Source organism: Hibiscus syriacus, unplaced genomic scaffold (genome assembly GCF_006381635.1).
Source record: "Hibiscus syriacus cultivar Baekdansim isolate YM2019G1 unplaced genomic scaffold, ASM638163v2 tig00001713_pilon, whole genome shotgun sequence".
NCBI classification, from domain to species: Eukaryota; Viridiplantae; Streptophyta; class Magnoliopsida; order Malvales; family Malvaceae; genus Hibiscus; species Hibiscus syriacus.
The window spans coordinates 1,029,393-1,092,722 of NW_024061883.1; the positions used below are offsets into that span (position 1 = coordinate 1,029,393).

General features: G+C 35.2%; 1 protein-coding gene across 1 annotated transcript; it reads right to left on the reverse strand.

Annotated features, from left to right (window-relative positions):
- Positions 1-24,403: 24,403 nt before the first annotated feature.
- Positions 24,404-28,288, reverse strand: LOC120132165 (phosphatidylinositol N-acetylglucosaminyltransferase subunit A-like). The gene is made up of 8 exons (XM_039148983.1): positions 28,135-28,288; positions 27,188-27,760; positions 26,034-26,188; positions 25,753-25,843; positions 25,526-25,642; positions 25,326-25,429; positions 24,672-24,762; positions 24,404-24,578 (listed from the first exon to the last, which is right to left on the reverse strand). Exons 1-8 carry the CDS (start codon positions 28,249-28,251, stop codon positions 24,483-24,485), a joined length of 1,344 nt encoding a protein of 447 aa, XP_039004914.1. The 5' UTR covers positions 28,252-28,288; the 3' UTR covers positions 24,404-24,482.
- Positions 28,289-63,330: the final 35,042 nt, after the last annotated feature.

Here is a 63,330-nt window from a genome sequence, read left to right on the forward strand (position 1 = left end):
AAATTGAAAACTAACAAGAAGGATTTGCATATAAATTAAAATTAAATAAAAAAAATCTGAAACGATTAATCTTTTGTTAACTAGCTTCGTTGGGGTACCTTGACGGTTTTCTGTGCAAGAACAAGCAAGATTGCTTGTTTATTTCCAAGAGTCGGTCCAAATATGATACCAATTGATAGGGAAGAAGTGGCGGGTTAATGAACGTTGCTCTTGTTGAAGAATTAAACCTAGAAAGCTCTATAGACTAGATGAAGAACAATAAGGAATGAATAGGGAAGGTGGTGTCAATAGCTAGGGTTCTTTAGGGTTTCTTTTAGGTGCTGGAAACAAGGTAGGAAACAAGATTAAAACAAGATAAACAAAAGATAAAGGAATTAAAAATAAAGTAAAATAACCAAGAAATCAAAAGATCTCCCTTATGAAAGTGAACGGTAAAGATGATTGATGGCGTGGATGGATATGAGGAAAATCGATGGATAATGTCCTATCGAGCCCTCCTAGTCGCAATGAAAAGCCAAACACGATAATATGGCTCTAACCAACCCTCCTAGTCGTAATGAAAAGGCAAATTGGAGTGTGAAGATTAATCTCCCACACAAGAATTTGAAAGAACTCAAGGAGAAGAAGCTTCGAAGGAACAAGGCAATCAACACTTGCAAAAGCGAACTCTCATTGTATTATTAATCAAAGGAAATATGATTTAAAAAGTTGAATGAAGCCTCCTTTATATAAGGGCAGAATTCTAAAGGTCCTAAATAACTAAATAATAAAATAATAATAAAATAAACATGTTTTAACTCTAATTCCTAATAAAATAATAATAATTAAAAATATTGTTTTAACCCAACCTTAATTCCTAATAAAATAATAAATCTGATCCTAAAATATAATTCATCATCCTATATTAAATTATATTACAAATAATTGTTCACTCTTTGTAAGTACTATAAATGGGTGCAGTTATATGTGCAAGTATACACAATCGAACAAGTAATACAGTGATAAGTTGCGTATCATCTCCACAAGTAATTGAGGAAATCAAATAAGTTTGTCAAGGCACTTTACTTTCTCACTTAAGTAAAGTTAGTGGTGGTATGTACAAATGAGAATGATGTCGCAAAATGGAATGACTAACGTGGAAATGGGATGGTGGTAGTGTGGTCGCAATTGAATATGTCGTGACAAGTTGGATGGAAATGTCATGGCAAATTCAATTGTGATAAGTGTAACAAATGGAAATGTCAAGGCAAAATAAAATGTAAATACTGGATTTAATGTATAGGACTTTAGATTTCTCACACGACAAGCTGCTATGGGAATGAGTGATGGGAGTCACTAGGAAAATCTAAGTCTATTTCTCCAAATGCTTTAATCTCTATGCCTCTTCTACCCAATAGATTCTCTTAAAGTACCCTATGCTATCTCTAGTAAGGGACTCCACATATTGAAGATGTCCTAGCAAAACCGATTGGCATAAGCCCCTGCAGTGATTTTATTGGTCCAGATAAGAGGATATGTCTCAGCAATACCATTTTGCAGAAGTATTAACATCTAACCTATCGTTCATGCACAACTCCTTTTAGTCGAATGAAATCTTAGTCTTATCTCTAAGGTGGATTAGGACTAGTTACTACCTAGAACCCCTTGTTTATATAGTTCCTCCCTAGTTTCTGTCGAACACTAAGGATGTGCTATCTCTGTATTCTCTCGAACCCAAAGAATCTCTTAAGGAATGGCTACTCTCGTAGCTCCTACAACCTTAAGGCAATAAGTATCATAAACAAAATAGATTATAGCATATAAAAAGCAACCATTCATTGAAATAAAACTTGAACATCCAAGTGAACTCCCACCAAATAGGCTTAGTTCATGGTGTGGTTCGAAATAAAAAGCACAAAGCAAGTTTCATTTGTTCCTTACAACCCAATAACAAAATAAGAAAGTAAAGAACTAAGGGGAGGAGAAAAAACCTTTGACGTGCACTGTCGGAGCTTCCCGTGACTACTTTCATTCACTCATATGCCATGGCATAGCGGAGTGTCCCTCTACAGATATGCCTTGGCATTTATTCATGACTTCTCTTTATTCATTCCATTTTTTATGTGGGGTTTTCATCATTCAAAGTTTTATTCCACGACATTTAAGAATTCTCATATAAAAAATTTCTAAGTTTCTCAAGCATGAAAAACAAACAATCGTGTATTCAATGATTCCAAAGAAGTAAGTCCTAGAGTTGGTTCTATCATCTCAACCAATCATGTACATTCTATCCTAGCCATTAAGAATTCATCATTATCGAGCATCCTTAACTAATTTCAGAAAATTATTCAAACATTTACTAATGTCATGGCATATTTAATTTACTAGTACTATCATGCAATGATGTGAGAACCCTACTTCCCCCAAACTTGAGAGAAGCATTGTCCCCAATGCTTACTAAAACTAAGGAAAATGAAACTACATACTATGAATGCAATACAATGCAAGGTACCTTGACTTCAAGCGGGTGGTGGTGCAGCGATCGCACGACGAGTGCACTTTCTCAGTTTGGTGGGACTGGAATGTTCAAAGTTAGAAGGTGCTGCAACCAAAGGAGTACTGGGACCTTCTGGGACAATTGAGAGCTGGGGCTCCCTGTACTTAGATGCCTTCTTCAGGTGGCATCAGCTCTTACGCAAAGGAGATTACCGTGGTATCTCGGATTGTGTCTCCTCCATTGACTCGGTGGGCTGTGATACTTCGGGGTGCTCTTCTTCCATTGGCACAGCAGGTTGCAGTATGTCAGGATGTTCCATTGCAGGGGTTTAACAAATTGTGGGGATTCAGGGATATGAGCGAGTTGGAGGTTGGCTTCATAATCTTCAACTGGCGACACGATATGGAATGGATCTGGGTCAGCAAGCTCTTCTGCTTCAGGGAGCTGGTTTCTTTCTTCATTAGCTTGATGGGCATCGGCATTAGCAGGATGGGGCACATCTGCAGTTGCCTCGGCATCCTCATCTGGTGGCACAAGTGTTTAAGGAAAGATTGGGACGGTGAAGTTTATATACGGGAGAAACTCCAAGAAGGCATTGGTGAAGAACTCATCTCGGTGCTTGGCGTAGGAAAAATATGTCAACATTTTGTCGGACAGCTGCCCGACTTGCTCTTGAGTACTCTAAATGTCCTGTACCAAGGCATCTGGTTTTGCCCTGGCATCAAGAGATAGTGAAGCGAGAGATGTGGTCGCCTCCTTTTCCTTTCTTGTGGCTGCCTTCAAACCCAACAACATAGGGATTTTTGCCTTGGTAATTCCAGTGATGCCCGGGAAAATCTCATCAAACTGTTCTTCAGGCACCTTCTTTTTACGGCATAACGTTGTAATGAAGTTCAAAAATGCCAAGTAACTTACAGGTCGCTTCAGGCATAAATGAGCTTGCTCCACAATGATTTTCCCTACATCAATGGAATGCCTGAATATAATTGAGTGCAATAGAAGTATCCGCTAGCAGGACACGATGGTGTTGTGGGAAGTGGGTAGAAGGTTGTGCTTCATAAAGTAGTTCCACAACTTTACTTGCGGTAGCAACCGCTCTCGGTCCACAATCCTGCGGCTAAGTTGCTGGTCATTCCATTGGGTTTCAAGAAGATAGAGGTCTTCCAGAATGTCTTGGTATGTTTCATTATCTGCTTCTTGCGTGAAAGTAGTATGGCAGTCTTCAACAACCTGCAATTTAAAGTAACGATTAATGGAAGTGGGAGTAAATCGAATAGAAATTCCATAAACCACAACAGTATACTAGTTCAGTTCGATGATGTTCGAGTAAAATTCCTTCACTAACGATGCATTGACATTGACAGGGTGTTTGGCAAATTTCTGCGTGCTTGTTAACAATGTCCAGCACGTCGCTCCCTAAGCCAGCCTCCTCCTCATCGAAGAAGACAAACCCGAACTCAAAAAATACCCTTCGATTTTTTATGTTTTGGAATCGGTCTCGGGCAGCATCATCCACGAAGTGTGGCAGAGATACAATAGTAGAGGTGGACGGATGAGCACCATGGTGAAAATGGAAAACAAAGAAAAAGTGAGAAAGCTTGAAGCTTTGGGGGCTATGGAGGTTGTCGGTGCAAAAGAAGGGAAGAAGAAGATGGAAGAAAGAAAAGTCAAAAAGTAATGTGAAAATGATAGGAATATAAGAACAAAAAAAGATTTAGGGGGAATATTAAATAAGATGGTGGGGTATGGGCAGGAAGAAAACAAAAAGAAAAAGTAAAAAAATTTAATCCTAAGTGAAAGTAAAAAGTGAATAGTGTTCCCTCCTTTTTCTTTTGTTGTTGCCGCCCAAATTTCCATTGCTTCCACCATGCGCCTCATGTGCTGGCTGCGTGGTATGATTTTTGCAAGAAAAATAAAATAAAAACAATTAATTAAAAATAAGATATACTAAAATAATAGCAAAGTAAAATTATTTATGCACAGGAGTAATTTAAAATGTAACGACATCCTTAAAATGTTGGGCCAGTATCGACGTTATGCAAGAGAAGCGCAGATTTGTCACGCAATGGTGGGACTCCTTGGTAAGCCTTCAGGCTCTGGCCATTAACTTTAAAGAGGGACCATCGTCCATGTTCTTGATATCAATAGCACCATATGGGTAAACATGTTGGACTTCGAATGGTCCCGACCATCATGACTTCATTTTTCCAGGAAAGAGTTTGAGCCTAGAGTTAAACAAGAGCACTTTTTGGCCCACATGAAAATGACTTGGCAAAAGTATTTTGTCATGCCACTTTTTGGTTTTTTCTTTGTAGAGCTTGGCATTTTTCGTATGCTTGCGCTCGAAACTCTTCCATCTCGTTCAGATCGAGCAACCATTTTTCCCCAGCTAGTTACGATTCAAAGTTCAGTTTCTTGATCACCCAGTATGCCTTATGTTCTAGCTCAACTTGCAGGTGGCAGGCTTTTCCATATACCATCTTGAAAGGATACATTACTAGAGGTGTTTTGAATGCCTTCTGGTAGGCCCAGAGTGCTTTATCAAGTTTTGGGGACCAGTCTTTCCTTCTAGGGTTCACCACCTTCTGGAGGATCTGCTTGATTTCAAGGTTGGACACTTCAACTTGCTCATTTGTTTGTGGGTGATATGCCGTGGCCATTTTATGTCACACTCCATATTTCAGTAATGCCTTGGCAATTAGCTTGTTATCAAAGTGGGTGCCTTCGTCACTGATAATGGCCCTTGGTTCTCCAAATCGAGTGAAAATGTTCTTGTGAAGAAACTTGAGCATCGTCTTCGAGTCATTTCTCGGTGAGGCAATTGCTTCCGCAAGCAAAATGTATAAGTCTCCAAAAGAAGATGAAATTTCACATGAAATCAATGCCCCAAACATCAAAAAACTCTATCTCCAAAATATTTATAGTGGCATTTCGTGTCGTCTGGAAATGTTTCCAGTGCGCTAGCATCTATCGCATGCTTTACAAAATTCGTGGGCATCCTTAAACATGATGACCAATAGAAGCCTGATTGGAGGACCTTGGAAGCAGTCCTCACACCTCCAAAATGCCCTGCATAGGGTGTTGTGTGGAAATGGTGTAAGATATCTCGTTGTACCTCTTCGGGGACACACCATCGAATCATTTGATCGGCATATTGTTTGAACAAGTACATTTCGTCCCAAAAATAGAACTTGGAATCATGATATAACTTCTTCGTACCCTGGTTGTTCAATTCATAAGGAAAAACACCACTAACAAGAAAATTAATAAGGTCAGCGTACCACAGAATTATCGTGGAATATAAAATTTTCTCATCAAAAAATTCTTCCTTAATATAAAAAATGTCATGGCATTCTGAAATGTTTTCAAGCCTGGATAAATGATTTGCAACCTGGTTCTCAGTACATTTCCTATCAATTACCTCTAAGTCGAATTCTTGCAGTAGTAATAACCACCTAATAAGTCTAGGCTTGGCATCTTTCTTGTTCACTAAGTATTTTATAGCTGAGTGATCGATGTGAATATGACTTTGGTGCCTATCAAGTATGGCCTAAATTTGTCAAATGCAAATACCACAACAAGTAATTGTGCCTCACTTAATGTACGGCTAGCATAATATATAACATGAAAATTTTACCTCTACTTTGCCCAAGCACAGCTCCCACGAAAAAATCACTTGCATCACACATTAATTCGAACGGTGCCGTACAATCTAGGGGGACTACAATCAGTGCAGAGATAAGTCTTTGCTTCAGCTCTTTGAAAGCACCATGGCATTTTTGATCGAAGAAAAACGTCTGGTTCTGTTGTAGCAGGGTGCACAAGGGCTTGGATATCGTGGAAAGTCCTTGATGAATCGTCTATAAAATTCGACATGTCCAAGGAAACTCAAAATGCCCTTGATAGAATTTGGTGGGGGTAGCTTCTCGATCACCTCGATCTTGGCTTTGTCTACCTCAATGCCCTTTGTAGAAATTTTATGGCCTAGAACAATGCCTTCAGTCACCATGAAGTGGCATTTTTCCCAATTCAATACGAGATCGACCTCCTCGCATCGCTTACATACCTTTGCCAAATTGCCGATGCATTTTTGAAAGTCATCTCTAGAAACAGAAAAATCATCCATAAATATTTCCAAAAAGTCCTCAACCATGTCTAAAAATATGGCTTGCATGTAACGTTGAAAAGTTGTCGGGGCATTACAGAGTCCAAAAGGCATTCATTGAAAGGCATAAGTGCCATAGGGACACATGAACGTTGTCTTCCTTGGTCCTCTAGTGCGATGGAAATTTGATTATACCCCGAGTATCCATCCAAGAAACAGTAAAATGCCTTGCCATGAAGTCGATCCAACATTTGATTGATGAACGACAAAGGGAAGTGATCATTCTTGGTGGCCTTGTTGAGCTTGCGCTAGTCCATGCAGATTCGCCACCTGGTGACAATACGTGTGGGTAGTAACTTGTTGTCTTCACTAGTCACCACGGTCGTACCTCCCTTCTTTGGCACACATTAAACGGGACTCACCCAAGAACTATCCAATATGGGGTAAATCACTCCAGCGTCAAGCCATTTGAGAATCTCTTTCATCACAAGCAAAGTTTCATTACTACCCAGATAAGCATATTTAAGGTGTTGTGACAAATTCTTAAGTTCTAGGGTAGGAGCATGTTGTAATGAGGGCTTGGGAAGAACAAACTCTTTAAAATTCAAAGGTTCAGAATGCGTACCTGGTCTAGCTTTGAGGAAGCTAGCCTGCTGTTCCTCGGTATAAAAATCATTAGGCTCTCCAACCTTTAAGTCTTCAAATATCCCCTCATCAGGTCTCAGCTGAATGCAATTATCCTGGCAAAATTGATCTGCTTCTCTTGTGATCATTGTATCCACTTCTAAAATGCTTTGGCATTCTTCAAAGTCTTCCATGTATTTGAGAGGTCGAAAGACATTCATAGTGACATGTTGATCGACCACTCCCATGGTTAGCTCGCCCCTCTCACAGTCGATGAGAATAAAACCGATAGCTAGGAAGGGTCTCCTCAAAATGATGGGTGTTGTGGCGTCGACCTCATAGTCCAGAATAAAAAAATCGACTGGAAAAACGAATTTGTCAACCCGCACGATGACATCTTCAATTTGCCCTTCGGGACATACATGTGAATGATCGGCTAATTGTAAGATGACAGATGTGGGTCTCGCATTTCCTATCCCAAGCTTCACGAAAATTGACTTAGACATCAAGTTCACACTTGAGCCAAGGTCATATAGTTCCTTCCCAACAAATTTGTCTCCTATCGAACATGGGATGATAAAACTTCCTGGATCATGTCTCTTCTGTGGCAGTTTTCTTAAGGAAGAGTAAAATTCTTTTGCCGTGGCAATTGTCTCGTACTGCTCAACCTTTCTCTTCTTGGTAACAATTTCCTTAAGGAATTTAGCATACATAGGCAATTGTTCCATAGCCTCATATTTTTCCTCTTCCACTGGTGCTTGTTCTAGTACTTTTTATTCTACTTGCACGGTCTCAGGGGGTGAATTATCCTTCGGTCTTCCCCCAAACTTGTTTTCAACATTAATTTGTGTACCACTTTGGAGAGTTAGCACACTGCATTGCTCTTTTCCATGAGGTTTTGTGACTTCAGTGTCACTCGGCAGATGTCCTGGTCGACGTTCTTGTAATTTCGTGGTAATTTGACCAACCTGACTCTCCAACGCCCTTAGCGACGAACAATGGCTTTGGAGTAGAGCTCCTTGATTTTTGATGGAGGTCGCATGGTCTTGCAGCATTGTCTTCATTGTTTCTATGAACTCTTGCATTGTGGCCTCCAAAGAACTGGTATTCGATGAAGATGGCTCTCCCTTGTTTGAATTATGCCATGGCATATTCGATTAAAAACCCTGTGAGCCATTGAAATTCTGATGCTGAGCTGGTTGATGAGCATTGTTGGTTCCTTGATTTCCCCATGAAAAGTTTGGATGTTGACGCCATCTAGGATTATATGTGTTGGAATAGGGGTTGTTGTTGCCTCAGTTGAAGTTGCCTACATAGTTGATAGATTCTTGATTGGTCGGGCAATCACTCTCATTGTGATTGCCATGGCATAATAAACATGTTGAATTGGCTACCTTCACTTCTCTTACCTCACTTGGCCTTTGCAAATTCCTCAACATATTGGTGATAGCAGCAAGTTGGACGGACACCGAATCTTTAGAATCTATCTCGAAAGCTCCATGTGATTTGCGGCCAATTCCAAGCCTTGTAGATGGAAATTGATAATCGTTGGTGACAATCCTATCCAGAATGTCAAATGCCTCTGATGGTGATTTATCAAGTAATGTCCCATTTGCCGAGGCATCTAGCATCATCCTCGTGGGCACATTTACTCCATTATAGAACATCACCACTTGTGTCCAATCTTGAAAACTATGATTCAAATATTTACGAAGCAATCTTTTGTATCGATCCCAGCACTCATACATCGATTCGTCATCAGCCTGACGAAAAGAAGCGATGTCATTCCTCAGTTGGGTGTTCATGTTCGGAGGATTATACCGTAGTAAAAGTTTTTTGCACAGATCAGTCCACGATTCCATTGAACCCGCTGGAACACCACTCAACCACACCCTTTCTCGGTCACGCAGAGAATATGGAAATAGCTTTAATTTCATAAATCTTCGTGCACTCCTTGCTGGCGAAAAGAATCGCATACCTCCAAGAAGTTACGAATATGATGCATGGCATCTTCATTTGGCATTCCCCAAACTGTCCTATAGAATTCAGCATATTAAACATGAAAGGTTTGACTTCGAAGTAGGCTACCTAAATTTCTGCTGCCACAATTCCAGGATTTAAGTCATCTAATATGAGGTTTAAGTGATCACGAATGGCACGAGGTCTGACTGCATTCCCAGCATTTCGATTTCTCGGCATTATGATCATCCTCATGACCAATGCCCTGATTTCCGATTTGATACATATTTGCACATTGAGCTTGTCTTCTTCTCCTAAAGTGCCTCTCGATCTCAGGTTCAACCGGTTCTACTGGATCGTTCGGTTGTCCTCTGGTCATACACCAAGAAAAACCTGAAAAAGATAAGAAAAATAAAAGGTAAAACTATATAAAAGAAATATAAAAAAGTAAAATAAAAATGCTATGACAAAACAATTTAACTTCCAGTTGCCAAGTCCCCGACAACGGCGCCAAAAACTTGTCCGCTCTTTGTGAGTACTATAAATGGGTGCCGATATATGTGCAAGTATACACAATCGAACAAGTAATACATTGATAAGTTGAGTAATGTCTCCACAGGGAATTGAGAAAATCAAATAGGTTTGTCAAGGCACCTTACTTTGTCACTTAAGTAAAGTTAGTGGTGGTATGTACAAATGAAAATGTTGTGGCAAAATGGAATGACTGATGTAGAAATGAAATGGTGGTAGTGTGGTCGCAATTGAATTTTTCGTGGCAAGTTGGATGGAAATGTTATGGCAAATACAATTGTGATATGTGTAACAAATGGAAATGTCAAGGCAAAATAAAATATAAATACTGGATTTAATGTATAGGACTTTAGCTTTCTCACACGACAAGCTGCTATGGGAATGAATGATGGGAGTCACTAGGAAAATCTAAGTCTATTTCTCCAAATGGTTTAATCTTTATCCCTCTTCTTCCCGACAGATTCTCCTAAAGTGCCTTATGCTATCTCTAGTAAGGGACTCGACAGATTGAAGATGCCCTAGCAAAACCGATTGGCGTAAGCCCCTGCAGTGATCCTATTAGTCCAGATAACAGGATATATTTGGCAATACCTTTTTACGGCAGCATTAACATCTAACATATCGTTCATGCACAACTTCTATTAGTCGAATGAAATCCTAGCCTTATCTATAAGGTGGATTAGGCCTAGTTACTACCTAGAACCCCTTGTTTATGTAGTTCCTCCCTAGTTTCTCTCGAGCACTAAGGATGTGCTATCTCGGTATTCTCTCAAACCCAAAGAATATCCTAAAGAATGGCTACTCTCGTAGCTCCTACAACCTTAAGGCAATAAGTATCATAAACAAAATAGATTATAGCATATAAAATGTAACCATTCATTGAAATAAAACTTAAACATCCAAGTGAACTCCCACCAAATAGGTTTAGTTCATGGTGGGGTTCGAAATAAACAAGCACAAAGCAAGTTTTATTCATTCCTTATAACCCAATAACAAAATATGAAAGAAAAGAACTAAGGGGAGGATAAAAAGCCTTCGACGTGCACTTTCGAAACTTCCCTCGGCCACCAAGAACTTCCCCCAGCGAACTAGCTCCTCTCGGATTCTTAGAACACCACTTCTCAAGCTTGTCATGGAGAAATGCCACGGCAAGTAGGATTGACGGAGAAAAGTGAGACCTTCTCTATCTAACTTTTTAAGCTCAAATCAGCGTAGATATAAAGTCTTCTTCATTGTGGCTTCATCCTCTATTTATAGGAGAAAATTAACCCTAGGATTTGGTGTTGACTTTCCTAGGATATCCCTAAACCATAGTTAATTTACTTGGGGATCGGGTAGATCTGGCTATGATGCAGCCTGGGTTGCTGGCTGAGTACCCGGCATGATCTCACTGCAGAAGCCCAAGGACAGATAGGATCTGCAGAGTAGGTGGCGTGGTCAACAGGATCGGCTGTAGCAGCGCTGATCCCTTTAGACGGATCTTCGAGGAAGATTTCTCAGGTAGAGATCTCGGAAAGTAGGGGACAGATGGCTTCAAAAATATATTCTTTCACTTTGTTCGCTCTTGAAATGCCAGTCGAACTTGACATTTTAACTTTGCTCAGCAATCTTCTTATGTCACGGCATTTCCTTTTATCTTTCCCTTGCTCTCAATTCCTGCACATCGTTAGACAAGCACCTTTCTCATAAAGCAGCACCACTTTAAAAATAAAATGCCACGGCAAACCTAATTCCACCACATGCACCAAAATGCTTCTAAATGCATCTACATGGTCCTAAATGAACTCTTACACATTCAATAACTTAAGTGAAAAGGTCCCAAAATATGACCTTTTTACGGAGTTATCGATAATTAATATAAATATTGCAAATTCGTAATATTTACAAAATCACATATTAATCCTGTATAGGATTTCCTGCATGCCCTATCTTCAATAAAATGGACATATCTTGGGTTCCCGTTATCAGATTGATGCGATTCAAAACCATTGGAAAGATAAGAGACAGAAGATTGTATCTCCAGAAGACATGTTAACCGGATAACAATTGGATCCCCTTCAAAACGTTGTTTCAAATATGCTCCTACTAGACCCTTACGGATGAATGCTTGAACTGCAATTTAGAGCTTGTCTTTAAGATGTTTGGTCTTACCTCGTGTAATAGGGCCAAGTGGTATAGTAAATTCATCATCCTTAGCTTTATGGAGTGTGGTGCAAGTATCAGATAGCCTTGAGAAGGTTAACATAGGTGGTCATTTGATCAATGGCGTTTGGGGATAGGACATTGATGTACAACTGGTCAAGGATATCACGAACCATTTGAATAGAAGGTCTTGATTTTTCTTCTTCAGCATTTAAGAGAACGGTGGTGGGGGTCAAATTTTTTCTTCTACTGGTGAGGGTATCTTTTTTTTCGTAGCATTAATTTGTCTATCATCAGTATATTCACTTGTTAAACCTTTTTTTCATCATTCTCCAAAGACTTATCCTCTTACACTTTTGGTTCTTCTTGCATAATTTTGGGGTTTAAATTATCCATCTTCCTACCCCCAAACTTATCTCCTTAGTTAATTTATGTACCACTACTTAGAGTGAGATCACTACATTGCTTATTTCCTTGATTCTTAGTGCCCTCGGTATCACTAGGCAGACTGCCTAGTGGGTGAACGTGAAATACTGTACCAATTTGACCCACTTGAATTTCCAAAGCTCTCAGAGATGAGCTATGGCTCTCCAATAATGCTCATTGTCTTTGTAATAAAGCTCTTTGGTTATTAATATATGTTGAGTGATCTTGTAACAAAGCCTTTGTAATCGCCATAAAATCTTAGAGTGTCGCTTCCTACGAATTTGTATTTGATGAAGATATTGAACCCTTGTTGGCATTTTGCCATCTTTTCTTCATTTAATTCACTAGGACGTTGGAGATTATTTAACATGTTGATGATTGTTGACAATTAAGCTGAAATTGAATCTTTAGCCTCCAGCTCAAATGTTCTTTGAGTCTTTCTCCCCATTCCAATCCTTGAAGAAGGGAATTAATAGTTAATCTTTGCTATCCTATCAAGAATATCAAAGTATTCTTCTGGTGACTTATTCAGAAGAGTTCTGTTTGCTAAATAATCTAACATCATTCTTGTAGGAGCATTCACACCATTATATCAATCTCAACAATCATAAATTGACTCGTCATCAGCTTGAAGAAAATATCTTATGTCATTTTTGAGTTGAGTGTTCATGTTGGGCAGATTATACCGCAGCAAAATTCTTTTACACATATCAAACCAAAATTCTATCAAGTCAGATATGTTGACTCCACTCAACCAAGCCCATGCTAAAGACAAACTGTAAAGAATGCTAAAGCAAGTAAAGTTTAGCATTGGAGTATAAAATAAGATGACTTGACAATCTATCTCAAACAAGCTACAATAGGGATAAATGGATAGGTTCACTAAGGAATCCTACGTCTTATCTCTAGAATGGTTAACGTCTTCCATGAGTATTTTGCTCAATATGGTTTGCTAAAGTGTTCCTAGGTTATCTCTAGTAATGAACCTAATAACAAAAACATTATGGCAAAATATTTCAGTATGAGCTGTAGTATAATACTATCGACTAAGTTATACCCCTTTTAATTGTTGAAGCCCTTTCCTTATCTCTAAGGTGAGTTAGAGTCTTGCTTCCCAGCTTAGACCCATTTTTCACGTTAATCTAACCTAACTCTCTCAATATTAGGCACCAAAACTTAGAAAATGGCTAACTCTCAAAAGTTCTCACAAGTCTAAACAATTAAACATTTAAACAATGAACAGAACAAGCATTTTAAATTTGGAAACATCAACCATTCATTAAAAAAACAAAATCATCCAAGTAAACCCACACCAAATAAGTTAGTTCATGGAGAGTTTCAAAACATGATCATTATCATTTGTTTTTTTACAAACCCAAAAAATAGAATAAATAAGTGAGAGCATAAAAGGGAGAAGGAAAACTCTCAACGAACCATATCGTTAAACTGCCTTAGCAAGCTAGCTTCTCTTAAATGTCTAGCTTTCTATTCCCTTGAAGCTTGGATATGGAGGACACCACGAAAGTAAGAAGAAATAAAGAAAAAATTAAAACTTTGTGCAACCACCTTTCTTCTCTTACTTATCCCACCCTTCCAAAAGCCCTCCTTAAATGTAGGGCATCCTTATCTATTATAGTAGGGGAATCCCTAGGGTTTAGTGCAAAAATTCCCTTTATACCTTTGTTATCATTTCCTTCACGTGAAGGGTAGGCTAGGTTGGCATGTTGTCCTCACAAAGGCATCTGGTAGAGGAATTCATGTGTGAACATGAACAATTAGTAGCTCTCATAAAAACATCTTCTTACTTTTTGTCTTTTCTTCCCAAGAATGCGATCCAGAATGCTATAGCATTTTATCGAGTCTCTTCACCCAGTATGCTCCAAAAATTCACCACTCTTTCTTCAACCTTATTCACTTGTACATCAGCATTAAAGCATAAAATTTCCCATTTAAGTAATACCAATTTTTCATTAAAATGTTGAAGCAAAACATCACCACCACATGCAACTAAATGACCTAAATGCAACTAAATGTGATGCAATGGGCTCTTAAACAATCAATAACATAAGTAAAAAGGTATGAAATAAATCCTTTTTACGGGGTTATTGTCAAGGTCTTACGGAAACTTTCCAATATGGTCTCGATATCGACTATGGAAGATATGATGATAATTCTTGATTTTCTAATGTTGATCTCTCTATGCTTCTACTGTAAAACTATTATCCAATACTCATCCCCACTACCTGACTATTTCTCATTGACCTTATGGTTTACATACATGCTACTCACATGATTGATCATCTAAGATGCTCGCAACTGGAAATTGACCCCTTACCGAGTAAAACTAGCAAAATTCAGCTCTATTAGAGAGATCACTTGCAATCGTATTCTGGCTTAAGGGTCCTACGACTCTATGTCTTACACTCACTGTCACTTAACACTACTGAGCTATTCAATGAGGACTAACCCTAGTCAAATGACGCTTAACGTACTTGATTTCCTTTAATCATGAGCACTAAAATCCATGGTACTTCACAATATTGCATACTGCTTTGTGTTGTATATAGCTCGCGCTCATATACCAACACGAAGACATCACTAATGAGGCTTGGCTCATTTAGCTGATTTACTTACTATTCATGAAAAAATAAATCATGGTGACATCAAAGGGTTCCTTGCACCTCGAGACTCACAATCCACTAACATACCTATAGTACCCTGAGTACCTAGGGTGAAATTCTAGAATTGATGCATTGGAATGTACCCCTGGTTAACTTAATCCTCGCGAGTACTTGGGGCATCTACTCCAGTTAGCAAATGAAATACCTTGGTGCTAGTTGAGACATATCCTTATGTTTTTTATGACATGGTGATCGCTACACTGGCAAGAGTAGCCTGGATATTCTTAACACTCTCATGGAGATCGTTATCTCTAACGTTAAACTTGGGATTACTAAATCTCTGTGGGTTGGTCACATTAACCCTTTACTAGCAGTACAAAAACATCCTTAAAGCCTTATATCCCTCTAGACAACCCACATGGATATTTCTCTCAGGAACACAAAAGGGTGAAGGATTCTATGGCTAAAAATTTTCTTAGAGTTCACATTTGACACAACAAGGAACAATCATCTATTCTCCTATCTATGGACCCAAAATCCTAAGGTTAAAACAAACTTGTGCTAATAACTTCCCATAGGTCAACTATTGAGTGTGACCCAATCCCTCAATGGAATACTATTGCTAACATCGGGTCAGTGACGAAAACGTACAAATTTAAAATTTTATGGTTTAAGTTGAAAAAATTGAAAAGTTCAAGGTCTAATTTTTGAAATTTGCTTAGGACTTGATATCAAAGATGAGATATTGAAAGGGCATTATGGTCTTTTTAAAGTAAATGAATTTTATATTCCCTTTTAAGAGACATATAACACGTGGAGTAAAGAAATAGGAAAGGAAATGAAAAATCTGGATTATTGGGTTATCTTCTCTCTTCTCCTTCTCTTCCTGTAACTTGATAGATGAGGTGAGTTACATTTAAGTTGTTTGTTTCTTGAATCTTTAAGTTGGTTTTGGTCTTTGGGGGTGATATATAAGCTTAAGGAAAACTTATGGTTGATTAAAATTAAGAGATGAGTGAATTATTGATGAATTTGTAAAAATGGGTTTTTAAGGGAATTGTTTATATGGTTTAGTTTTGGATTTCGGTTGATAAATTTGAATTCTCAAGTATCTAATTAAGAATTTAAAAGTATTAGAAAGGATTAAGAACATGTTTGAAAATATGGTATGATTTCTTTAGTTCTTAAGAATTTCATAAAGAAATTGGATGTTATAAGGGGATTATTGGATAAATGTTGACTAGGATAAATGTTGACAAGTTTGAGGGTATGAATGGAGCTGAAAGTTTAATATTTTTTTGAGGAATGTGTAAAATTCGAAGTAAAAGAGGTGAAATATGGGTAAGGGTTTCGGTACTGGAAGAACAGTACCGATACTATAAGGGTAAATTGCAGGAAAAATGTAAGAATCTGATGAACAATATCTATACTGATTGAAGAAGTATCGATACTGAGGTGGAGGTATCGATACCAATAGGAAGGTATCGATACTATTTTTTAAATGAAATTCCAGAATGTCAAAATGGTATCGATACCGAAGTGGGTATCGGTACCATAGAAGAGAAGTATCGGTACTGTAGTAAGGGTATCGATACTATCCAGTCTAAAATATTGAATTAGGAATTTATTTTCAATTATGTTTATGCAAATTGGTTATTCATCATTGGGAAACTGGTATTGATCTTAGATATATGATGTGTAGATTTGGAACGAAAGCGTATTAATCGAAGTGATATAGCTAGAGACTAAACCAAAGTTGAAAAGGATTTCATTTAAGACTTCAGTGGGGAAAAGGTGAGGGCAACTCATTTTTTATTTCTTTTATGCAATATTTTTATTTACAATGCTTTATTCAAGTTATATCTCTTAAGCTATGTTTTGATTATGACAATGTGATATGTGAATATGATTGTACAAAAATGCTCGATATGAAAGTGCTTGTGTGAACAAGATACACTCTGAATAATAAAAAATGCTCACATAAACTATGTGGTCCTTCGGGACAATCCTATGTGGTTATTTGGGACAAATATGTGGCACTTCAGTGCAATTTATGTGAGCAGTAGTGATTGCATTAGTGCATAACCTCAATGTACTCAAATACCTAGAGTTCTCAGTAGTATGCATTGGGTTATTAAGAAGAAAGTGATATAAACTGAGCAATGCCTAAAAGTATACTTTCTTGTTATGAATTTTAACTTGAATTCATATGAAATGTTTTCTCTGAGATGAGTAAGAAATGATATTTCTAATGTTTTATTATACTCGTATTTGTATCACTAAGTCAACGACTTAGCGTGTGATTATTTCACACGTAGGTTCGAAGAAAACAGAGGATTAAAGATAGGCAAGAACAATATACTACCGCAAAAGATAAGATCATCACAAATTAAATCGTAGGTTTCTTTTTATTTTTAAATTGCCGGGATGTATTACAAGCTTTAAATTGTAATGATCTGATATGTTTTGTAAGTATACACTCTTATATTTATATAAATTATCGAATGATGTATTTTCATTTTCAACTTTTAATAGAAATTTTATTGTAAGGGTTTCACCACTAAAATACAATTTAGAATTTCAATTTTATATACATTTTTCAAGAGAATATGTTTTGAAAAGTTAATCTGACACCTCGAATTCGTATCTAGGTCGGGTACGTGTTGGGGTGTTATATTTATTGGTATCAGAGCTATGGTTTAATTGATTTTAAGTTCAAAATGAAGTCATTTTTGTTTTAAAAAATGTACATGCCAACCAAAAGTTAAATCTTTCTGATCTGATAAGGTAATTAGTATGATGTCCTTACTAATAGAATAGTGATTTGATCTTAATAGATGTCGGCCTATGAGGGCTCCCGAAGTGAAGCGGGAGATAGTAACAAGGGTAACAGTAATTTACCTACCCCAAGTAGGCAAGGTGAGTAACAGGTACCTCAAGGAATGTCTATACAAGATTAGGGGATCTTTTTTCCAGAAATTGGACGTGATTCTGATGCATTTCCAACCGTCTGTTACCTCAGCTCCTAAGATGAATGTGGCTAAGGATCTTAGAAGTCTAGGAGCACTTGAATTTAAAGGAGAGTCTGAGGAAGGTCCCTTTGCTATTGATTTGTGTCTAAACGACACTAAGATTATGATAAAGAGTCTCAATTGCTCTGAAATGGAGAAGCTGGATGGGGTAGTTTCATTACTGCGAGGACAAGCAAGAATATGGTGGACTAATGTGATGATGTGAGCTACAAGGGACCAAGTGACATGGTCGTTCTTTTTGGAAGAGTTTAAGAACAAGTACATCGATGATCAGTTCATCTGTCATATAAAACAAGAATTTATGAGTTTGAAGCAAGGGAATCGCACTATGTATGAGTACGAGTGCGAGTTCAACATGCTGAACAGATTTGCAGAAGAGTTAGTCCCTACAGAAAAAGACTCATGTGATTGGTTTGTTGAGGGTTTACACCCCCGATTGAAAGAGTTGATGTTAGCACTGAACCTTTCTACTTTCCAAAAGGTAGTGAATCGAGCTAAAGCCTTGAAGTGAGCTCACAATGAGATATTTTGGGAGAAAAAGACCCAGTGAAATAAGAGAGTTCGTGCCATGTCAAGTGCATCACAATCGAAGAAAAGTCGAGGTTTGCATTTTTGACCTCAGACTAGATCGGAGTCAGTTGCATCCTCAGGTAGTAGATCTAATCCTGGAAGAGCTAGACAGAATCAATCAGTGGAATCTGGGGTGGAAAAGTCAAATCAATCTCAGTATTGTGGTAAACAACATAGTGGTATGTGTCAAAGAATCTCCGGAGCATGTTTTAAGTATGGGGAGAATACATTTTATTCAGGAGTGCTCAATGATGACCGAAGAGCCTGTACAAACTGAGAGATCTGCTACTGCCCTTTTGAGAGGTAGAGGACGAGGTAGATGAAGGAATCAATCCGAGTCGACCACTCAACCTGAAGTGTTCTCTACTTCTCGAGTGTACAATCTTAAGACCAGTGAAGATTGTGATGATCCTGAAATCATTGCAGGTACTTTTCGGTTAGCTGGTAAACTATTTTAGTTTTGATTGATCTAAGATCGAATTACTCTTACATTAGTAGTAAACTGGTGAATGATTTGAGAATTCAATTAGAACATATTAGTAGTGAGGTGATTGTGACTAACCCATTAGGACATAGTGCTCAGGTGAAACAAATTTGTCGACGGTGTCCTATAAAGATTCAGATAATTGAATTCCCTGTTAATCTAATGGAATTAACCTTTGATGAGTTCGAGGTTATCTTGGGAATGGATTGGTTGTACCATTATCACGCCAATATTGATTATTGATTAAAGCGAACTGTTTTGAGAAGTACTGATGGATCAAAAGTTAGTGTGATCAGCGAGAGACTAAATCCCTTAGCTAATGTGATATTAGTAATGTCAGCTAAGAAGCTAATGATACAAGGGTGTCAAGCTTTCATCACCAATGTGATCGATACTCGATTCAAGGAAAGAAGATTGGAAGACATTCCAACTGTCTGAGAGTTTTCAGAATTATTTCTTGAGGAATTACCAGGATTACCTCCAGATATAGAGGTCAAGTTTCAAATTGAGATTTTAGTAGGATTATCACCAATTTTGATGGCCCCTTAATGGCCCCAAAATAACTGAGTGAGCTAAAGTCTTAGTTGCAAGAGATTTTGGATAAAGGATTCATCAGACCTAGTGTATCACCTTGGGGTGCGCCGATACAATTTATAAAGAAGAAAGATGGTTTGATGCATCTCTGCATTGATTATTGACAGCTCAATAAGGTGACCATAAAGAATAAGTATCATCTCCCAAGAATTGATGATTTGTTTGATCAACTAAGGGAGGTTTGGTATTTTCCAAGATCGATCTGCGTTCTGGTTATCACCAGTTGAAGATTCAAGAGAAAGACATTGAAAATACAACTTTTAGGATGAGGTATGGTCATTATGAATTCGTAGTTATTCCGTTTGGGTTATCTAATGCATCTATTACGTTTATAGATCTTATGAATAGAGTGTTTCAACCCTATCTCAATTAATTCATAGTTGTCTTTATTGACGATATCTTGGTGTATTCAAAGAAAAATGAGGAGCATGATGCTCATCTGTGGTTGATTCTTCAAACACTACGAAACAATAAGCTTTATGCTAAGCTATCTAAGTGTGAGTTTTGGTTATCAGAAGTAACCTTTCTTGGACATTTGGCTTCTGCAGAGGGGATTCGGGTGGATCTTCAAAAAGTAAAAGCTATATTATATTGAGAAATTCCAAAAAATGTGTCAAAAGTTCGTAGTTTCCTAGGTCTTGCAGGTTATTATCGAATGTTCGTTAAGAACTTCTCAATGATAGCTTTGCCTTTGACCAAGTTGTTAAGAAAAGATGTGTTGTCTTACTCATATACTTTTATGTATTACTCGAATTGACCTCATTATTATTACTATGATTTATAAATGATTTTTGAAATTTAATGTAATTTGTTAGATCTAGTCGTAATTTATAGACTAGGTTTAGGGGTTTATATTTGATTGTTATTAGAATTTTTGATTTTTTAAAATCTTATACTATGGAAAATGTCTTAAATAAAAATATTGTTCTAAAAAATGTTTCAAAATTTGCTACAGAATCCATGTCAATAAATTTTTACAAGTTTAATTGTGTGTGGTACTCCAGTGCCAAATTTAATATTAAGTTTAACCTTCGTGTAGTGAGCCCAATGATCATTCTTTATGAGCGTCAAACGAGGTCATCGATCCTTCTCATGGGTGGGGTCGAGCTGTTAGATTCTCTTATTCGACTATAGACATTTTTCTTCTAGTAGATCCTCCAACTATTAGTTGAGGTGATTCATCGGGTTTTTTTCAGGTGCATGTTTACAAGTTTTGTAGAAATTGATACATGGGAAAGTGTCATAAGAAGACAAGTGCTTGCTTCTGTTGTAGATCCAGTGGTCATTTTATGAGGAATTGCCCACTTCTAGGTTCGACAAAGCATACATCTACCCAAACTTGTGCACGTTCTCAGGTTTTTATTCAGACCCTAGGTGAGGTCATAGCCAGGAAAGAGCTTTGATCTGCTTCCAAGATTGATAGTAAAGCATGTTCACAGTAGAGTACAAGGCCAATTATATGTGATGCTAGACAGTCATCTTTTTTGTATACTACTAGACGTAGGGATGACATAGATGAGCTAGAGGTTATCACATGTACTTTCACTATTTATTTATTCCATACTTTTCATTGCTAGACAACTGTTCCACCCACTCTTATGTTTCGAGCTATGTATCCTGAGACCTTGAAATTTTGATCGAGGACATCGAGAGTGATGTTACAGTTATGAGCATAGTAGGATAACTAGTGGTTGTGAATAAAGTATTTTGATGTTGTCTTCTGGAGGTTCAAGGAGAAATTTTTCTTACTGGTCATATGGAGCTTCCTTTGGAGGATTTCGTTTTGATTATGGAATGAATTGACTGAATGAGTATCGAGTTAACCTGGATTACGAGTACAATACAACTACTCTGAAGACTTTTGATGGTAGACTATGGTACTAATTAAGGAGCTTCGAGGCTGTATTTTCAATATAGTTTCGGCTTTGACTGATGATCGGATGATCCGAAAGCATGTATTCTAAATACTATACGAGACTAGAACATCAGTATATTTCAAATGACAATTTGAATGGGATCCGATTGTTATTTGTTTGACATGTCTAGATACGATCTTCAGTCTCTTACCTTTCCAATGGCACTTGAAACCCGATAATTCGATGTTGGGAACTCAAGATACATCCATTTTAGTGAAGACAATGCATGCAAAAATTCCTATATGTGATTAATATGGGATTTTTTAAATATTACAAATTTTCAATAGTTTTATTGATTATTTGTAATACAATTTAATATAGGATGATGATTATCTTTTAGTATTCAATTTATTATTTTATTAGAGATTGAGATAGATTTAAAACATTATCTTTAGTTTATTATTATTTTATTAAGAAATATGATAGAATTAAAAAATTATCTTTAGTTTATTATTATTTTATTCAGCAGTTACTTCAATTCACCATTGTAAATAAGATTTCTTTGATTAATAATACAATGAGAGTTTGTTTTTGCAAGTACTTATTGCCTTGTGCTTTCGAAGCATTTATCATCATTAAGTTCTTCATTAGAGAGATCTTCACATTCCAGTTTGCCTTCTCATTGTGATTAGGAGAGCTGGTTATAGTCGATTATCGAATTTGTCTAGTCAATTGTGGCTAGTAGGGTTCATAAGACAACTATCTATCAATAACCATCATCATCATCGTCAAATCAATATTATCGCTCATCAACGCCAAAACCCTAATTTTAGCTAAGTTTCCTTATCTTTATTCATTTATCGTTTTGTTTTCGTTGTCTTAATATTCATTGTCTTAATCTTGTGTTCTTATTTTAATTTTATAGCAACATTCTTCCCCATTCAAAACTCTAGATTGCGACAACAATCTAATTCATATTACATCTCGTTCTTTGATTGAGTCTAGACCCCTAAGTTTGATTCTTCAACTACGAGAAAAGTTCATCACTCTGCTATCATCCCCTACCAATTTTTATGGCTTTATTAGCACTGTCTAAGCTAATGTGAGGTTCAACGAAACCCACAATTTCAGGATTATTGTCCCGCAAAAATTTGCGAGAAACACGATTGAAGTTACGATGGCTGCAACCTTGAGCGTTCCACATAAAAAAAACTTGAGATTCATAGATAACAAATGGAGAAAGGAGACTACAAATAGTGGTTTATTCAACCATGGCCTCTTGGCCATTATCAGATTGCCCCCTGTATAGGCAGCAACTAGAATTTACTGGTGACAACTGTCATCAAGATGGACGACTTAGTGTTTTGATTGATCAAGAAGAGCTAAAGATTTTGTCTTTGTTTAAAGAGATCTCATAACCACGACTTTGCAAAGAATGTGTTCCCTACATGGGAGCAAGGCTAAAAGCATGTTTACTTTTAGAATTTTTATTGAGCAAAATACCTGGATTTTTAGGACATGTGGGTAAGAAAGTTTTTTTTTGAAACAACCGATTTCCTTTTAGCCTTGGAATTAATTCGAGTAACATTAATGGGGCTGGTGTTGATTTGCGCGGAATCCTGAGGAGAGATTTGCTCTTGGACAACATCGTTGGAATATTTCAGAGTTAATTGAAAATTGGAGACAACCGATTGATTTTGGGGAATCGTCTAAAAAATAGGATTATTTTTTGGCAAAATAGGATCTGGGATATTATCAGCATGATTGGCGGATGATTTAGCGCGTGATGGTCATTTCTTCCGTTCCACTAACAACCCTGGACCGAAAGGGCCGGTCGGTGCTGGATTTTCCAGGATTGGAGGTTCTAGTTCACTGTTTTCTTGTTGCATGGGTTCTGGTTCTGCGACATTTTGTTCCTGAAGCTTTGGGCAAATATCTTTAGGGTGATCATAGATTCCACATTGGAAGCAAATCGTTGGGAGAGACTCATATTCAATAATTTGCAGGCGACCATTGATGATAAGTTTTGAAATTAAAGGTTTTCAAAGGTTGATGCTAACTGTCATACAAGCAAATCAGTCTCTGTAACCATTAACCATTTGGAAATCGATTTTGATAACGGATCCAATTTGAGTACTAATGGCTTCAATGAAACTGCATTTGTAGAGAGTGATTGGTGATCCGGGGAGGCAATCCAAGCCATAAGGCAGCTAGGAGAAGCTCGAGAAGGGTTGATATCAACGGATCAATATTCAATTGCTATGTAATGACCAAATATAGTCCAGGAACCTTCGGTTAAAACTTTGAGATAGTCTCCACGATCCTTGAACCTAATCGGGAAAATATCATTCTCTATGTCAATCAACTTGGGAGTATGAGTCGGTTTCCATAAATTGTAGATTCGATTTTAGAGAGTATTGTAGCCAATCTGGCGTCCCAGGACTTTGACAAAAAAGGTGAGTTTCATGCTTTTAATGGCACGAGCTTAGACTCGATCGGGGAAATCAATGGTTGGAACGCCTTCCAATAAACCAATAGTAATATCATCATCATGGAAGTCGAAATCATCAAGTCTTTGTAGGAAATGGAACGTGGAGAAGAAGATGGATTGCAGACCATCATCGACGACAAAGAGGGGTCAGCAAGAGGGGGAGGTGGGGGTGCTTCATCCCTCCCACCACGCTTTTTAGGGGCTCCGGGATCAAGGGAGTTTTCAGAGGGCTCCATTAATTTAATTTTCTTTATAAGCTAGTTATTGTAACAAAAAATGCAATGGCACTAGGATTGGTCAACAAATATTTATGACTAGTTTGAATTTTAATATTTAAATGATGACTATCTTCTATCAAAAAAATGATGAATATCTAATAATAAAGATATCATCTTTCGAAAAAACAAAGGTGCCCATATGTTTTAACAAATATAGCATATTTATTTAATTAGAAAGATCCACTTATAATTGTAAAAATCATATAATGAATATGAATGGAATTTTAACTATGAATACATCAAGAATAAGAATGGAATAAACGAAACATTAAATATTTGTTACTAATAATATTTTATTCAGTTTTCCAATGAAATATTTCTTCAATCCTTTCTCCACGTTGATTGCAGGGTAGAGCCACATCAGGTACCTCCTCAATATCCTTTGCAGGCTGGTGCAGAATAGTATATAAACAAATATATATTACATATATACACATCATTCCATGGTATCGTAAAATAAAATAAAATAAAAAACCAAGTACCTGCAACAGTTCTAACAGGCGCCATATCAAAAAGTCGATTATCATAACCAAGCAAAACAGCTTGCCTGCCCATGCTCCGCACGAAAGATACCTAACAAGCCATCGCCTAGTTATAAACCTTCGGAATAACCTTGAAAATCAATTACTGGTTTTACCAAACCTTTCAAAGTTACAGGCTACCACATTGTATGTTACTCGGATACTACATTGTCCCTAAGATGCCCGTGTCAGATGCGGGATAGGACATCCAGGAACATGGATATGAGGGTATCCCCTTCAAAATATATGGGAAAGATTCAAAAAATTTAGTATACCCGTGTTGAACATATACTTATTTCCATATTCTTCTCCAAGTCCGATTACAAACTTCTTTCTACGAATACAGTGTGCATTTACTGAACAGTACGAGTTCAACGTGTATAATCTGTTGATAATTGCTAGGTTGAATCAAAGTTTTTATTTGATTACTTGCTAGATCAATTTATATTCTTCGGCCTTCCACATCAAACACGTTTAAGAAAGTTTCCATGTTTATAGACTCAACAACATACAAAAAATCTCAGTAAACATGAAAAGCGTGAAACCATCATTACTATGTATTGACTAAAACAAATTTGTCAGCATCATCCACTGGGAAAACACTCAATGACATACCTTGAAAGTCGTTCTAGGAGACTCTGATCGGAACATTTCAAAGCACGATTGTATACTATCTCGGTCCTTTTGGCCACGTCATTCCAATTATAAAGGTTCTTCATCTTTGACCAAGAAAAAAATTAAAATGAAAACAGAAATAAGCATTGTCCACCTCACACAATACAAATTACTATATTAAGTCAAAATAAATAACCTACACGATCGTGCATAACCTGCGGATCAATATTAGGAAGTATAGATATTGCCTTCCTAATTGCATGTACCATGTCACATGGATCAGGTTCAGCAAGTACTATCATGTCATCTGGTAAAACCTAAAACAAATAAATGGAAAATTATAGGATAAATAAATTTCTATCGTTTTATGTGCTAAAGTATAAACCAACTTGGTATGTCAATGTTAATGAGAGTTTGAAATACATGCCTCTGGAACACCTCCTACACGAGTACTGACAGTTAACAGTCCACAACTTGCAGCCTCCAATATGGCTATGCAGAAAGCTTCGGTTAACGAACTATCAAAAGGAAGAGCAAAAATAACATAAAAAATCAGAGAAGTGACCTTTACACTAGATTACAAAATGATCAAGGAATGCTAACTTGTCCCCTTTGTATATTGTTTTCCCCTCTTTTCTTTGCTCATATGGTTGCATAAAGAATTAATAAAATTAAAATGGTGGTCTATAGGAACCAAACTCAATTTACCTGTTTAAGAATATGTGACCAGAAATCAGCACAGACCTTACAGAAGCATGTGGTACAGCCCCCAACATCTCAACTCGATCCTGAAGAGAATGCTTTTCTCTCATCTCTTCCAACCGCACGCGTTTAGGTCCATCTCCACCAACAATGAAACGAACCTTAACAGTATTCAAAAATGAGAAAATTTAACTCCAAATAACAAGGGATACAAAATTATAACATTTTTACAATCATACTTTCAACTAAATGCCAAGTCGTCATCCAAATGAGGAACTGTTTGACCAATGGGAATACAATACCAAAAAGTTAATTAAAAATTAAAACACGTCAATGGATCACCCATCGTCAGTGTAGCAGAATTTCAGATGTCTTGATGATGAGTACAAATATGGGAGACTGTGCATGTGCAAGGAGCAACATAAAAATTAGCTGACCCTATTCCCATATGTAATGGGGGTAAGGGGGAGGTAGGGTAGTAGGCTGCCCCCAACGCCAGGTTGAGAGCAGCTTCCGTGGAAGACCTCCGTTATGAATTGCCCTTAATGGGACTCGATCCCACGACCACAAGGTTAAGAGCCCTGTAACCTACTAACCATCATAATTATTAGAAAGTTGTAATAAACCTTGTCCCAAGCAACTCCTCTCACATTAACTATAGAAAACAAACCAAAAGAATGGACTACTGAATTATTTTCTAAGACTAACACAAATTCAATCACAAAAAACAAAAATGGATATAACAATCTTTTATGCAAATTGCAAATAAAATATAACAAGCAGTTGCATTCATCACATTGGAAGATACTGATGAAAAGATAGGATATTTTATTTTACATAAACATATCTTTCACTTGTAAATAGGAATTATGCACCAAAATACATAGCCAACCTCGGTTCATATACAAAAATAAGAATGACCTTTTTCAGCTTAGTCTGAATTAGCCGGTAGCAGCACTAACCCTCATTGCAGAATACCTAACCAAAGGGCATAGGTAACAGAAAAATCTAACCATCTCATACCCTTGCTGGTAGCTGGTGAAGAAACATGAAAATTGACAGTTCCTCATTTCTAACTAATACCAGGACAACTGAAAAGTAACAGAACAAGCTAATAGATCAAAACCTTTTCAGCAATAAACATGGTGTAAGCAACTCACATTGGGATACAAACGGCAAACTTCTGGAATGACTTCTACAAGTAAATCTGCACCCTTCCGATAAACCAACCTACTTATCACAACAATAACAATTTCATCACGGCCAAGACGCACTTGAGCAGGCTTGAACATAGCTGTGTCCACAGCATTAGGTATTACAAAAACCTTTTCTGGCGGCAAACCCGACCTTAGCACTGTATTTTCCTTGCTTGTATGAGAAACACAAATGGCCCGGGTTACATCTGCTAAAGTAAACTGCAGAACCTTGTTCATGTGGATGCTTCCCGCATCAGCAAAACCATACAATGAATGGTCAGTAAATACAACCTTGTATCCCATGGTACGTGAGTGCATCAAAGTCTCGTGGCATAAAGTAGAAAAGGCTTGATGACCATGCACAAGTGATATCTTTTCTCGAAGAAGTATAGTCCTTATTATTGGAAATGTTCCATAAAAAGTTGGGAATGTATTCTGCATGAGGAATGGCCGCCATGGTACATAATAAACCTTCAAACCACCAGTCATATATCTCACCCCAGATCGATTTCCATAAGCATGGGTCAAAACAACCACCTGAAATGATCGAGTAAATATATTATCCAATCTAGCAAAACAAAAGGACTGGAATTTGGTACTTATTGCATTGAGATTTTGAAGAAAAAGAAACATTTGATATGCAGGAAAGGAAGGTAAAGTAGAATTGGATGGTAAAGAAAGGAGCAAGGAATTTAAAACTAGTCTGGAAGAGCAGGACGAAGAAATATACAACGAACCCTTCCAGAGGCATTATATTATTCTTCTACCTAACATTAGCATATCTAAAACCTTCTTTTGAAATATAAAACAGAAAAGATTTCCTTTTTTACCAGGTTCTTTGCTCATGTCAAAAGGCAAAACAGTGCTCACAAACAGATTTAAAACCTACAAACTTACAAAACTTTTCTGACCTTGTGACCGAGTTTTAGCAGGCACTGTGACAGATAATAAATGTGATTCTCGACACCACCAAAGTTGGGATAGAAAAAATCAGAAACCATAAGAATTCTGTGCTTCAGGTCAGCCATGAAGGCATTCACCTGCAATAATAATGGTAAAATCTTCTTTATTCTAAGAACTTGAGAGAAACTAGCAGTAGAGAGGGGTGTCAAAAATGGAGTAATCCAAACAACAATGGCTGTAAATGATCCCCTATACCTAGCATTTGGAAACCATATTCTTTTTAATTGCTCAAAGAGAATGCAGCAGAGCAGGTTGGTCATGAGGGATGGAAGCACAGAAACTGAATATTATTATTAAAATGGAAATAAGCCCTCTTCCTAATAAATACAAATTGAAATACAGATTTCTGCTAGCAAACATTAATATTGCAAAGACAATAAATAATTTAAGCAGTCATATTTGCAAATTCTGCCATTACTAATGAGCATTTAACAATTTATGCAGTAAGAAACAGTTTACAGTTTACCGAATAAATTGGAAACGAAAAAAGGGCAGGCAAAGAAACACATCAGTGGTTCTCTCTCTCTAATCATTAGAGATGATATGCAAATAGTTATTGGTGCTGTTCAAAGGTGCAAACATGCACAAATGGTTCAAGCAAAATGCTACAAAAAATACTTTGGAAATGTGTGATCGAAGAGGGAAGTTGAATCAAATGCATAAACTTATGTAAAACATCAAATAAACCTCTCCCAATTGTATATAGTACTTCTAATCTGCATAGAACACCATTGCCAAATCAAAACTTTGGTGAATAAAAGCCATCCATTGTATGTCATTGTAGCAAGTTTTCTAGAAGATTAAGCGTTAAAAGCTGGATTTTATTATTGATAAAACTTCTCATCCCCAATTTCTCCCTTTCTCTCCCCCTTGAAAGAATTATCTATTGTGTAAAAGAAAACAAGTGAGGAAAATTATAGCAAAATCAACCAGTATCGGATCCTCTCCTGGCACCAAGCAAAATTCAAAACCCAGAATTCAATTACATTCTTATAAGGAACAAAGGAGAGAGAGTAGAAGCAAACAAAGATTATATTTATAATTTTTTTTTTACAAAACCACAACTCAATCAAATTTTACAAATAAAATCCCACAGAAAACAAAGTTTTTTTTTGCCTATTAAAAAAATTGAGCAATAATCTTCTCACTACACTATAGTTTAATTCTCCAGACTAGTTCAATATCATGCCTAAGAGTGGATTATGCAGAACAAGCTATGAGACCATAAGATCCATATATTGAAGCTATTGGGACCACTAAGAGGGGATCCAAACATAAATCAAAGAGGTTTATTAGGAGATTAGTCTAAGAGTTTCTAGATAATCAACCATTCCGCTAATGAAATCCATGCAACTCCAAACTAAGTTAGTAATCAAGAAGCCATTTCCAGTAGATATCAATTAGCACGAATTTCAACTTGTTCAGCAAAAGGCTTCTCCTTATGCAGGCCACAATGAGTATTTGAAATAAGATTTTCAAACATTTTGCTGAAGAAACCTCTACGGATGAAAATATCACGATAAAGGCAAGCTTGCAGAGGTAGTTGTCAAGATGGCTAAAAAATGACACAGAGACGTTTTGAATGAAATCAAGGATGCATCCAAGACACAAGAAAAAAGTATTGGCGATAATGGTGACGGCGGGCCAATCGACACAGAGATCTTAACAAGAAAAAAGTATTGGCAATTCACCACAGGAGTTGAGAGGAGGGCTCGGGAGCTCAGAACGACGGCGGGTCCCAGATCGGAGAGGAAAACTATGGGTTTGATTTCTGGCAAAAAGGTCGATTATATAGAAAGGAGTTTTGGGTAAACTACACAGTTTGGCCCTTTATTTTATAGTATTCACGAAACAGAATACAACGTTCTTCATGTGTTCAATTCAGTCTTTATATTTCCAAAACTTTCTAATTAAGCAGCTAAAACCAATGTTGATGGGCGTATGGGGTGCATCTCTGGTTGTTGTTAAGGGTGTAAATGAATCGAGCTTGAATGAATAATGTTATGTTCATGTTTGTTTGTTTACTTTTAAGGTATTCATTTTGGTTCCTTTTTATTTAACTTTTTAATATAGTGTTTGTGTTCAGTGGAAGAACTTGGTGATATAATTAGGGGTGCTAACTTAAAACTTTAAAAATTTTAGGGATTTAAATTAAATTTTTTAAAAGTTTTGAAGAGTTCAATTTATATTTTTCAAAAAAATTTAGAGTGTTACTAAAAATTTTAAAAATTTGAGAGACTTAATAAGATTTTTTTTTTAATTATGGGAAGAGTTTAATTAAGAACATTAAAAAAATTAAAGCTTAATATGAATTTTTAAAAATTATGTTGGTGTAAATAATTTTTTTTTATTTTAAAGGTTTGAAATTAATTTTTTTTTCAATTTTTTCGGGTATGGCCCTCACATGTCTCCACTTAGTTATGTTGGTGTTCGTGTTCGTTTATTTATTTTTAAAAATATTCATGTTCGTTTAGTTATTATTCACGGACATAGTAATTTAACATTTATGAATGTATTCATTTAATAATTATTTAATGTTAGTTTATGTCTGTAAACACTCATTTTCGTTCGGGATTTCAAGGGTCTTTATTACATTATATAGTATATATGATATATATATATATATATATATATATATATATATAATTTCAAAAATATATAATATATTTAGTTTTTTTAAAGATATATAGTATAGCTTTTGAAAACATATTTTTGAAAACATATATATATAGAAAACATATATATATATATATATAATATATATATATATTATAATTAGTTTTTAAAACGGTTTTTGAAAACATATATAATATATATAATCTTTGAAAACATATTTGAAATATAATATATATTATATAGTTTTTAATATATACATATTATTACATATTATTATTAGTAGTATTTTATTTTCTTTTTCCTAACTATTTTTATTTTTAATTTACTTTCATTTTTTTTAAGGTCTAATAAGAGTCCGAGTCCAAAAGGAGCCACGATCCAACGAAGGTAAGGAAGCAAGGGTTTAAGTCAGGGCCTGCCTGACCCAACATGCCAAGACCGGGAAGCAAGGAGTAAATACCCAGCAAGCCACTAAACCAGGCAAACAAGAGACCTAATGTACGTTAGGGTTTTACACATAACCCTAGTGTTGCATCATCAAGAGCCCTTAAATAGGGGAGCAAATCAACGGCCAAGAAAGCTCCAAAACATTCTAGAATATATAATACCCCCCGCAAGTAAACGGACTGCACTTGAAGACCACGCGCCGACCAAAACATCATTCCCAGATTTTCGCAACCGCGATATCAGGGGAAAACTTCCCAAAACACTGATCGAAGCAACAATCAACACCAAAATAGGCAACACAATAAAATCAAAACAAATCAGGAATGAATATTTTCATGAGATTCCCGACCAACAGGAACAACAATGAACCTGAGCAAATCGGGGATGAGGGGAAACAACCCCCGTCAAGGTTTTACATAACCCTAGTGTTGCATCATCAGAGCCCTTAATAGGGGAGAAATCACGGCCAAGAAAGCTCCAAAACATTCTAGAATATATAATCCCCCCGCAAGTAAACGGACTGCACTTGAAGACCACGCCGACCACAAAATCATTCCCAGATTTTCGCAACCGCGATATCAGGGAAAACTTCCCAAAACTGATCGAAGCAACAATCAACACCAAAATAGGCAACACAATAAAATCAAAACAAATCAGGAATGAATATTTTCATGAGATTCCCGACCAACAGGAACAACAATGAACCTGAGCAAATCGGGGATGAGGGAAACAACCCCCGTCAAGGGGCTATATATACCTGCAACGAATAATCTGAAAGGGGAGTTTTTAGGGAAGTCAGTATTCGAAACACACCAAGAAAACATAAAAAACAAAAAAAAGCATAAAGACGAGGCAAACTTAGCTTCGTTGTCGGGGAGGGGAAGAGTTGCCATCGATAAAAGCAAACATCCACTTAAAGGTTCGTCAGAGATAAAAGGTAAAAACGAGATATTTCAGTCTAGATTCGAGGGGATTTGTTTATGGTGATTCGATGTTCGGATTGGGTTTTTTAGAGTGAGATGAGTGTTTCGAGGTATCTTAGGGGTCTCCAACCACCATAGGCGGTGGTCGAAGTGATGGCAACGATGATGGTTCAACGAGGGAGCTTCAACCAGTAGGGAGAGTGTTTGAGAGAATTTGGGGTTAGAGTTTAGTGAGAATATTTTCAAATGAGATTGAAAATGGGTTTTTGGGTATTTATATACCAAGGATTGTTGTGTAAATACGAAATAGTTAACTATTTTTATATTCCCCTTAGTTTGAAGCGTAATCCACTTTGGTCACCATGTGTAATTTTACCCCCTGAATTTTAGATTTATTCAATTTAATCCTCATTTTATTTTATTATATTTTGTTAAATTAACCACTTTTTTTATCTTGCAACATTTAATTTTGTTTCCTTTCTTATTTTTGGTTTATTGTTTTTATCCTAACATTGATTTTATTTTGAGGAGCCAATTAAATTTTTGATTAATTGTCAAAGGTAAGTAATTTGGATCAAATATTTAAATTTGAATTTAACTTTTAATTTTTTTCAATTAAGACAATTGAGAAATCAAATTGGTACCGAAAGGGCAATACAGGGGTGCTAATCTTTCCCTGACTATAATCGACTCTCGAATTCGACAAATTTCTGGTAAATCGAAGATCAGGACCACGGTAAGTTATGGTATCCAATCAACCAAATTAAAATGATCAGGCCAAAATTGATTTTCGGTTGTCTTTATAAGAGAAAATTGTAAGTTTAAATTATAATTTATCCTTTTGATCCATGTTATTTACCTTTGATTTTTATTTTTCATATAAATAGTTGTACTGATGTTTTTTTAATGGTTTCATCTTTTTAAAAAAATCATCTCAAGCTCTATTCTCGAGCTCTAAACCTTTTTAAGTTAGGGTTAAAGCGACGCCTTCGTGGGAATTTATTCTCCGTAAGGACTAGTAAGTAACTTTCGGGATTCATATACCTTGTGTATTTGTGTGAATTTATTCTTCATGCATACATAAGGGAATGACGGGTACCTATTTTAGAACCAAACTGTAATGCTGCAAGAAATTAGAGCCCACCCCCAAAAACTCTATGTCAAAGCCTAGGATGTTTGATTTATTTCTTTCTTTATTTTATGTTCAAAGAATGTGAATTAAAAATATATGTGGTTAGGATTTGTGAAGAGAAAATAACATGTCGGATAGTTGGCATCAATGGACAAAAGGGTTGTAATGCAAGAGGCCAAGAATGCAGAAGTACGACTATGGTCAGAAAGGACTCAGTCTGCAAGACAACTATGTGTCAAACTTGGCTGGCTACTCTTCCATCAGCCTCAAACAAAATGATACTCAGGAATTGCGGAATATTTGGGACAGTTGGAAAGCTGAAAGAAAACAGAAGTTTTGCCAACAATACGGTGATATCGCACACCTACTCTATGTCATGATAAATAAACCCTTAATTCGAGTCCTGGTGCAATTTTGGAATTTAGGATACATCTGTTTTACGTGCAATCAAGAAGAAATGGTGCCCATAATTGAAGAGTACACTACCCTATTACATTGAGAAGGAATCTGAATGAATCAGGTCTTCATCAAATACATCAAGTGTCGTCCTTTCAAAAATGGGTTGGCAAAGGTTGCAGGGGTTGATGAAAAGAAGGTAAATGATCTTGAAAAGTCCCTTCAAAAGCATCAGGAACAGGATGGTAAAACTATAGCTAACTAGAGGTCATCCTGGAAAAATTCAAGAAGCATGCAAATGAACTCCAAATAGTTCCTTTTGATGGAGGGATCCAATGGTGTTTTCATTGTGAAAAGGCTCAAAAAGGGTACAAGCTCGAGATGCAGTCATCCAATGTAACAACTAAAACACATATAATTATACCTATACAGTTTATAGATGTCACCTGAATTTCTTAAAATATTTTCCAATTCAAAACTGATTTAAAATTTATTTTCTTAAAATGATAACTGATAAAATTAAAATATCATATCACATCAAACTATCACATACTATTTTAAACATATATTAATATGTATTCATGCTATCCATACTGAAAATAGAGTAAAACATTTTAGTTTAGTTATAAAACCAGTTCCAAAATAGTTCAACAGAGCAACTAGGACATTTATAGTAAATGCCACTAACTAAGTCAAAATCACATAATAGGATGTCTTACTGATATGGAAATATACTCCTCGATGCTTGATGTCACTCTGAACTCTTTATTCTACTACTGGCTTTTTATCTATGCATGAAAATCATCACACGCTAAGTATATACTTAGTGAGGCAATTTAAAACAATAAACAGTGCAATACAAATCATGCATGAAATTTAATATCATCTTCTAATGTAAAAATCAAAACAACTTAATATAAATAAAAATCATTTTTATCAACAACTATTGGCCACAATTCTCAATCCATGACGAACCCAGTATAGGAGTCAAATATTGCATAAAAGTGTTGAGGTCAAGCATTGCTCACCTAACAATGCACCGTAGTACTGAGGTTGGGTTTTACCCACCTGACTTGTATTATGTGTCTTTATTTAACACTATAGTACTACTTAATTTTGTAGCTGCTAGACTATATGGCATGCCATTAATTCCACTTAACTTCAATAACATACTTGGGCATATAGTCATGAATTAAATCATCCATGGAAACATATAACTATGTAATAAACATTAGGGCAGTTCATAACCTAAATAACATCCATGTCAAAATCTCATGCTGATAAAACAAGGTCGACTTGTCGCAAGTCTTCCTGATGATGTATAAAACATCTATGTACATGATGTATAAAACATCTATGTACCGTGTTATGCATGTATTGCACTCACCTCGACACTTTATATCCAAAATATGTGCCTCAATACGGTCCACAATAACTCTTTTATACTTAACTTGCTTCAATCACAATTCAATCACGATCTGTACAAAATCACAAATTCATAACAATACTTATGTTAGTATTGTACTAACATAACACATCACCAAAACAAAATCCAAAATATACTTGAACTCATTTTCTACCAAAATACTTAATAATTCCTTTTTAACATTAGCACCAACTTTTCCAATTTACACAAAATGGTCATTCACCATTTTATCACTTAGATTCTTAATACCAAAATTCCAGCACTGAAATTATTACCATTCAAATGCTTTTACAAAGGTATAATTACATTTAAGTACCCCAACTATGTGAATGTTGTACTTAAATCCCAATCTTTTCAAACTTCCAAAATGGTCGTATTTCACATCTAACCACTCGTTTCAATCCCAAAACAATAATTTCCAGCATAATATATCAATTATTAAACAATTATACAACCATTTACAACTTTTCAAAATTATCGAATTGGTCCCCCCAACTTTTTAAAAAATTACATAATGGTCCCCAAATTTTTCTAAGGTTTGTAGAATACTTCCTACATCATTTCTAGCCCTTATAAATTTCCATAAATTTTCTCACTCAACTAACCCATGGCCCAATACTTTAAACTTAAAAACTAAAATTTTCATGATTTTGCTCAATTTTAACTCAATTCAAGCATGAAATCAACTTCCAATCAAACTTACAACATCTCTACAATCAAAGCCCTAATCAAATCTCATCAAAACACCAAGTTCTTCAATTTCTTCATTTGACCGAAATTTATAGAATCATATCTAGGAAGTTTGAACATGTTTTAATCATAATTCATGCTTGGAAATGAATCTACAACCTCAAAAACATCAATATTCATCATCAATTTCATGAACCTTAACATGAATATAAACCCTAAGATTTGGATCTTTGAAATTAAGCAAGTTGAGAAAGCATAATTAGTACAAAAGATATCATTTTTCGACTAGATCACTTTCCTATTTCACGGCATAACTTGAAATCCAAAGGAAATGGCTTAAAATGGAAAAACAAATATTTTACCCTTACCTTGGTATAGCTCACAGAAATGGAGAGGAAGATGAACAACTTTGGCATGAAATTTAGATATTTTTCATGCTAAATTTACGTTAAATTTACCTTTAATGAATATTAAATTCATTAAACTAGGAAAATACCAATTTACCCTTAATAAAACTTCATAATTACCATTAAACCAAGACACCTAACCCTTATCATCTTCCAAAATAAGACACCTCAACATTATCATCTCCCATAAGTAAAAGATGAACAAATAAGATCTTAGTTTACCGATTTACCCTTGCATTTTTCCAAAAATCACAATCTTACTACTTAAATCCAACGGTCAAAATTAAACATGGAATTAAACCCTTAAATCTAAAGATTTATATTATTTTTGAACATTTACTAATGTGAAAATAATATTTTTTGGTCTAAGGTATCATCCTTCAGATTTTCCTTAATTTTCTATTACATCCGATCTACTGAATTTTTCGTCAACTTCCTCGTTCTATAACTTTTATTACACATCTCAGATTATAATTCTGATTGCCACAGAAATGTTATTCTTGAGATAAACTATTTGGTTCCTGAACTTTTCCAAAGTTTATACTTTGGTCACTGAACTTTCAAAATTTCCATTTTGGCCACTATCTAAATTTTGGGGTATTACAAATCTCCCCCTAAATAAAATTCGTCCTCGAATTTTAAGACATACCTGATATAAAGAGGTGTGGATACTTCTTCTTCATGTCATCCTCTCTTTCCCAAGTAGCGTCATCGACTTTATGATTTTGCCAAAGTACTTTAACTGGAGGAATTGTCTTTCTATGCAGTTCTTTGATTTTTCAAGCCAAAATTCATTTTGGTTCTTCTTCATAAGTTAAATCTGGTCGGATCTCAATTTCCTCCGATGCAATAACATGTGAAGGATCTGATCGATACTTTCTAAGCATCGACACATGAAAAACATTGTGTACTTTGTCTAACTCCGGAGGTAATGCTAATTGATAAGCTACTGGTCCGACACGCTTTAAGATAATGAATCTTGGACTTAGTTTTCCTTTGCGCTCAAAACACAAAATCTTTTTCCAATGTGATACTTTAAGAAAACTTTATCGCCTTCTTGAAATTCAATCTCTTTTCGCTTCAAGTCTGCATAAGACTTCTATCGATCAGATGCCATCTTGAGATTATCTTGAATTATCTTCACTTTATCTTCAACCTCTTTCAATAAATATGGGCCAACAGGATTTCAATCTTTTAACTCGAACCAATTTAATGGTGTTCGGCATTTTTCCCCATATAAAGCTTCATACAGAGCCATCTTGATACTCATTTGATAGCTGTTGTTGTAGGCAATTTCTTCTAAAGGCAAATAGTTTTCCCATGACCCCTTGAACTCAATCACACATGCTCTCAGCATATCTTCTAATATCTGAATAGTATGCTCTGATTGACCATCTTTCTATGGATGAAATGCCATACTGAAATTCAATCGAGTACCCCTTGGATCCCTGTTGGATATGATTGATATTGGAACTCCATGTAGCCGAACTATCTCCTTGATATACAACTCTGCATATTTATCCAAAGCGTAATCCATTCGTACTGGAATGAAATGTGCTAATTTAGTTAACCGATCAATTATAACCCAAATGGAATCCTTATTATTTGATGTCAAAATTAACCTTGTAACAAAATCCATAGTGACTCTCTCCCACTTACACTCTGTAATAGAAATGGGTTGTAACAATCCCCAAGGCACTTGATGTTTAGCTTTCATTTGTTGACACGTCAAACATGTAGCAACAAACTCAGAAATGGCTCTTTTCATACCAGGCCACCAAAATCGACTCTTTACATCGTGATAAATCTTGCTCCCGCCTGGATGCATAGTCAGTGGACTAAAATATGCCTCAGAAAGAATATCTTTCTTTAACTCATCATACTGTGGAATGCAAATTCTTCCTCGGTAATATAGACAACCATCAAACTTGACTTCAAAATCTTTAGTCTCATTTTTTTCCACCAGTGAAATATTTTCCAAGCATTTGTCATATTTCCTTTGTATCTCTATTATCCAATTTATAATCATTGGCTTTATTTTTAACTCAGGCAATAGTGTACCATTTTCTTTCAACCCTAGTCGTATATCCATAGCTCGCAAAGCTACAAAAGTTTTCTGAGTAAGTGCATCTGTTACAACATTTGCTTTCCCTAGATGATAATCAATGATCAGATCATAATCCTTTAAAAGTTCTATCCATCTTCTTTGTCTCAAGTTTAGCTCTTTTTGAGTCAACAGATACTTCAAACTCTTATGATCTGTGTAGATGTGACATCGTTACCATACAAATAATGACACCAAATCTTTAGAGCAAATACTACCGCTGCTAACTCAAGATCATGAGTGAGATAATTCCTCTCGTGCGTCTTTAATTATCGAGAAGCATAGGCTACCACTTTACCTTCTTGCATAAGTACACAACCCAAACCATTATGAGATGCATCACTATACACCACATACTCTTTTCCAGATTTCGGTTATACCATCACTAGTGCTTCAGTGAAAATCTTCTTTAAAGCTTCAAAACTCTCTTGACATTTCTCAATCCAAGCAAATGAAACATCCTTTCTCAAGAGCTAGGTCAAAGGAGAAGCAATCATCAAAAATTTCTTCACAAACCTTCGATAATAACCAGCAAGTCCCAAAAAACTTCGAACCTTTATAACATTATTTGAAGGTTTCCACTCCACTATTGCTTGAACTTTCTTAGGATCAACTCTTATGCCTTCTGCCAAGACAACATGACCAAGAAAAGAAACTTCTAACAACCAAAATTCACACTTTGACAGTTTAGCATATAACTTTTTATCCTTAAGTATCTCGAGCACAGTACGAAGATGAACATCATGTTCTATCTTTGTCTTTGCGTATACCAAAATATCATCAATAAAGACTACCACAAACTGATCCAAATAAGGTTGAAATATTCTATTCATCAAATCCATGAATGTTGTCGGAGCATTTGTCAAACCAAACGGCATTACTACGAACTCGTAGTGTCCATACCGTGTTCTAAAAGCTGTCTTTAGAACATCTTCCTCTTTAATCTTTAATTGGTGATATCCCGATCGAAGATTAATCTTAGAGAAAACTGTTGCTCCCTTAAGCTAATAAAACAAGTCATCAATCATCCAAAGAGGATACTTGTTCTTGATAGTCACCTTATTCAACTGTCGATAATCTATGCACAAACGCATTGATCCATCTTTCTTTTTCGTAAACAACACCGGTGCACCCCAAGGTGAAATACTCGGTCTTATGAATTCTCTATCTAACAAATCTTGTAATTGGGCCTTTAATTCCCTTAATTATGTCGGGACCATTTGATAAGGAGCCATTGAAATAGGCGTTGTACTAAAAATACATCAATCCCAAACTCAACCTCTCTATCTGGAGGTAATCCAAGTAGCTCATTCGGAAACACCTCTGGATACTCTCGTACAGTTGGAATGTCTTCTAACTTAACTTCAATATCTTTTGTAACCACCACATTTGCTGAAATTGCTTGACACCCATGTAACAGTAATTTCTTAGCAGTAAAAGCAGAAATTACATTGGATAAGGGATTTACCCTTTATCCAACAAATATTATCTCTGAATCCATTGCATCTTTTAAAAATAATCTATTCAAACGATAATCTGCCCAACCATAGTAAGAAGATATCCAATCCATGACTAAAAGTATCCCAAATTCCTCAAAAAGCAACTCTAGCAAGTTTGCAGAAATTCTACTCCCTGTATCTTTATCGGACATTTATTACAAATCTGACTAATCTTTGCACTATGGCCCAACAGATTAATTGCCACAATATCACTAGAAATATGTTCTAAAGAGATTCTTCTATCTCTAACCAGTTTTGCACTAATATACAAGTAAGTAGAATCGGGATCAATCAATACAAAAACAGTCTCATCAAAGAGATAAAAGGTACCTGCTATAATATCAGGAGCATCTCTATCATCATCAGTTTCGATGTGATAGACTCTTTCAGTAGTTCTACCTTCACGATTAGATGCCACCCCAGACGTTCCTAGTTTGCTACCCCTTTTACTTCCACCGTGTTGCAGTGCTGTTACTGATTGATCTGGATAAAGTTCTGGACATTTATTTCTATAATGTCCAACTTGTTTGCAATGATAACACTTCCCTTCCATGAATCGGCATTGACCATAATGATTCTTTCCACAAAACTCACATTCTGGTTTAGGACGAAATCTCGAACCTTTATTATCTGCTGAAGCTGCATAGGTCTGCTTGGACTTTCCTCCAGCAAATCATTTTCTGCCCGTAATTGCTAAGGAAGCATAATTTTTTTGCTGTTAACCCTTGTTGCGTTTGGAAAATGGTGCAGAGTAGGAATTTCCAAACCATTTATTTGTTTGTGCTTTCTTTACATCTAGACCATCAAGGTTAACCTTTTCCATAGCTTTATCCTTGTTGAATGCTTCTTGAAAAGCAGTAAAATGACGAGAAACCAAAATTCTCTTATACTGAAAATCCAATCCATAAAAAATCTATCTATTCTAGATTTCTCAGTCGGAAGAAACTCCGAAGCAAATCGACTCAACTTGTGAAACTCACATTCATACTCATAAACTATTCTGCCTAACTCCTTCAAGTTCAGAAACTGTTGCATCATCTCATTAACAAACACGTCCCCAATATACTTTTCTTGAGTTACCTTAAAAAGAATTCCCATATGATCTGCTCAGTTGAAACTCGTGCAACGATTGTATTCCACCACACATTGACTTGCTCCATCAGTAGAGACACAACCCCTTCCAACTTTTCTTAAGCATCACAAGGAATCTGCTCAGCATGTTCTTGACATCATTCAACCAGAAGTCAGCAGCCATCGGGTTCGCATCTGAATCACCCTAAAATTCAGGTGCTCTCATCTTCCTCAGTTCTTTTGGAACTGACACTGGAATTCGATAATTAATAATGTTATCCAGAGCTTGTAAAAACAACCCTCGATCTTGAACATGCATATCCTGTTGATCTAGATTAGATGGCTCTACATTCAGCTGAGCATTAGGTGGGTTCTGGTTCACCTCATTACTCTCACTTTGTGCAGGAGCAACATGCTCGCCTGCCCTACTCGATTCTTGATGATCTGACATCTGAAAATAATCAAAATCATCTTACATTAATAAAGAGTAACTTTACTCACTGATAAGCATCATCAAGGTATGTATATAACCATCAGTAAACTTTTGACATCCTAGTGGCATGTATACATTCTTAACAAAAATTTTACTCATTTTATGTTCAGAAACGACTAAACCGAAAGCTCTGATACCAATAAATATAACTCCTAAAAGCCGTATAATTATACCTATACAGATTATAGATGTCACCTGAATTTCTTAAAATATTTTCTAATTCAAAACTGATTTAAAATTTATTTTCTTAAAAAGATAAATGATAATATAAAAATATCATATCATATTAAACTATCACATATTGTTTAAAACATATATTAGTATGTATTTATGCTATCCATACTGAAAATAGAGTAAAACATTTTAGTTTAGTTATTACAAACTAGTTCCAAAATAGTTCAACTGAGCAACTAGGATATTTATAGTACATGTCACTAACTAAGTCAAAATCACATCATATGATGTCTTACTGTTATGGAAATATACTCCTCGATGCTTGATGTCGCTCTGAACTCTTTATTCTACTACTGGCTTTTTACCTACGCATGAAAATCATCACACGCTAAGTATATACTTAGTAAGGCAATTTAAAACAATAAACAGTGCAATAAAATCATGCATGAAATTTAATATCATCTTCTATTGTAAAAATAAAAACAACATAATATACATAAAAATCATTTTTATCAATAACTATTGCCCGCGATTCTCAATCCATGAGGACCCGGTATAGGAGAGCATTGCTCACCTAATAACACCGTAGTGCTAAGGTCGGTTTTTACCCACCTGACTTGTACTATGTGTCTTTATTTAACACTATAGTACTACTTAATTCTGCAACTACTAGACTTTATGGCATGCCATTAATACCACTGAACCTCAATAACATACTTGGGCATATAGTCATGAATTAAATCATCCATGGAAACGTATAACCATGTAATAAACATTAGGGCAATTCATACCCAAAATAACATCCATGTCAAAATCTCATGCTGATAAAGCAAGGTCGACTTGCTGCAAGTCTTCCTGATGATGTATAAAACATCTATGCACATGATGTATAAAACATCTATCTATGTACCATGTCATGCATGTATTGCACTCACCTCTACACTTTATATCCAAAATATGTGCCTCAATACGGTCCACAATAACTCTTTTATACTTGACTTGCTTCAATCACAATTCAATCACGATATGTACAAAATCACAAATTCATAACAATACTTATATTAGTATTGTACTAACATAACACATCCCAAAAAAAAATCCATAATATACTTGAACTTATATTTTTACAAAATACTTAATAATTCCTTTTTAACATTAGCACCAACTTTTACAATTTACACAAATTGGTCCTTCACCATTTTATCACTTAGATTGTTAATACCAAAATTCCAGCACTGAAATTATTACCATTCAAATGGTTTTACAAAAATATAATTACATTTAAGTACCCCAACTATATGAATGTTGTACTTAAATCCCAATCTTTTTAAACTTCCAAAATGGTCATATTTCACATCTAAACACTCGTTTCAATCCCAAAACAATAATTTCCAGCATAGCATATCAATTATTAAACAATTATACAATCATTCACAACTTTTTAAAATTATCGAATTGGTCCCCCAACTTTTAAAAACGTACATAATGGTCCCCAAATTTTTCTAAGGCTTGTAGAATACTTCCTACATCATTTCCATCCCTTATATAATTTTTCATAATTTTTCTCACTGAACTAACCCATGGCCCAATACTTTAAACTTAAAAACTAAAGTTTTCATGATTTTGCTCAATTTTGACTCAATTCAAGCATGAAATCAACTTCTAATCAACCTTACAACATCTCTGCAATCAAAGCCCTAATCAAATCTCATTAAAACACAAAGTTCTTCAATTTCTTCATTTGACCAAAATTTATAGAATCATATCTAGGAATTTTGAACATGTTTTAATCATAATTCATGCTTGGAAATGAATCTACAACCTCAAAAACATCAATATTCATCATCAATTTCATGAACCTTAACATGAATATAAACCCTAAGATTTGGGATCTTTGAAATTAAGCAAGTTGAGCAAGCATAATTGGCTCCAAAAGATATCGTTTTTCGACTATATCACTTTCCTATTTCATGACATAACTTGAAATCTAAAGGAAATGGCTTAAAATGGAAAAAAAATATTTTCCCCTTACCTTGGTATAGCTCACTGCAATGGAGAGGATGATGAACAACTTTGGCATGAAATTTAGATATTTTTCATGCTAAATTTACCTTTAATGAATATTAAATTCATTAAACAAGGAAAATACCAATTTACCCTTAATGAAACTTCCTAATTACCATTAAACTAATACACATAACCCTTATCATCTTCCAAAATAAGAAACCTCAACCTTATCATCTCCCATAAGTTAAAGGTGAACAAATAAGATCTTTGTTTACCGATTTGCCCTTGCCTTTTTCCAAAAATAACAATCTTGCCACTTTAAATCCAACGATCCAAATTAAACATGGAATTAAACCACTAAATATAAAGATTTATATTATTTTCCAACATTTACTAATGTGAAAATAATATTTTTCGGTCTAAGGTATCATCCTTTAGATTTTCCTTAATTTTCTATTCAATCCGATTTACCGAATTTTTCCTCAACTTCCTTGTTCTATTACTTTTATTACACATCTCAGATTAAAATTATGATTCTCACAGAAATGTTATTCTTGAGATAAACTATTTATTTACGAGGCCCAAAATTTAACTTTTAAAAATTACCATTTTGGTCATTGGCCTTTCCAAAGTTTATACTTTGGTTACCAAACTTTCAAAAATTCCATTTTGGTCACTATCTAAATTTTGGGGTATTACATCCTAGACTTCGTATAACAAGTATAGAAAGTGGCACACCACTTGCATGGTTTGGCAAGAAAAATCAGGTTGGTTCGACATGGTATCCATCTAGTGACAGAAGAAACAAGAAGGCTTGTCAACTTATTAGAAGTCGTTCGAGTTCTTTAACATCTAGCTATAATTACCTTTGAATTGTTTTTGGTCTCTTATAAGTAATACTTTATTCCCAATAAAGACTATTTATAATAATAGACACATTTTGTATCAATGCCTCAAAAATTTCATGCATTATGCTTTTTTTGCATATTTTTTTCATTTTCATTTCTTTACATTCAAATTAACTAACAGAAAATGACTCATTAAAAAAAGGAACAAACACTGGACACACCTCATCAAGAACTAGACACACATCATCCTCACAATACCCATTCAAAGAATAAAAAAATGGAAGCTAATATCGTTCAGCTTGAGAAAAATATGCTAAAATTGAAAAAAGTGCTTGAGGAGAAAATGAGTTAGAATAATCAAAATACCTTGGATTCTATCACTAGGAACCAAGAGTCATTGGTTGATCAGATCGTTGCAAAGTTCTATGGCTAAATCAAATGAATACCCCTAGGGCAGGAGTATCCGAAAGGGGTGATTGTACTACCTACTTCGCAGTTGGTTATCTCACTTGGAATCTTACCAGGACTTCAAGGGGACTCATCTGTTGCAAAAGCACAAGCTTCATCTACTGCAAAAGTGCAATTTTTGTTTGCTGCAAAATCAGAAGCCTCCATAACCAACCCCCAGAATAACCCGGATGCTTATCGTATTCTGGATTTTGATGAGGAAGACAAAGCAAAGAAAATGGAGGAAAAGATCAAGCAGTTGGAAGATCAAATGAAGACAGTTAGAGGAGGGGATATTTATTATGGAGTTGATGCTCTGGAACTAAGTTTGGTCCCCAATTTGATTTTTCCTCCTAAGTTTAAAGTCCCAGATTTCAAGAAATTTGATGAGAATAGTTACCCCTTAGCTCACATTACCATGTTCTGTCGAAAGATGACAGGAAATGTCGAGAATGACCAGCTCTTGGTTCACTGCTTCCAGGAGAGTCTGGAAGGTTCAGTCATCCGGTTGTACAATCAACTGAATCGTTCTCACATCAGAACATTGAAAGATCTTGCCAAGTCATTCTTGGAGAAATACAAGCATGTAAATGACATGAGACTAGATCATTTTATGTTGTAAAGTATGGAGAATAAACACAATGAAAGTTTCAAGAAGTACGCACAACGGTGGAGGGATTTAGCCATGCAAGTTCATCCACCTTTAGGTGAAAAAGAAACAAGGAAATTCTTTATGCATACTTTGAAGGCTCTTTTCTTTGGGAACCTAGAAGCAATCACATTAGGAAACTTTTCTGATCTTGTTATGGCCGGAGAAATGGTGGAAACGACCATAAGACAATGAAAGATAGAGGGATGTGAGTTAAGTAGAAGACCTATCATGAATAACAGATAAAGAGAGATCAACAACACAACACTTTCAACACCAGTAAAAATGTTACAATCAAAACCAACTGTGGTTGTATCATCATGTTCTTTTAGGCAAGATTCAAGGGAACCAAGGAAAAAAAAGAAAAGAGCATTTCAATCTTATTCCCGTGACTTATAAAGAACTTTATCAGTAACTTTTCGACACACGTGTGGTGTCACCATACCTATTAGAACCTCTAAAACCTCCATACCCCAAGTGGTATGATAAAAATGCATATTCTGAATATCATGGTTGTGTCTCGGGGCATGCTATTGAAAATTACCTCGCCTTAAAGATAATTGTTCAAATGATGCACAAAAAGAACTAGATTTATTTCAATAACTCAGAGACACCCAATGTTGCACATAATCTTTTGTCTAAGCACCAAGAGACTGAGATTAATGCATATACCAATGAGAAGGGAAAGAAGGTCAAGACCAAAGTTTCTAAAGTGAAGTCAGCTCTGGCTTGGGTATGTAGGCAAAAGATAAATACGGGTTTTTCTTACACCGCATCTTAGCACATCAAATTGGAAATGTGGTAGCCATTGTTGTTATCACAATGAGGGCGGACATGATGTACATGAATGTGTCAAATTTAGAGACTTGATCTACCTAATGATGAACAGAAAAGAACTAGAATTTTACGAAGAAAGCAAGGACACTCCAGAAGCGGATGTTTGTGCAACTAGAGATGCATCTGAAAAGTGAATGCCACAATCGAGGAATGAGGCATCTTGGGACGAGACAAGAGGAGATCATCACCATTGCCACATAGTTGTGTTGCCTATGAAATAATTTCTTGTTTGAAATTTTCTTTTATATGCCTGAACCGTTTAAAAAAATGAAATTTTTGAGTATTAGAGAATTATTGAAATTCAGTGAATATCAAGTATAATGAAATGCACATTTTAAGAAATGAGGTTATAATATTTTGACATATGATGAGATCAAATTCCTTTAAAAACATGATCAATATCCTTCACCCGAAAAAAAGAAAAATGTTTTTTACGCATACAAGTATGGGACTACACAAGATGAGGCATCTCCTATGCATGCCATTGCAAGACCATTTAGTTTGCATGTCTGTTAAGGACGTTCTGTGATGATATACAATTTTCACAAATGCAATAGTGGAATATACAAATTTGTCTTAGATCAGTTTCTTAGAAATTGAGCTCTAAAGATGAAATTTTATGATTTTCACTGACACTCAAACTATAACAGATCCTTCTTGACAAACTTAAAAATCTCAAAATCAAAAAATTAAAGTGATATTAATGAATGATAATTTTAACAATGTTGAGGGCACTCTGCTGAAAGTAGTAGGATATTAATCTTCGGAGGTAATGTCTGAAGCAACTATGGTTGTAATGTCCAAACTTTATGAAGTGAGTTTCGTTTGAGTTTGTCAAGTCGAAGGCTTTCTGACACTTGAATCCTTTAATTAAGGGTATTCCTCTAAAGTAATGGGTAATGTTAATTTCCCTAACTTTATGAATATGAGTACATTCAGATCATGACATTAGTCTTTATGTGTCGAGATGAATTTCCTAACAAAATCTAAAGTGAGGACATCAAGTTTAACAAAGTATAATTTAAAAAAGGCGATAAGGCCTGAAATAAACATGGATTTGAAATTAATTTTGATGAAAGGTGGACTAAGGGAGTCAGGAAACACCTATTATAGTTGACTACACAAAATTACTTAGGGTTTTGTTTTTAGATTGATATTTCTGCACTATCTCTACTTAAGGTGTCTGCGAAACTTGAACAAATGAAAGATTCTGAGAACTGAAATAAAAATGCTCTCTAAAGGGCCTTGTATTGGAATACATCAGTTGTGCTATTTTGTTCACATCCTATTTGAAAATCATGAAAATCAAATCATATTGCCTTCCCATATCACCCATGGATCTTGACACTTGTCAAAGGGCTATAATTTTTTAAAATAACTTGTGTGATTCATTTATTTGATATTCAGTGAACTGATACTTTGCTTCAATTGTTCTGACGTCATTTTTATACCAATTCTTTTTTTAAGAAAGGATATGTATCTCAAACAATACATATTTTCTCAAAAAATCGGTTGAAGGGCCTGAAACGGTGTGGGGCATCTCCAAGTTTCCAATCTCTTCTCTTTCCACCACCCGTGCCTCCTGATGTGATTCCTATCAAAACAAGAGCCTGACATTGCAAATAAGAATGTAGCATTAAAATCCATGGCCAAACATGATCAAATGGACAAAAAATAATTATTCTAACCAATCATTTTAAAGTGAGTATAAGCAATATGGATGGTTACTTCTCTCATTACAGTGTATCTCTTTACTACGAATATGGTAACCCGAGAAGCTACAAGAGACCTACAACAATGAGTTGATTGGAAATAATTTCACTTATGATGGTAAGAAAAGTTTGGTTGTTATCAGATCCCTTTCGAATAACAAGCATGAGTTCACTGTTATACTAGAGGATACCATACCAAAGAGAAACAATAGGAATGCAAGCCCTAATGGTTATGACATCCCAAATAAGCATGAAAGAAAAAGAGCGAGACGCTTATAACACAAAGACATTTAGAGTAGAGATAAGCCTTGATGCCAAGATTCTCATGCAAAAAAATTCAAAGTACTCTGTGAGTAGAAGAATTTGAGAACTCATAAGAAGCACTGAGGGTGCTTGATATAATTTCAAGACAACATGCCTTCTTGTTTTCCAGTCTTTTTTCCATAACAATCAGAATAATTTTATAGATACTAGAGGTGGCAACCTTGGATGTAGAGGTTGTCGTTTGAGCATCCAAGCCATGTAGGGAAGTCTTTCACTGAATATTGATGTGTCAACCATGATATTGATTCAACCAGTTCCAGTAGTTGATCATCAACCGAAATGCAAAAGAGTCTTACTCCCTCAAGTAAACAAAGTATAAAAGAACGCTTAAGAATCTCAAGATTAAAATTGATCCATACAATCAGGAGTGCAAGATCACTGGATTGATCCAACAAATGAACAAATGTAAGATATTTACCATAAAGCAGTCAATGTTGGGGCATGATCAATTCCAAGGACCAGACTAGCAGACAAAGAATGAGTCTCCGTCCAAGAAACAAAACAAGGACAAATTCATTTTGCATACATCTTAGATATACTTAAGAGAATCACATTTACCATTTTATGCATACATAATTTTTGCAGCTTTAGAGTCAAGTTTCAACCTCACGACGAAGGATACTCAATTCAAAAACGTCTTAAAAAAATCGATGGTGGTTGCTTAAGTCAGCGGTGAGGAACTACATCTCAACCAACTTGACCTATAGAAAGATCGACAGATCTTAGAATCAACTTCAAATTGAGATCGAGAGCCAATTCAAATGGATTCAGTTTAGCTTAACTCAAAGGCGAGTGGCTAGTTTCCAATTAAAGTTTTCAAGCCAGATTTCAACTCTGCGACTGATGATATCCGACTGACAGACTACCTCACTTGGCTTTCTCATAAAGAGGAGTCACTCGAAGAATATCTCACATGGATTTCCCGTGAAAGGGAGTCATCCAAAGATCATCTCACTGGTTCAGACCCGTGAAGAGGAACCACCTGAAGAATATACCATTTGGCTTTCCCGTGAAGTGAAGTTATCCGAAGAATCAAGATCGAATTAAACCATGAAGGGGAGACATCTCACTTGACTTTCCTATGAAGGTGAGTCATCTAAAGAATTATGACCGGCTTAGACCCGCGAAGGAGAACAACATAGCTCAAGGTGAGAAGGGTTATCTGTCAACAAAAACTTTCGAGTTCGATTCCATTAAGCTCAAGGCATATCAAACACATGGTAGCAGCGAGGACCTACTTTTTGGTTGAAGTTTAAACTGAGGTCTTTAAACCAAGAAGAATAATTAGGTTGGCTGCGATTTAGCAACAAAGAACTATCTCTCAACCTAATTTACAGTATAGTTTAAGTCGAGAAAAGTTATCTGTCAATAAAAACTTTTAGGTTTGATTCCATTCAGCTCGAGGGTATCAACCGCGTGGTAGCAGCGAGGAAATACTTTCCAATTGAAGTTTAAACCAAGGTCTTTAAGACAAGGAGAAGACCTAGGTTGGCTGCGATTTAGCAACAAGGAACTATCTCTCAACCTAATTTACAACATAGTTTAAGTCAAGAAAAGATGTTTGTCAATGGAAACTTTCGAGTTTGATTCCATTTAGCTTGAGGGTGTATCAACACATGGTAGCAACGAGGAACTACTTTTTGATTGAATTTTAAATCGAGGTCTTTAAGCAAGAAGAAGACCAAGGTTGACTACGATTTGGCAATAATAAGCCACTTTCCAGTTCAGATTTCGAATTAGATTTCAACTTCACAGCGAATGATATCATGCTCGAAACATCCAAGATTGAATCAACTTCATGAAGAATAAGTCACCTATGACTCAACTTTACATAGAATGAGTCATCCACAAAATAGTTCAACTCAACGACGGACTAAGGTCATTTAGTCAAATTTCAACTTCACGATGAAGGATATCATGCTCGAAACATCCAAGATTGACTCATCTTCATGACGAATGAGTAACCAAGACTCAACTTTACATCGAATGAGTCATCCATAGCATAGTTCAAATCAACGACGGACTAAGGTCATCTAGTCAAATTTCAACTTCACGACGAAGGATATGGACTATAAGAAGACCCAAAGTCAATTTATCTTAACTCAACGACGAGGAATCATCCCCTAACCCAGGCATGGAGCTAGATTTCAACTTCACAGCGAAGGATATCATGCTCGAGACATTCAAGATTGACTCGACTTCACGAAGAAGGGGTGAACCATGATTTTAACTTCATGACGAATGATATCGTGCTCAAAGACATTTCAAAATTGACTCAACTTCACGGAAAATGAGTCACCCATAATTCAACAGCAGGGAGTTATTTTTAACTAAAACCTTCAAATCAAATTTCAACTCCACAATGGAAGACATTGGACTCAGGGGCCAATCCGTGGTGAACGAAAATAGTGTCTTTTATCTTTGCTCTATTCTCGTTGCACAATAATGGGCAAAGAGGGTCAACTGTAGACACCTGTTTTCGTCCAGACACATTTAATATATTATTATTTAGTATATTTTATATTAATATATTATATGATATAAGTATATTATTATTTTACGTATGTTATATATATATGTATATATTATATTTATAATATATATTAGTTTATATATATTATATTTATATTATAGTACATATATTATATTTATATTTTTATGTTATATTATATATTATTATTATTTATTATTATATATTCAATATATCATATTCTTCATTTTATTTTCAGGTCCAGGTTCAAATTAAGTCCAAACAGTCCAGTAGAGGAAGCTCAACCGGGCAAACAGGCTTGACCCAACGAGTCCAAAGCCCAAGCTCGTCTGTCTGACCCAGCAGAGGCTAGGGTTTCATACTTAGCAAGGGTGCCACATGGTAATAGCGCGTGAGGACCACAAGCTGCAACGAAAATCACGCTCCAATGTCGAACCAAAAAACCAAGGAGAAATTAGAGGAAATCTCCATCGAACCGAAAAACCAGGGAGCAAATTGGAAGAAATCTCTCATGTTTATCAACAATCAACGCCATAAAATCAGCCATAACCGAACATGCACCCAAAATCTCGACTAAATTGGGATCTCAACAAACCAATTAAATGTTTTTAGTGTTATAAAAGCCCCACAGTGAAGTTAAGTGACGACACCGAAAAAATACGAAGAACATCGAGCAACAAAGCATACAAAAAAACCAAAAACAAGACAACCAAGTATCGAAACAAAACCAAACAAAGCATTCACGCAAGCAAAAAAAAAACACATAAACGCAGCGTTAGTATCAGCTCAGGAAGGAAACGACTATCGGAAGTCGAAAGGGTTCGCTAGAAAAAGATAACAATCTGAATATTAAAACTTAGATCTACGTCAATATTTTTTGGGGGAAATCGGGCTTTGGATTTGTGTTCACGGGGTTGAGAGGTGCGTTTTGGGTGAGTTTGATTCTTTACGGCCACTGGTGGCGGTGGCCGGATGGGGGAGAGGGTTGACAGAGTTGAGACAAGGTTTGAGAGTTTTTTTATGAAAAAAAAGTGGGGATAAAATGATTTATTTTTGGGTATTTATAAGGGGACCACCTTATAAATACCAAATTTATAAATTATTTCCACAATCCCTATTATTTTTTTTGATGCATAATTCATTTTGGTTACCTGTTGAAAATTAATCCTGAAATTTTAAATTAATTCAATTTAGTCTCTATTTATATTTTTTATTTATGCAATTAAATCCCTAACTTCTTTTTTCCTTGCAACTTGTAATTAATATCAATTTGATTCTTGATTTTTAATTCTTTTCAATTTAATCCTTTTAATTTAAATTTTCTCTTTATTATTTTATTTATATTTTATTGTTTGATATTTGTTTTTTTTTGGACAATTTTAAAATCTATCAAAAGGTAAGTAATTTAGATCGAACTTTTTTAACTTTTAATTTTCGTAATTAAGACAACCGGAAAATTAAGTTTGTACCAAAAGGGCAGTACAAGGTGCTAATCCTTCTTTGACTGTAATCGACTCCCGAGTCCAATTAATTTATGGTAAAATGCAGATAATGTAAATGGTAAGTTAATGTGTCCGGTCAACCTAATTTTAAATGATCGGTGGCGATTCTAACACATCAAATTTAAGTCGAAACCCGATTCGAGCCCACCCGAAGTAGGGTTACGACAATGTCTTCAATTTTTAGTTTTACCCTATTGGTTGATTTTGGCAATGTTATTGATTAACATTCGATAATCGAATTGAGTCATCGTTATTATTGAAAGTGATGATGTCAATGTAATTAATCAATTAGCGTCGCAATTTGTCTGTCATGAACTTCTATTTGAACGAAACGTGTCGCCTGTTATCCACTCACCATTATATATATACAAACTTGATCCCTTCGTTCTACAATAGGCCTCTACTAATACTTACAATTAGGAATGCCAATGGATCCTGAACCCAACTCGAATTCGTAGTTTCATATATGTTTTATAGGTCTAGATCTTAAAATTTTAGACTCGATAGATCCGGTCCGAATTTGGATCCTCTGATTAAAGTACGAATCAGGGTTTGGATCTAACATTAAAATACTGGATTTGGACCTGTTTATCCGTCTATAAAAAAACTCACCTTTGAGATATATATATATATAATAGTTTTTTAAAAGATATAGATATTTTATAGAGGAAGACGCTTGATTTCTTATAGGGTTGAGTTTTTATAGGTTTTAAATTCGGCTTACGATAATATAATGTTTCATGATCTATATTTTTAATGATTGTGTTATTCAAAAGACATTTGTGTAATTGTGTGGAGTTTTTTTCGACTTTCGTTTATCGTTTTTTATTCTGTTACTAGTTGTATTGAAATTAATATTTCTTCCATTGGAGATGTGATGTGAAATTAATCAATGACAGTTTTATTGCGTTAAAAAAATAGGCCGAATGATCGTTTTTTAACAGACCCGTTTTGGACCCGGATCCGTGAGATCCGTTAGATTTAGATTTGGGTCTCGATTTTCTAGACATGCGGATCCGGAGTGAGTCTGGATCCAATATGTGAAAATGGATCTAAATTTGGGTATAGCTGGATTCGATCCAAATCTGGCTCGTTGCCATCCCTACTTATAATAATCCTGACTTAATCTTTAACATTGTTCTTAATGGCGTGGTTTTGACTAAGACAATATAATTCCATTATTTTCTAAAAAATAATACTGATTCGAACAAATTGGGTAAGCTACATAAATTGTCACCAAACGTTTAGGATGCTTGCAATTGGTCACCCAAGGTTTAAAACTTGCAATGTAATCACTGAACTTTTAATTCGTTTTTCAGTAAGTTCCCTGACGTTACCTCTCGTTAGTTTTATCTAAGGTGACATGTTACTATTATTTTTTTTGCTTAGTAAAAATTTAGAAAAACATTCTCAAACGATGTCGTATAAAATTTGAAAAAAGTTAAAAGAATTTAAAATTCATTCATCGATCAAATGACTTAGATAAGTTAGGTTTAATTGGGTTTTCTGATTTAGATTTTTTTTCAAGATTATTGATTGTTGGTGGATGAAAGTGAGAGAGAGAAGACTCGAAGCAGCAAACATAAAAACAAACAAACATAATATCTAAATCCTAAATTACACCTTTCCTAGTCCAATATAACTAGGTACAACAAAACCCAAACAAACCACTCGGCTCACTCGCTCAACCCTTCTTCCCCTCTCTATGGCTCTCATCTTTCTTAGAAAACAAACAATAACAATACATGAACATGGATTCAATCAGTGATCATATCAAAGAAAAAATTGCAATTTCTTCTGAAGATACTAATTTTTTCATCCATTTGTTTTTATTATTATATTATTACTGTTATTATTATCTTATTTATTACTATTATTATTTTATAATTATATTATTATTTTTTATTATTATTATTATTTACATTACAGACCCAAAACTGGACCAGCCCATTTACAAGAGACCAACCCAGACCGGCCCAATAACAAACCCTAAACCCATCTAGGGTGTTCATCTTCTCCAACAAACCCTAAACCCATATAGGGTTATAATACCCTAGGGCCACATGGCCGCCGTTTGTCAGCCAGCCACTGCCGACGCTCACTGCCACGACACCCAAACGAGGACTCCAAAAATGTTACCAGCCGCACACGCGTCGCCACAAGCTTTAGCCTTTTACCCGGTCCAAGACGAACACTGGTGATGGTTATAAAACCATCAACCGAGCCTGCAAGAGAAACATAGAAAGCAAGCCAGAAAACCAACATCAACCATTCAAAAAAAAGAAAGAGAAGAAAAAGAACTTACCCTTGAAGCCTCGATCATCGCCGAAAACACCAAACGCCCCGGAACACTGAAAATACCAAAGGTATTTTCTAAGATCTATTATGATTAAGAGTCTTTTAGAGGAAACTAAGGCCAGATTCGGCCTTGGGAAAATCGAGGCTTTATTTCTGTAAAATAATATTTTCCGGCAACTGGATGTGGTGGCCGGTGGCGAGGTTTGTGGTGGCAGACAACTGCCGGCCGGTGATCGGATTCCCTCCGGTGAGGGAATCCTAGAGAGAGGCGAGAGAGTTTTTAAACTCTCTCAGTTAGAGAGAGAAGAGGGAAAGAAGGGAATGAGAGAAATGGCCAGGGCTAGTCATTTTAGGGTTTAAATACTTTTCCAAAATGATGCCGTTTTGGGGAGGGGTATATGCGTAATTTTAAATGGGTTAATTATACCCGATGTCATCCTAACCTTGTGACTTTACATTATAGTCACTAGAATCAAATTTTAGATTCTTTTAATTCGGGCTATGAATTTTATTTAATTTATAATTTAGTCATTTATATAATAATAGATATTTTATGTGAAATAACAGATTTAGTCTTCTAATTTTATTAATTAATATTTAACCCCGAATCACATGTTTTAATTTGATGTACTAATTTGATATAATTTTATTTTAGTCACTAAATTAATAAATGGGTAAAATAGCATGTTTAGCCACTGTAATTTTAAATAATTAATTACTAATTAGACATTTAATTTTAATATGTTATAATTTAGCCACTAATTTTAATATTTTCATTTATTTTTAATTACAAGTTTTATTTCTTTTTATATTTTAAATATATAGTTTTAATTTTATTTATTTTAGTCACTGTTTAGTTATATTTTAATTTTATATGTTTATTTTCAATATATTTAATTATTATTATTATTATTATTATTATTATTATTATATATAATAAATAACATTTATTTATTTTTTTTCTTTTTAAATTCTATTTATAAATTTAATTTTATAAATTATTTTTAAGAAAAATAATTATATTTAAATATATATTTATTTTTCAATATTAAGAAAGTGTAGTCTTAAAGCAACTCGATATCCATTTTTTGATATTTTTAAATAAATAAATATCTTACTTTTATAAATTATATATATATATTTTTAATTATTTTAGATAAATGTTTTATTAATATTTATTTATTTTTAATATTAAGAAAAGAGCTCTCTTAAAGAACCTAGAAGCCCTTTTATGATATTTCTAAATAAACAAATATCTTATTTATATATATATATATATTAATAAATTTTCTCAAAATTATAGTAATAAATTTAAAATAAATAGGATTATAAATTGAATATATTTCGAATTTTTAAATTTCTAATAATAGAGACAATTTATAATTAATGAGTACCAATTTTGGGCATTATAGGGGTGATAATCCTTCCCTAAATGTAAACGACAACTAATTCCTTTTTTTACTAAAATCTTTGGTTATACGTAGATCAACTTATCTTTTAAATTATGTTTTCTTAAAAACTATTTTAAAAGATTGTTTTTAGGTATTTGACCTATCTAAAAGGTCAATGGCGACTCCCAAAATATTTTTTCAAAATCAATTATTTATCCCTTTATTTTTCCCGCCAAATAAAAATTCGTGCCCGGGCGAAAACCGGTTACTACAGCTTGGCGACTCCGCTGGGGACTGGTCAAGCTTTGAAATTAATTATAAATTGTCTCTATCAATTAGAAATTAAAAATTCAGATTTATTTAATTTATAATTCTTTTCTTTCAAATTTTTTTATTACTTATGATTTTATAATTTTTATTATATTATTTATTAATGCATTTATTTTATTTCATTTTTTATTTTTCAAAGGTTTGAAAATTTCTCCTCACACACAAAAATTTCATTGCATAACATAAGCTTTATAATCAAGCTTGTCTCTTTTAAGTGGGAGTGAAAGCGACGTCTTGTGAGAATTTATTCTCCGTGTCAGATAGCAAGTAACTTTTGGGGTTCATATATCCTATGTCTTCGTGAGAATTTATTCTCCCTGTCAGACATAGGGAAATGTGTTCCCTCGAATTGAACTCGATCCGCTTAAGTCTATAGTGGACTAGGATTGAGGGTTGGCAGCCCAAGGGGGCATCAACAAGGACAGTTAGAGTTCCTTTACTCTTAGAACTGAAACTCTGCATATAGTAAACCCTAAAAACTCTTCCGATTTAAAGTTATGCCGAAATTTTGTCCAAAATAGGTGTACACAAAGGAGAAATGAATTCTAACTTTTTCCTTTTAATTTATTTATTTATTTTCCTGCTGAATAAATTGCATGAGAATTTAGATTATGTTATGTAGAAAGCATGTTTAAATCAAAATAGTTGGGTAGACATTAATTTAAAATTTTCATTCCCTATTATTTGAACTAATTCATTTCTTTTTTATGTTTTCTTTTATTTTTGTTGTTTGTATAGTATCATACAGGATTAAAGGTATTGATCTTCGAGTTAATCGTCTCATTGGAAAACCTTCATCTATGGATAAAAAGTGTTCAAACCAAATAGTTCCAAACTCAGAAGTAAGATAGTGGTATGAGGATTTACAAAGGCAAGGGGGAGACAGTCTACAGGATGATTATGTACCTGAGTTAGCAAGTTATACTAATGTTTCTCTAAAAAGAAACGATAACAAGATTTGCGAGGCATTTGGGAGAGTTGGGATTCAAATAGAAAGCTGCAGTTCTATCAGTCTTACGGGGACATCCCATATTTGCTCTATGTCGAAGTTCATGATGACTTGCTTCGAGCCCTGATTCAATTCTAGAATCCAGGATATAATTGCTTCATGTTTAATAAAGAGGACTTGGTTCCTACTATTAAAGAGTATACAACTTTGCTATATATAGAAGGGGCTTTGAAGAATCAAATTTATTCAAGGTCAGTTAAAACTCAACCTTTCCGAGTTAAATTAGCAAAGATTGCAGGAGTAAGAGAGGAATGGGTAGTAGCCCGTACGAAGCAAAAGGGCGAGGGCGAAGGCATTGCCTGGACCAACATCAAAGAAATTATTCAGAGTCATCCAGATGATAAAGTACGATTTGATCTCTTACTCTAGGTATATATGGTATTGTCATCTTCCCGAAAGCATTGGGATACATTGAAGCTGCAGTAGTAGATTTGTTTGAACATCTACCTAAAAAGATCAATCATGGTTATACAATTCTAGCAGAGACTTTTCGATCGTTAAGCGCTTGCAGAAGTCCGGGAGGTGGACGATTTTTGGGATGTGCACAATTATTATATGTCTAGATCCATATCCATTTTTGGAGAATAGAAAAGCTCTCTTATCATCGCTTTAATACGGACTACTCACCATTGAAATAATTTCTGGAGCAAGAATGGCTGAAAGAAGTCATGAAAGATTTATAGATCAATGCCCTTCAAATCTGCAAAACGACGACATTGTTTGGCGCGCCCCATGGCAAATTCAAAGGGAATTCTTTTACAAATGTGGTGATTACAACTTGGTGATGATAGTCGGTTTGTGGGGAGGAATTGGATATGCACCACTTCTGTTTATAAGGCAGTACGAGGGTCGTCAATTTGTTCTTGTTACTGCTGGATTACATTCCTCTGAGTTCGCCTTTCATAGCCAAAATTACAAAAGAAACATCATGGATGTCGTTACAGCTTGGAAAACACCTTTCTGTATTCGAGCCAAAGCAGCAAAAATAATGTTAACTCCTGATTATGAGGAATGGAGGTCTGTCAGAAAAATGAAAATATTCCTCTACCAGACCAAAATGAGGATATCTCTATGGAAGATCGCATTCGGGCAGTTCAATCAGATATTGAAATCCTAAGAGCTGAGTTTGAAGCAGAAAGAAAGGTTGGTCGAAAGAATTAGAGCAAATGAGACGAAATAAAGCTATGTTGGGCGTCAGCGTTGACTTTCATTCAGCACAATGTGCAATGCTAAGAAAACAAAGAAAAAGTTGATGGTGAGTTCAGAACGTTAAAGAAGAATTACCATGAGCTACACAAATCTCGGAGAGCATCAGGATCGAGCAGAGCAACATCACCGATGACGAAAGAATTGAACATTGAAAAATACTGAGTTGAAGAGTTGAAAGGAAAAAATAGTCATTTACTCAAAAGCCTTGAGACAGGAAAGCAAAAAATGGAAGATCTTGAGGTTGACAAAAGGGAGCGAATTATAAAACACAAAGCTGAAAGTCGCGAGATTATGAATAAAATGCAGAAAGAAAGGGATCGAGCCAAAGAATTAGAAGATATGAACAATGCATGCTTGAAAGATTTGAGGATGAGAAAAATACCATGTTCAAGGGATTGGAAGCTGAAATGAACAATATGATTATCTAACTTGAAGTTAAAGGCCAAAGGATTAAAGAGTTCGATGTTGAAAAGGAAAAATGGGAGATGGAGAGAAAGAACTTCAATACCAGACTAGAAGTAGAGCTAGAAGTGGCCAGCAATTGGATGCAACGATGTAGAAACAAGAATGTGCAAATCTAGAAGCTTAGTCAAAGAATAAAAGAAACACAAACAAAACTTGAAAAGGATTTATCTCAGTGTAGAAACAAAAACACAGAGTTTAATGCTTATATCTTGCAACTTGAAGAATCATTATTCCAGGAGAAGGTTTGTCTAGGACCTAGTGATCTTAAAGAAAGTTATAAGGAGAACGCTTTGCTATGAAGACGAATCCGAGATCTTGAAAATACTCTGCACAGTTTTCAAGTCAGAATCACTGAATTTAAGAAAACGCTCGAGGGAACTAATGAACAATGGCAAAGATCTACTGATTTCTTTAAAGAAATAAGTGAAGAAAGAAGCAGTATGGTATTCGAGGCCATGGTAAAAATGAGTGAAGTTGCCATATATATCGGGGATTTAGCTGCTGAAGCAAAGATTATTGAGCATCGCGTTGATCCAGTTTCTATGTTTGGAAAGAAGATGTCATGATGATGAAGGAAATCATAGAGCTTAATAGGAAAACTATGTCGTATTTGTAGTTATTAACTATTATAAAGAAACTTTTGTATGCCGATGGAAGTTGTTCTATGACAATTAACTTTTTGGGATCAATACCTTTTGCATACATTCATTATTCATTTTATTATTTTCTTTATAATTTTTATTTTACATTAAGATAAACATTCACTAAGTAAAATTCAAAAAAAATAATATGAAAGGGATTTCCAATCGTAGTTACCCTGGCAAAACGAGAAATTCAACATCACTTCGGTACTAGAAAAGCTACTAAGAAAATGGAGGATAAAATACAACGTCTTGAAGAACAGCATAATAAAGAACAAGCAAAGATGATAATGAAATTAGAGAAGATTGAAGCTAGCATTGCAAACTCACAAGACAATATGATGCATAAAATAGAAGATATGCTCAAAAAGCAAGCTACCATTGGAAATATTCATGAAAATCGTACCTTTCGACCAGGAACCTATGTATCCTTTAGGTTTTATGCCGGAACGGTTTATCATTCTGGCATCACACCTGTGCAAATCCATGCTCGCACATCGGCAATTCAAGAGACCAAACCAAATGAAAATCAACAAGTGGATCCCGTATCTTCAAGCAAAAATCTGCTTATGTCAGATATGAAGATAGGAGAATTTAATCCCGAGCATCTAATTCTAGATTTGAATGAGTTGAATGAGAAAGAAAAAGTTAATGAAGAATTGACCAGACAAATCAAGAGCTTGGAGGAAAGAATAAAATCAGTAGAGGTAACTGAATCATTCTATGGATTTGACGCCAGCGAGTTGAGTTTAGGTCCAGACCTAATCCTCCCCATCAAGTTCAAAGTTTCTGAATTTGAAAGATATGACGGTACTACATGCCCTTCGTCCCATATTACCATGTTTTGTCGCAGAATGACAGTCATGTGAAATATGAGAAATTGTTAATTCATTGCTTTCAAGATAGTTTTACAGGGACAACTTTAAAGTGGTATACTCAACTGACCAAAGCACACATCAGATCATGGGAGGATCTGGCAAAAGCATTTCTAGAGCAGTACCTCCACGTTATAGATATAGTCCCTGTAGATGGATTCTCCAAAATCTGGAGAAAAAGAACACTGAAACATTCAGACAGTACGCCCAGAGATGGCGTGATACAGCGGCCCAGGTTCAACCACCACTATCAGAAAAAGAAGCACATTGATGTTCGTCCACACTTTAAAGGCCCCATATTTAGGCCATTTAATGGGGAATGCAACCAGAAATTTTGCAGATTTGGTTATTTCGGGAGAACTCATTGAGAATGTCATGAAAAGTGGCAAAATGGAATCAAGTGAAGGGTCTGGTTCCAAAAGACCCATATATTGAAAAAAGGAGAATGAAGTTAACAATGCGAACACCTACAACAACGATACCTCGAAAATGTTACAATAACCCAACCAAGGTTAAGAAGGAGGAAACAAACACTAATCGAACGGAATCCAAAGGATCTCATAGGGAAAATGAGAGGCCTTCTTTTATACCATTACCAATACCCTATGCTGAGATCTATAATTCGTTGTTAAAGGCAGATGTCATGCGACCTATCCTTTGATTCCTATGCAACAACCATTCCCTCCATGATATGATGTGAAAGTACACTGTGTTTATCATGAGAAATTAAGGGTCACTCTATTGAAAATTGTTTGGCATTCAAAAGGGTGGTCCAAAATTAGATTAATACTGGAAAATTGGAATTCAATTCACCAGCTACATCAAATCATCCGCTGCCAAATCATGGAGAAAAAAACGTGAACGCAATCCAGGAAGAGAATAGAAGGAAAGAAAAAACTGATGTTTCTGAAATTAAATCTCCTTTTGGTTGGATATTTCAACAACTCTCCCTATCTGGTATGATTCAGCAACAATTCAAGCCAAAAACTAATGAAGGCAAAAATGATTGTGAATATCATCAAGAAAAGGGATATGGAATTCAACAATGCCCTGAATTTAGGTATTTGGTGCAAAAATTGATGAATGACAAAGAGATAGAGTTCTTTGAAGAAAAACCAGGAAAAAGAGAAGATGACGTTTGCGCATCAGAAGATTCTCAGTCCAGACAGAGAACAAATGACCCCGTGATTATCACTGTGAAATCATCTACGTTGAATCTGCACCAACAAAGCCGAAAGTGGTTAGTACTATAACATCCCAAAAGTCGGGTCAGTGACTAAAATGTAAATTTTGGAAACTTTATGCTCAATTTAAAATAAGCTAAAGTTCAGGGACTTAAGTAAATAATTTTGGATTAAATAGTAAAGATGGATTAACTAAAGGGGTAAAATGGTCTTTTCGTAGGAAATATTTTTTATCTTCCATTTTTTAGTGATATAAACGTGGGAAATGTGAGAAAACATCAAGAGTTTTCTTCTCTTCTTCTCCACCATGGAGCTCTTAAGAAAAGGTGAGTTGGTTTTCTTTTGGTTAATTCTTAAGAGTCAAGCATGGTTTTGGTTAACGAAGCATTAGAAAATAGTATGAAATAAAAAAGAAACATGGAAACTAAAAGAGTAATAAGTTATGGTTGATTTAAGTTAAGAAGTGGATAAGTGAATTTGTGAATAAGGATATATAAATGGATTTAAAATTTGAATTTGACTTGTCATATGAAAGAGTAAGAAGTTATAAGTGTTAGAATTAATTTTGGATAACATGGAAAAATTGGTATGATTATTGAATGCTATGTGGAGGAGTGGACTTTTAAGTTAAAAAGATATTGAATGAAAATTTATTAGTTTAGGTATGTGTATGAAAGTTAGGCATATTAAAAGGAGTGAAGTATGAGTATGAGTTGAAAACGAAGTGATTTTCGAGCTCAAAATGTGATTTTTGGGCTAGGGGAATCGGTACCCATTCAAGGGGAACCGATAGCCCCTCAAACGAACCAGAATTTATAGAATGTCATGGGGGAACCGATACCCCCACAGGAGGGAACCGGTTCCCCCTAAAGGAAGAAATGAATATTGGTTTATTAAGTTCATTTAAGTTGTTAGTATCGAATTACAAGATGTAGGTCTAATAATTGTCTTGAAAATGTACAATTATGTAGATATCGAACATGAACAAGTTCCAGAACGATTATCAAGTTAAGATTCAATCGAAAAAGATGAAATCATAAAAGTGGATTAGAACTTAGTGATGCCAAGGTGAGCGCATATTATTAGGTTGTGCATATTATTATATGGAAATTAGACTTGTGATAAGTCTGTTTCCAATATTTTATGTTTGCATGAATAGAAGCATGATTAAGTTTGTATTATATGTATATGATTTGTTCATATTATATGTTATGAGGTGTAAATTTATATGATATGGGTTATATGGGAACAAAATATGTAACTATATGTGAACCTTATGAGCTGTGTGAATATGTGAAATAAGTTATAAGGGCACGAATCATGTATAATAGTAAATGTTGTATGTGATAACCATAGAAAGAAAATAAGTTAAGCGATCATGAACATGTAAATATATGTTTAGATGAAGATATAATAGCAAAACATAAATTACATGAGTCAAGTTTATGGAAACTATTATAATTTACTTATAGTATTAAATGAAAAGTGAGATAAACTAACTAGCATTGATTTATAGGACAATATGAAAATAGAATATCAATTAGGAG

Bases quoted from the DNA above. Each gene is read 5' to 3' on its own strand.
- LOC120132165 (XM_039148983.1), bottom strand. From the start codon at position 28,251: ATGGCTGACCTGAAGCACAGAATTCTTATGGTTTCTGATTTTTTCTAT. The intron at 25,844-26,033 runs GTAAATTGAGTT...TCCTTTTGATAG, and splicing joins GGTCACATATTCTTAAACAG to TTCGTTAACCGAAGCTTTCT. The intron at 24,763-25,325 runs GTATGTCATTGA...ATGGCTTGTTAG, and splicing joins CTCCTAGAACGACTTTCAAG to GTATCTTTCGTGCGGAGCAT.